This window comes from Coregonus lavaretus (genome assembly GCF_964263955.1).
Source record: "Coregonus lavaretus genome assembly, chromosome: 4".
Classification (NCBI taxonomy): domain Eukaryota; kingdom Metazoa; phylum Chordata; class Actinopteri; order Salmoniformes; family Salmonidae; genus Coregonus; species Coregonus lavaretus.
In genome coordinates this window covers 57,924,415-57,996,503 of record NC_139991.1, presented here as the reverse complement: position 1 = coordinate 57,996,503, position 72,089 = coordinate 57,924,415, and the positions used below count along the sequence as shown (strand labels likewise).

At 43.2% G+C, this 72,089-nt stretch overlaps 1 protein-coding gene across 1 annotated transcript; it reads left to right on the top strand.

Moving 5' to 3' along the window:
* The first annotated feature begins 27,236 nt into the window (after nucleotides 1-27,236).
* LOC311128241 (tenascin-like) lies at nucleotides 27,237-71,873 on the top strand. The gene is made up of 29 exons (XM_084160279.1): nucleotides 27,237-27,457; nucleotides 47,510-48,072; nucleotides 48,662-49,975; nucleotides 50,518-50,781; nucleotides 51,127-51,242; nucleotides 52,130-52,283; nucleotides 53,235-53,504; nucleotides 53,682-53,867; nucleotides 54,087-54,176; nucleotides 54,530-54,793; nucleotides 55,323-55,730; nucleotides 57,185-57,649; nucleotides 58,358-58,633; nucleotides 60,686-60,958; nucleotides 61,236-61,508; nucleotides 61,714-61,986; nucleotides 62,446-62,751; nucleotides 64,157-64,429; nucleotides 65,308-65,434; nucleotides 65,892-66,031; nucleotides 66,392-66,511; nucleotides 66,692-66,835; nucleotides 67,215-67,345; nucleotides 69,069-69,201; nucleotides 69,329-69,480; nucleotides 69,630-69,726; nucleotides 69,903-70,064; nucleotides 70,268-70,431; nucleotides 70,689-71,873. The coding sequence occupies exons 2-29, from the start codon at nucleotides 47,589-47,591 to the stop codon at nucleotides 70,797-70,799; spliced, it is 7,170 nt and encodes a 2,389-aa protein (XP_084016405.1). The 5' UTR covers nucleotides 27,237-27,457; nucleotides 47,510-47,588; the 3' UTR covers nucleotides 70,800-71,873.
* The last annotated feature ends 216 nt before the right edge of the window (nucleotides 71,874-72,089 follow it).

The following is a 72,089-nucleotide window of genomic DNA, read 5'->3' as shown; positions in this document are numbered from 1 at the left end:
TCAGGTAATATATGTACATATGCAATGTGACGATGGAATGTGTTGAAAGTGTTTATATTTGTAATAAAATTGCATTTAACAGTTTGTTAGCTTTATGCTAACTGGGAATTAGCTTTGCTAAGTGCTAGCTACATCTAGGCTATTGGGTTTTAGCTGTTGTTAGCTCACGTGTTGATGGCTTAGAATGTACTGTTTGTAGCATTGTTTAGCACAGGCCCCCAGTCATTTGTAGTTTATGGAAATTGCCACTTCTAGTACAGTGAGCTCTATATAATGTAATGTAACCTTTTATGGTACAATTGGATGGTTTTACATCCAAATAGCTTTTGGTTGGTATACAGTGAGGGAAAAAAGTATTTGATCCCCTGCTGATTTTGTACGTTTGCCCACTGACAAAGACATGATCAGTCTATAATTGTAATGGTAGGTTTATTTGAACAGTGAGAGACGGAATAACAACAAAAAAATCCAGAAAAACAACAAACAAATCCAGAAAAACGCATGGCAAAAATGTTATAAATTGATTTGCATTTTAATGAGGGAAATAAGTATTTGACCCTCTGCAAAACATGAATTAGTACTTGGTGGCAAAACCCTTGTTGGCAATCACAGAGGTCAGACATTTCTTGTAGTTGGCCACTAGGTTTGCACACATCTCAGGAGGGATTTTGTCCCACTCCTCTTTGCAGATCTTATCCAAGTCATTAAGGTTTCGAGCCTGATGTTTGGCAACTCAAACCTTCAGCTCCCTCCACAGATTTTCTATGGGATTAAGATCTGGAGACTGGCTAGGCCACTCCAGGACCTTAATGTGCTTCTTCTTGAGCCACTCCTTTGTTGTCTTGGCCGTGTGTTTTGGGTCATTGTCATGCTGGAATACCCATCCACGACCCATTTTCAATGCCCTGGCTGAGGGAAGGAGGTTCTCACCCAAGATTTGACGGTACATGGCCCCGTCCATCGTCCCTTTGATGCAGTGAAGTTGTCCTGTCCCCTTAGCAGAAAAACACCCCCAAAGCATAATGTTTCCACCTCCATGTTTGACGGTGGGGATGGTATTGTTGGGGTCATAAGCAGCATTCCTCCTCCTCCAAACACGGCGAGTTGAGTTGATGCCAAAGAGCTCGATTTTGGTCTCATCTGACCACAACACTTTCACCCAGTTCTCCTCTGAATCATTCAGATGTTCATTGGCAAACTTCAGACGGGCCTGTATATGTGTTTTCTTGAGCACGGGGAAGCAGTGGGCGCTGCAGGATTTCAGTCCTTCACGGCGTAATGTGTTACCAATTGTTTTCTTGGTGACTATGGTCCCAGCTGCCTTGAGATCATTGACAAGATCCTCCTGTGTAGTTCTGGGCTGATTCCTTACCGTTCTCATGATCATTGCAACTCCACGAGGTGAGATCTTGCATGGAGCCCCAGGCCGAGGGAGATTGACAATTATTTTGTGTTTCTTCCATTTGCGAATAATCGCACCAACTGTTGTCACCTTCTCACCAAGTTGCTTGGCGATGGTCTTGTAGCCCATTCCAGCCTTGTGTAGGTCTACAATCTTGTCCCTGACATCCTTGGAGAGCTCTTTGGTCTTGGCCATGGTGGAGAGTTTGGAATCTGATTGATTGATTGCTTCTGTGGACAGGTGTATTTTATACAGGTAACAAGCTGAGATCAGGAGCACTCCCTTTAAGAGTGTGCTCCTAATCTCAGCTCGTTACCTGTATAAAAGAAACCTGGGAGCCAGAAATCTTTCTGATTGAGAGGGGGTCAAATATTTATTTCCCTCATTAAAATGCAAATCAATTTATAACATTTTTTACATGCGTTTTTCTGGATTTTTTGTTGTTGTTATTCTGTCTCTCACTGTTCAAATAAACCTACCATTAAAATTATAAACGGATAATTTCTTTGTCAGTGGGCAAATGTACAAAATCAGCAGGGGATCAAATACTTTTTCCCCCTCACTCTATGTGTTTATATCGCCTCTTTTTATTATTCTCTGTACTGTACAGTCATGCACTTCCTTCCTGTGTCAAACATGAGAGGAGCCAGACAAGAAGATGATGATGATTCGCAGGCATCTACTGTCCATCCTTCCGTTTAGTCCATCCTGCCGTTTACGGAAAGAATGTTCCCTCGCCATCTTTTGACAGCTAGAAATATATCTGCACTCTGTGTTGATCTTAACTCAATACATTTGCTGTCACCTTGTGATAGGATATGGTGGATGTATTTATATACATATTTTGCATTCAAGCAGGGCTTTTCCGTGTAGAAATCAGCTAACACCATATTGTTTGGGATAATATGATTTACCAGTAGCCTTTCCCACAGATACAAGTGACCTTTACCCATGCTTTATGTACAGTACATACAGCGTGTCTACAATCTCCCCCATTGTGAGTATTACATCTCAAAGGAGATTAAATTCACCTAAATCAATCTTTCATGCAACATAAATATCTCTTACCATAACACGAAATGCCCTGTTTCACACAGCTCAGCCCTTTCACAACCTCTACGTGTTAACATATGCTCCTCTAGATGTTAGACCTGAATTAACAGGGTGGAATGATGAGACAGAGAAAAGTTAGCAGTGTTCAGTATCAGAAAACAATTGGTAACACACTACGCCGTGAAGGACTGAAATCCTGCAGCGCCCGCAAGGTCCCCCTGCTCAAGAAGGCACATATACAGGGCCGTCTGAAGTTTGCCAATGAACATCTGAATGATTCAGAGGAGAACTGGGTGAAAGTGTTGTGGCCAAAGAGCTCCATTTTGGTCTCATCTGACATCAACTCAACTCGCCGTGTTTGGAGGAGGAGGAATGCTGCCTATGACCCCAAGAACACCATCCCCACCGTCAAACATGGAGGTGGAAACATTATGCTTTGGGGGTGTTTTTCTGCTAAGGGGCCAGGACAACTTCACCGCATCAAAGAGACGATGGACGGGGCCATGTACCGTCAAATCTTGGGTGAGAACCTCCTTCCCTCAGCCAGGGCATTGAAAATGGGTCGTGGATGGGTATTCCAGCATGACAATGACCCAAAACACACGGCCAAGGCAACAAAGGAGTGGCTCAAGAAGAAGAACATTAAGGTCCTGGAGTGGCCTAGCCAGTCTCCAGACCTTAATCCCATAGAAAATCTGTGGAGGGAGCTGAAGGTTCGAGTTGCCAAACGTCAGCCTCGAAACCTTAATGACTTGGAGAAGATCTGCAAAGAGGAGTGGGACAAAATCCCTCCTGAGATGTGTGCAAACCTGGTGGCTAACTACAAGAAATGTCTGACCTCTGTGATTGCCAACAAGGGTTTTGCCACCAAGTACTAAGTCATGTTTTGCAGAGGGGTCAAATACTTATTTCCCTCATTAAAATGCAAATCAATTTATAACATTTTTGACATGCATTTCTCTTGATTTTTGTTTTGTTATTCTGTCTCACTGTTCAAATAAACCTACCATTAAAATTATAGACTGATCATGTCTTTGTCAGTGGGCAAACGTACAAAATCAGCAGGGGATCAAATACTTTTTTCCCTCACTGTATACACTACATGACCAATAGTATGTGGACATCTGCTCGTCGAACATCTCATTTCAAAATCATGGGCATTAATATGAAATTGGTCCCCCCTTTGTTGCCTCCACTCTTCTGGGAAGGCTTTCCACTAGATATTGGAACATTGCTGCGGGGACTTGCTTCCATTCAGCCACAAGAGCATTAGTGAGGTCGGGTACTGATGTTGGGCGATTAGGCCTGACTCGCAGTCAGAGTTCCAATTCATCCCAAAGGTGTTCATTGGGGTTGAGGTTAGGGCTCTGAGCAGGCCAGTCAAGTTCTTCCACACCGATCTCAACAAACCATTTCTGTGTGGACCTCGCTTTGTGCATTGGGGCATTGTCATGCTGAAACAGGAAAGGGCCTTCCTCAAACTGTTGCCACAAAGTTGGAAGCACAGAATTGTCTAGAATGTCATAGTATGCTGTAGCATTAAGAATTCCCTTCACTGGAACTAAGGGGCCTATCCCGAACCATGAAAAACAGCCCCAGACCATTATTACTCCTCCACCAAAATGTACAGTTGGCGCTATGCATTGGGGCAGGTAGCTTTCTCCTGGCATCGGACTGCCAGATGGTGAAGCGTGATTCATCACTCCAGAGAACGCGTTTCCACTACTCCAGAGTCCAATGATGGCAAGCTTTACACCACTCCAGCCGACGCTTGGCATTACGCATGGTGATCTTAGGCTTGTGTGCGGCTGCTCGGCCATGGAAACCCATTTCATGAAGCTGACGTTGCTTCCAGAGGCAGTTTGGAACTTGGTAGTGAGTGTTGCAAACGAGGACAGACGATTTTTACGCACTACACAATGTTTGTCTATGGAGATTGCATGGCTGTGTGCTCGATTTTATACACCTGTCAGCAACGGGTGTGGCTGAAATAGCCGAATCCACATACTTTTGTATATATAGTGTATTTTAAGTCTTTGTTCACCAGGGCGCTTGATTAGCAAACTCGGAGAGGAAAAGTAAATGTGGTAAACATTAAGTGGTAGGAAACAGCACAGCTTGTGTGCTAGTAGGGGATCAAGGGAGGCTGTGCAGACTTTCCAGATGTAATAAAGGCATCACTCAACACAATCTATCACCTGCAAGAGGTCCAACACTCGAAATTGCATGCAAAGCACTACCTAAAAAATTGAGCATTCTAAGGCCATATTTCTTTCTCTCTTGTTAATGGTCCCACACTCCCAAACATGATGCATTGTAACCATGACTACAGCCGACTACTTCTACTAATACCTTAAAAAACACATTGTCACGGCGATGCCACACCACATGTCACTGCAGCAGACAATCCAATTATATCAATTTGTCACACATGACACCGACAGTTCTTTACATTTACGTCATTTAGCAGACGCTCTTATCCAGAGCGACTTACAGTTAGTGAGTGTATACATTATTTAATTTATTTATTTATTTATTTTTTCATACGGGCCCCCTGTGGGAAACGAACCCACAACCCTGGCGTTGCAAACGCCATGCTCTACCAACTGAGCTACATCCCTTTACATCCCTTTACTTTGCCCCAAGTAAGCCTCTGCCCTCTGGCCATGTCTTAACACACCATACTTTAACTAAGTTAATAGAACTCATCCATGCAATTCTGCACATCATTGGTCAAATTGAATCCAAGTTGTAACAGTTTCCTCACATAACTTTTCTTGTCAAATAACAAAGATATTTTGAGAAACAGTGAATACATTCAAAATAGTTACCTTTCTTCAGTTATACCCTCTCTGATTATGGCAATAAAATAAAATACTGTTGTCGAGTTTCATGGTTATTGTGTTGGTACTGTAAAATACTGGTGAATGGTCCTGTTTTCAGATATAGAGATACATGTGCATACTTTGCCCATGATTTACTTTGCATATCGCAGTGTGATGAGGACAAACTGACTGGAAAATTCAGTGGGTTCTACATATTTACCCTTGTGGTGCTCTGTCATCTGCCATGTGTTTGTCACACCCTGGCTCTGGGGACTCTATATGTTGAGCCAGGGTGTGTAGATTCTATGTGTTTATGTTCTGTGTGGGAGTTCTAGTTGTTGTATATCTATGTTGGCCAGAGTGGCTCCCAATCAGAGGCAACGAGTGTCAGCTGTTGCTGGTTGTCTCTGATTGGGAGCCATATTTAAACAGTCTGTTTCCCTTAGTGTTTGTGGGATCTTGTTTCCGTTTGGTTTGTTTCCGTGTTGGTTGTGTTAACCGTAGGACTGCACGTTTCGTTTGTTGTTTTGTTGTTTATATTATCACTAAAGATAATAAACATTAAGTATGTTTGCAACTAACGCTGCGCATTGGTCTACTCCGTCTAACGATCGTGACAGAAGATCCCACCATACCAGGACCAAGCAGCGTGTCCAGGAGCAGGCAGCCTGGACGTGGGAGCAAATATTGGACGGGCAGGGGTCCTGGACCTGGGAGGAAATCCAGGCCGGGATGGATCGCCGTCCATGGAGTGAGACGGTAGAGGCGCGACGGAGAGAGGAGCAACGGCGTCAACAGTGTCGTCGTCGGACGGACGAGAGGAAACCCCAAAAAAATGTTAGGGGGGGGGCATACGGCATGGGCGACGGGGCAGCAGGAGGCAGCTACAGGGCGTAGTAGGAGGTTAGGTGAGGAGGCCACCAGGTTAAGGGGGCTATTGGCGCAGAGGGAGCAGGAGTTAGTGGTGCAGAGGGTGGAGCTATTGGAGGCGATAAGGGAGAAGGTGAGAATTGAGGCACGGCGAGAGGAACTCGGTAGGCAGCTGAGGGAGCGGAGGGTTATGACGAAACCCAGTCCCGCTCCTCACACCAAGCAAGTGGTGTGCGTCACCAGTCCGGTCCGGCCCGTTCCTGCTCCCCGCACTAAGTGGATGGTGCGCGTCGCCAGCCCGGCCCGGCCTGTTCCTGCCCCTCGCACCAAGCCTACGGTGCGCATCGCCAGCCCAGCCCGGCCTGTTCCTGCTCCCCGCACCAAGCCTACGGTGTGCGTCGCCAGCACGGCCCGGCCTGTTCCTGCCCCTCGCACCAAGCGTACGGTGCGTGTCGCCAGCCCAGTCCGGCCTGTTCCTGCTCCCCGCACCAAGCCTACGGTGTGCGTCGCCAGCCCGGCCCGGCCTGTTCCTGCCCCTCGCACCAAGCCTACGGTGCGTGTCGCCAGCCCAGCCCGGCCTGTTCCTGCTCCCCGCACCAAGCCTACGGTGTGCGTCGCCAGCCCAGCCCGGCCTGTTCCTGCTCCCCGCACCAAGCCTACGGTGTGCGTCGCCAGCCCGGCCCGGCCTGTTCCTGCCCCTCGCACCAAACCAGGGGTGCGAGTCGTCAGCCCGGCCCGGCCCATTCCTGCTCCACGCACCAAGCCTACGGTGCGCGTCGCCAGCCCGGCCCGGCCTGTTCCTGCCACTCGCACCAAGCCAGGGGTGCGAGTCGTCAGCCCGGCCCGGCCCATTCCTGCTCCACGCACCAAGCCTACGGTGCGCGTCGCCAGCCCGGCCCGGCCTGTTCCTGCCACTCGCACCAAACCTACGGTGCGCGTCGCCAGCCCGGCCCGGCCTGTTCCTGCCACTCGCACCAAAGCTACGGTGCGCGCCGCCAGCCCGTTCCTGCTCCACGCACCAAGCCAGGGGTGCGCATCGTCAGCCCGGTACGGCCCGTTCCGGCTCCACGCACCAAGCCAGGGGTGCGCATCGTCAGCCCGGTCCGGCCTGTTCCTGCCACTCGCACCAAGCCTACGGTGCGCGTCGCCAGCCCGGCCCGGCCTGTTCCTGCCACTCGCACCAAGCCAGGGGTGCGAGTCGTCAGCCCGGTCCAGCCCGTTCCTGCTCCACGCACCAAGTCAGGGGTGCGCATCGTCAGCCCGGTCCGGCCCGTTGCTGCTCCACGCACCAAGCCAGGGTTGCGCATCGTCAGCCCGGTCCGGCCCATTCCTGCTCCACGCACCAAGCCAGGGGTGCGCATCGTCAGCCCGGTCCGGCCCGTTGCTGCTCCACGCACCAAGCCAGGGTTGCGCATCGTCAGCCCGGTCCGGCCCGTTCCTGCTCCACGCACCAAGCCAGGGGTGCGCATCGTCAGCCCGGTCCGGCCCGTTGCTGCTCCACGCACCAAGCCAGGGGTGCACATCGTCAGTCCGGTCCGGCCCGTTCCTGCTCCACGCACCAAGCCAGGGGTGTGCGTCGTCAGTCCGGCACAACCCGTGCCTGGGTCACCGGTGCCTGGTCAGCTGCTCCACACCGGAGCTGAAGCAATCCGCTCCTACGATGTCCAGTCCAGCTCCAGCCAGCGGGGCCAGACCGGACCAGGGGCGCTACGGGGAGATTATTGGAGGGTGGTGGTCAATTCCGGAGCCGGAACCGCCTCCGAGGAGGAATGCCCACCCAGCCCTCCCCTGGTTTGTCTATGTGGAGGCGCGGTCGCAGTCCGCGCCTTTGGGGGGGGGGGGGGTACTGTCCCACCCTGGCTCTGGGGACTCTATATGTTGAGTCAAGGTGTGTAGATTCTATGTGTTTATGTTCTGTGTGGGAGTTCTAGTTGTTGTATATCTATGTTGGCCAGAGTGGCTCTCAATCAGAGGCAACGAGTGTCAGCTGTTGCTGGTTGTCTCTGATTGGGAGCCATATTTAAACAGTCTGTTTCCCTTAGTGTTTGTGGGATCTTGTTTCCGTTTGGTTTGTTTCCGTGTTGGTTGTGTTAACCGTAGGACTGCACGTTTCGTTTGTTGTTTTGTTGTTTATATTTTCACTAAAGATAATAAACATTAAGTATGTTTGCAACTAACGCTGCGCATTGGTCTACTCCGTCTAACGATCGTGACAGTGTTCTTGGAGACAAACAGCACAAATTTAGTTGTTAGACATTTTGCTAATCAACAGCATAGCTGGAATGCAGCTACTGTAATGTTATAATAATATGCCATTTAGCAGACGCTTTTATCCAAAGCGACTTACAGTCATGCGTGCATACATTTTTTGTGTATGGGTGGTCCCGGGGATCGAACCCACTACCTTGGCGTTACAAGCGCCGTGCTCTACCAGCTGAGCTACAGAGGACCACATGATGTGCATGATGGAAAATATGTCTCAATATTTAACATTTTGTTCTTTATTGCAATGATGTCTAGTGAAGAGTCCAAATGGAAGATTTCCTTTGGATCAATGTTATTGCGTTGAGAGTCATTCTTCACAAAGTCTCCTAAATGAATGTTACTGCTGCTGTTCCTGAATGCAAGGGTGTTAAAGCAAAGACCCCTTTGACAAGTGTCGTTACTGCTGCTCCAGTGTGTTATATCCCTGGTGACCAATGGAAACTCCAAGAGTTGATGTCCCAACCATCTATTCGGGGGATGATGTTGAATATGTGCAGTAATTACTATGGAAAATGGAAATGGTTTTTACAGAAAGACTAGGCCATCCAAAGTACTGAGGAACAGATGCAGACATTAAATACACCGCATTTCAGAGATTACTTTGCCAGTCATTCACAATGTCACTGATGTGGTGTTTCAGGAAACACTTGGCAGGGAGTTTGTAATAGTAATAGTACATTTGTAATAGTCTTAGAACTAATTAAGAGTAGTCTTGGAAGGCACTGTGATCACGCAGAACTCACTTTGGGAACACACTGTACTACAACTATAACATACTATCAGACCTGGGCAGAAAATAGTTGTATTTTGTAGTTTTATACAAACTTTTCAAATACTTGAGGTAGTTGAATATAGTTTATATAGAGTTTCAACTAAAAGGCAAATATTTTCTTTGACATTAAAATACAGGTTTCAGAAAAACATATAATATTTGAAAGTTTTTGAATACCTCTCAGAAAACTGTAAAAATATTTGATGAAGAACCAACAACTACAACAGTTAGTTGAATTAATCTAAATATACAGTTGAAGTCGGAAGTTTACATACACTTAGGGTGGAGTCATAAAAACATGTTTTTCAACCACTCCACAAATTTCTTGTTAACAAAGTATAGTTTTGGCAAGTCGGTTAGGACATCTACTTTGTGCATGACACAAGTAATTTTTTGAACAATTGTTTACAGACAGATTATTTCACTTATAATTCACTGTGTCACAATTCCAGTTGGTCAGAAGTTTACATTCACTAAGTTGACTGTGCCTTTAAACAGCTTGGAAAATTCCAGAAAATGATGTCATGGCGTTAGAAGCTTCTGATGTGGCGCAGTGGTCTCCTGAGTGGCGCAGTGGTCTAAGGCACTGCATCGCAGTGCTAACTGTGTCACTAGAGATCCTGGTTCGAATCCAGGCTCTGTCGCAGCCGGCCGCGACCGGGAGACTCATGGGCGGCGCACAATTGGCCCAGCGTCGTCCAGGGTAGGGGAGGGAATGGCCGGCAGGGATGTAGCTCAGTTGATAGAGCATGGCGTTTGCAACGCCAGGGTTGTGGGTTCGTTTCCCACGGGGGGCCAGTATAAAAAAATAATAATAATAATGTAGTCACTAACTAACTGTAAGTCGCTCTGGATAAGAGCGTCTGCTAAATGACTAAAATGTAATGTAATGTAATGTAAATGATAGGCTAATTGACATCATTTGAGTCAATTGGAGGTGTACCTGTGGATGTATTTCAAGGCCTACCTTCAAACTCAGTGCCTCTTTGAAAAGAAATCACCCAAGACATCAGAAAAAAAATTGTTGATCTCCACAAGTCTGGTTCATCCTTGGGAGCAATTTCCAAACGCCTGAAGGTACCACGTTCATCTGTACAAACAATAGTATGCAAGTATAAACACCATGGGATCACGCAGCCGTCATACCGCTCAGGAAGGAGACGCGTTCTGTCTCCTAGAGATGAACGTACATTGGTGCGAAAAGTGCAAATCAATCCCAGAACAACAGCAAAGGACCTTGTGAAGATGCTGGAGGAAACAGGTACAAAAGTATCTATATCAACAGTAAAACGAGTCCTATATCGACATAACCTGAAAGGCCGCTCAGCATGGAAGAAGCCACTGCTCCAAAACCGCCATAAAAAAGCCAGACTACGGTTTGTAACTGCACATGGGGACAAAGATCTTACTTTTTGGAGATATGTCCTCTGGTCTGATTTGGCCATAATGGCCATCGTTATGTTTGGAGGAAAAAGGGGATGACTTGCAAGCCGAAGAACACCATCCCAACCGTGAAGCACGGGGGTGGCTGCATCATGCTGTGGGGGTGCATTGCTGCAGGAGGGTCTGAGGAAGGAAGGAAAATTATGTGGATATATTGAAGCATCTCAAGACATCAGTCAGGAAGTTAAAGCTTGGTTGCAAATGAGTCTTCCCAATGGACAATGACCCCAAGCATTCTTCCAAAGTTGTGGCAAAATGGCTTAAGGACAACAAAGTCAAGCTATTGGAGTGGCCATCACAAAGCCCTGACCTCAATCCTATAGAACATTTGTGGGCAGAACTGAAAAAGCGTGTGCGAGCAAGGAGGCCTACAAACCTGACTCAGTTACACCAGCTCTGTCAGGAGGAATGGGCCAAAATTCACCCAACTTATTGTGGGAAGCTTGTGGAAGGCTACCCAAAATGTTTGACCCAAGATAAACAATTTAAAGGCAATGCTACCAAATACTAATTGAGTGTATGTAAACTTCTGACCCACTGGGAATGTGATGAAAGAAATAAAAAGCTTAAATAAATCATTCTCTCTACTATTATTCTGACATTTCACATTCTTAAAATAAAGTGGTGATCCTAACTGACCTAAGACAGGGAATTTTTACTAGGATTAAATGTCAGGAATTGTGAAAAACTGAGTTTAAATGTATTTGGCTAAGGTGTATGTAAACTTCCAACTTCAACTGTATGATCATAAGCACAGGGTTCGGAGGGCTCTTAGATATGAATCCTAATAGCCTAGAATTAAATACATGAAGGACATGGAATCACCTCAACATTAGAGTAGACCACTTTTGCAGCTTCAAAATGAATAATACAGTAAACCTTGACATTAAGTTCTTATACATGTGTAGTAACTTTGTGATTATTACAATAGCAACATTGTTGTTACATAGGACTTTAGAAATTGATTTTTTTATTTTTTTTATTTCACCTTTATTTAACCAGGTAAACCAGTTGAGAACAAGTTCTCATTTACAACTGTGACCTGGCCAAGATAAAGCAAAGCAGTGCGATAAAAACAACAACACAGAGTTACATATGGGGTAAAACAAAACAAAGTCAAAAATACAACAGAAATACATATATATATACAGTGTGTGCAAATGTAGCAAGTTATGGAGGTAAGGCAATAAATAGGCTATAGTGCAAAATAATTACAATTAGTATTAACACTGGAATGATAGATGTGCAAGAGATGATGTGCAAATAGAGATACTGGGGTACAAATGAGCAAAATAAATAACAATATAGGGATGAGGTAGTTGGGCGGGCTAATTTCAGATGGGCTGTGTACAGGTGCAGTGATCGGTAAGGTGCTCTGACAACTGATGCTTAAAGTTAGTGAGGGAGATAAGTGTCTCCAGCTTCAGAGATTTTTGCAATTTGTTCCAGTCATTGGCAGCAGAGAACTGGAAGGAATTGCGGCCAAAGGAGGTGTTGGCTTTGGGGATGACCAGTGAGATATACCTGCTGGAGCGCAGACTACGGGTGGGTGTTGCTATGGTGACCAATGAGCTAAGATAAGGCGGGGATTTGCCTAGCAGTGATTTATAGATGGCCTGGATTCAGTGGGTTTGGCGACTAATATGTAGTGAGGACCAGCCAACAAGAGCGTACAGGTCACAGTGGTGGGTATTATATGGGGCTTTGGAGACAAAACGGATGGCACTGTGATAGACTACATCCAATTTGCTGAGTAGAGTATTGGAGGCTATTTTGTAAATGACATCGCCGAAGTCAAGGATCGGTAGGATAGTCAGTTTTACGAGGGCATGTTTGGCAGCATGAGTGAAGGAGGCTTTGTTGCGAAATAGGAAACCGATTCTAGATTTAACTTTGGATTGGAGATTCTTAATGTGAGTCTGGAAGGAGAGTTTACAGTCTAACCAGACACCTAGATATTTGTAGTTGTCCACATACTCTAGGTCAGACCCGTCGAGAGTAGTGATTCTAGTCGGGTGGGCGGGTGCAAGCAGCGTTCGGTTGAAGAGCATGCATTTAGTTTTACTAGTGTTTAAGAGCAGTTGGAGGCTACTGAAGGAGTGTTGTATGGCATTGAAGCTCGTTTGGAGGTTTGTTAACACAGTGTCCAATGAAGGGCCAGATGTATACAAAATGGTGTCGTCTGCGTAGAGGTGGATCTGAGAGTCACCAGCAGCAAGAGCGACGTCATTGATATACACAGAGAAAAGAGTCGGCCCAAGAATTGAACCCTGTGGCACCCCCATAGAGACTGCCATAGGTCCAGACAACAGGCCCTCCGATTTGACACATTGAACTCTATCTGAGAAGTAGTTGGTGAACCAGGCGAGGCAGTCATTTGAGAAACCAAGGCTATTTATAATTGAATAATAATGGTTATTACATAAGTGGAATAAGGAACAGTCACTATACCTCTTGTTTACAGTAGTTATTAAAACTCAGCTAATTGCTATGCAATTCAAATTGAATTACCAAAGTATTATGTAACAACATGCTAATAAAATGTTGCTCCAACAGTAATTACAGTGTTATTACACAAGCACAATAATAGTTTGTTAAGTGTTACTGACAGTAATAAACTATGACTAATAAGTGTCGAAAGGAAACTAAATATCCCAAAACTGCCTTCTTGAATAAACTACAGCCAAGGTAGGTGGAAAATCATGTTAGTTGGTATTCTGAGTAAACTATCCCTTTAAAGATGGTATAGTGTGTGTTTGAAATAAGAACACTTACCTGCAGATGGTTCGCATATGGTTCAAAGTTGTTTTACCAAGCAACCAACTTGCTGTTTGCAATGTTTGCAAATGGCTTTGAATTTCTCTGCAGTATTTTCAGGTATCATAAAGTTAATTGCAGCTTTCGACCTTTTCAGTGGCATGTTGAAAGAGTCATACAGTAGTTGAGCGTCTCAACTTATTTATACTTATCTGTACAAAATAAAATAGGCTTTTGTTTGACTTGATTATGTACACCTGAGGCAATGGACATTCAGGAGAATGGACATTTACAGAATGTACAGATAGAAATGCATTGTGTAGATCAAATATGCCTGTCAGATTGAATTAGTATAGAAGATTGTGTTCTCTAGTCATTCTATTTCTATCTTCAACATGCAGTTCCAGATACAGCCCTGCCATTAGTTGAAGGCAGCCAATCCAATAGTTTCTGAAAAGTAGTCAATTCCTGAGATCTTTAGTCCCAAAAATGGTTTTAGTTGCTGCTTTCTCAGATCTGTATTCTAATCGTTTTAAAAACGAGTTACTTCCTGAGATCTGTATTAAAATAGTTGTAGTCACCTCCAAAGTAACTATTTGTTCCCCCCAAATAAAAAGTGACTTTCTACAAAGCATAGTTAAAACTATAGTTATCCCAGGTCTGCATACTATTAGTGATAATACTACTGTAATACCAACATGCCTTTAAGTGATGGTGGCAGGCTGATCCTCATCTTAGACAAAGTTTCAAAAAGTTAGACAAAGTTTCTTGATTTAGAAAATTACCACTAGCATTACATTTCTGTATATCGGAAATGTCTAAAGGTGTTTTTAATTCCCCTCTGAGCCCAGATGAGGAAATCCGTTGTACACACATGGACATCTGGTCAATGAGCAGGGTAATGTTAACAGACTGAGTTCGGTGGAGTATCCCAACATGTGTTTACTGCTGATCTAAATGATGACCACAATGAGGTCCTTCTGAGAACCTGGCAGTGTCTGCTGCCAGCCAGGAGGAGTGACTGTCAATGACAGTGGAAGGAATCACTCCAATGAATGTTCAAAGACTCGCCTCAAGGACGCATGTTTGAATTTGACGTCATCGCAAATGTTTCAATTTCCTGTTTCCTGTAAACTGCCAATCCTCTTATAATTGTATAAATATTTAGCCATAAACATTTTCCAACATGAGGTTCTCTATTTAATATACTGTACACTGAACAAAAATACAAAAACGCAACATGTGACTATTTCAAAGGTTTTACTGAGTTACAGTTCATATAAGGAAATCAGTCAATTTAAATAAATTCATTAGGCCCTAATCTATGGATTTCATTTGATTGGCAATACAGATATGCATCTGTTAGTCACAGATACCTTAAGGAAAAGGTAGGGGTGTGGATCAGAAAACCAGTCTGGTGTGGCCACCATTTGTCTCATGCAGCACGACACATCTCCTTCGCATAGAGTTGATCAGGCTGTTGATTGTGGCCTGTGGAATGTTGTTCCACTCCTCTTCAATGGCTGTGAGAAGTTGTTGGATATTGGCGGGAACAGGAACACGCTGTCGTACACGTCAATCCAGAGCATCCCAAACTTGCTCAATGGGTGACATGTCTGGTGAGTATGCAGGCCAATAGAGAACGGGGACATTTTCAGCATCCATGAATTGTGACATGCGATATCATGCTGAAACATGGCACGACAATGGGCCTCAGGATCTCGTCACTGTATCTCTATGCATTGAAATTGCCATCGATAAAATGCAGTTTGTTAGTTGTCCGTAGCACATGCCTACCCATACCATAACCCCACCGCCACCGTGGGGCACAACATTAACATCAGCAAACCGCTCACCCACATGACGATTGTGGATTGATCCGTGAAGAGCACACTTCTCCAGTGTGCCAGTGGCCATCGAAGGTGAGCATTTGCCCACTGAAGTCGGTTACGACGCCGAACTGCAGTCAGGTCAAGACCCTGGTGAGGACGAAGAGTAGTCAGATGAGCTTCCCTGAGACGGTCTGTCAGTTTGTGCAAACCCACAGTTTCATCAGCTTTCCGGGTGGCTGGTATTGGACGATCCCGGGTATGTGGTTGTGAGGCCGGTTGGACGTACTGCCAAATTCTCTAAAATGACGTTGGAGGCGGCTTATGGTAGAGAAATGAACAATCAATTCTCTAGCAGCAGCTCTGGTGGACATTCCTGCAGTCAGCATGCCAAATGCATGCTCCCTCGAAACTTGAGAAATCTTTGGCATTGTGCTGTATGACAAAACTGAACATTTTAGAGTGGCCTTTTATTGTCCTCAGCACAAGGTGCACCTGTGTAATGATCATGCTATTTAATCAGCTTCTTGATATGCCACACCTGTCTGGTGGATTGATTATTTTGGCAAAGGAGAAATGCTCACTAACAGGGATGTAAACAAATTTGTGCACAAAATTTGAGAGTATGGAACATTTCTGGGATCTTTTATTTCAGCTCATGAAACATGGGACCAACACTTTACATGTTGTGTTTATATTTTTGTTCAGTGTAAATTTTTATTGATGACACAATGGTTAATTAGGCCTTTGAACTGTGGTAACTATTTTGGAAGTGGGTGGTGAGTTGACTGGCTCACCTCTTCGGTGGGAGTGTGTTACGGTAGGTTAGTGCTGACATGAGCATGTCTTTCCTGTTAGTTCCATGTGTCAGGCTTCTGTTAATGCCAGCCCCTGGTTTGACCCTCACCCAGTCTGCGATGTCCAGACCAGGTTTGACTTTATTTACATTAGTGGTCACCAGCCTCTCTTGGAGAGATACTCTAAATGCAAGCTTTTAGTCCAGCGCAAACACAATGGCTACTCATCAAGATCTTGATTAGTTCAGTTATATGTGTTAGTGGTGGAATTAAAGCCTGCACATCGGATAGCTGTATAGGACCATGGTTAATGACCTTTGATTTATATGGTGAGATTTGGTGGACAGATGTGAGGGTGGAACTGTGTCTGAGTTGCAATCAGGAAAAGTGTTTGTCTCATTACTGAAATTGAAGCGATTGCATCTCTCAAGCCCTTAGCACTCAATAGCAAAATGCTACTAATGACATCTGGAAAGGACCACGAAAAGCAATTACCTCCAGACAAATAACATCAAAATATGAACAACACAATCCTTATTGGTGATAATGACAGGAATCCTGCATTTGGTAATCTCACTGATTGCTGCAGATGTTTGCAATAGAGCCAGTTCATGGAGCCAACCGTTAACAATTGTGGTTCAACAGGATTTTCAGAAGGTGTATAGGACACAGCTAAAATTGATTTAATATTTCGTCCAACGCTGCATGGATGATGAACTGCATCTTTGTAGAATTTAGCAAACAGTAGGCATTTTTATGGTATTTACTCATTTTATCTACCACCAATGTGTAGCATCAACTTGGGTGATACTAGGCAGACATTTTGTGTCATAACACTACATTAATTGATTGGATTTATATAGCACTTTTCTACCAACTGAGGTACTCAAAGGGCATTACATAGTAATGGGGAAACTCATCTCATCCACCACAAATGTGATGCACAGCAACCATTTTTTGCCAGAACGCTCACCACATATCAGCTGGAGAGGTGAGGAGTGATATATGCCAATTAGGAATGAGGGGGATGATTAGGTGGTCATGATGGTATGGGGCCAGGTTGGGATTTTAATGACCACAGAGAGTCAGGACACCTATTTAATGTCCCATCTGAAAGACAGCACCCAACGCAAGGCAATGTGCCCTTCACTGCCCTGGGATCTCCTTAGACCAGAGGGACGCGTGGCCCCTATTGGCCCTCCAACACCACTTCCAGCAGCATCTGGTCTCCCGTCCAGGGACCTACAGGACCAACCCTGCTTAGCTTCAGAGGCAAGCCAGCAGTGGTATGCAGTGTGGTATGCTGCTGGGGATCTCTCTCAGTAGAGAGGTAAGGAGGGAATTGTTGCCACCCAGAAGCAGATGACTTACATGGACCTGGGTGTCTTCTCATCACTTATTGACAGAGGAGGCTGGTGGGTGGAGATATAGGAAGACGGGCTCATCATAATGGTTGGAATGGAATGGATGGAAAGGTATCAAACACATGGATGTCATGTATTTGATACCGCTCCATTCCAGCCATTACAATGAGCCCATCCTCCTATATCTCTGTCCACCAGCCACCACTGCCTGTAGAGAATAACTGGAGTGATGAGTGACTATCAACTGATTCTGTGGCTTATACTGAGGGCAATCATCTAGCCTTGTGGCTGATGGAGATTGGAGATCCAACACAGTCTCAGCCAAACAGTGTGTTTCATAAAGCCCAGTTGCACGTCCTTCAACAACACCTGTGTAATCCTCCCAATGGGCCTGGATTCTCTGGATCAGTTCTTTATCATCTTGTAATGAGAATTCACCAGGCTCAGGGAAGTACTTCCCTGCCTTCCAGTCTAATACCAGAGCACACACGTAAAACATCAGAAAACAACACACCAAATGGCTGCTTTGCAGTTGTGCTCTCCAAAACCAATCTGATTTTGTTTTGGGACGTTGCCAGGATTGCCCTCTTTTCCCTGGAAGTGAACCTCTCAGTGGAATAGGGTAGCATATTGGCTAAGGATAAGTACATCATCATTTTCTTTTAAATATATACATGCATCATCATACCAAGCTCAGAGGAGCTCCCACCTCAGAGAAGACGTCAAATGGAGGCGTCAAAACAAAATGGCTGCTATGCAGATTTGTGCCCATTCCAAATTCCTTCAGTTTTTGTTTTGGTTGGTTGTCAGACAGTGTGCCAGTCTGGGGTACCAGAAGCCGTGGATAAAAAAAAGGGCAGTAAACATGTTGGTATGCTCTGGGTGTGAGCTGGGAGGGAGTTAGGTTGGATGCTTCAGACCCATATTTGTTAATGTTTATTCAGGTTCTGTCAGCACTGCTCTGCTCAGCGTCTGCAAATGAAGCACCTCCGGCTGAGTCAGTGTGTTGGGCTGTTGTAGTCGGAACGTCATAATGCAAGGATGCCTTGTCTCTCTTGCTTTCTTTTTGTCTCTTTCACTCTCTCCAACTTTCACTCTCTATTTCATTTTTGTTCTCTCTCCATTCCGTTCACTCTCTATTTCTTTCTCTGACTCCCACTACAGTATATTCATACACATATTGATTGAATGATAAGAAACAATTATTACCACCTAAATAGACATACCCAGATGTAATTATTTTTCATGAGATGGCCATAAACAACTGGTAAGGTTGCATAGTTTTAGAAAGGTCTGGACTTCACCTTTCTGGTAAAAATAGGACACAAGCTCAAGTACATAGTACAAATATTATGAAAATATGAAAAATCATATAGATTTATTTTCCTATTCAACAAAACTGGGGCAATAGGGCTTGAAATGACTGAAATGCTTTCTAAATATAGTAATAATTAAATTATAAACAACTTATTATAACATTTAACTTTTCTCATAACTAAAATAAATATGATCATACTTAGTGACAGTACAATATTGGCAATATTTCATATAACTGACGACAGAGAATTTTCTCCTAAACTGAGCGGCGCTGAGACACCATTCAAATGTGTTTAGACTCGTTACAACTTCAGCTTTAAGCACAAAGTGATTTTGTCTGTCTGTGACCAAGAGAAAGTGGTCTTGTTTTCCTGAAAATGTGACACGTCTCTCCCTATGCAAATGTGGGGTCTGAAACCTGACACTTCAAGTCAGCTCCGCTGAAAGAGTGGAAGCGGAGAGCAGACAGATGGGGCTTTATGGCAATATAAGGCAAGGGACCCTATGGCGTTCACAGAGTGCTTTGTACACCAAAATGTCAGTCGGAACCGGTCCAGAACCGCTCAAAGGCCCCCATATAGGGGACTTAACATCAAACGAGGGACATATTACCCCTTCCAGGAAGCCCTTTAATTTTGCGTGTTCACATGTTGAAGCTCCCCTCGCTCATCCTTTTCCCTCTATTTCGTACTACAGTTTTATGACCCACTTTAAATTAAGATAATGAGATGTACATGTTGTGTTCTCTGTATGATGTCATAACATGTTCTGGGAATTTGTTTCATATTTTTTTGTCTTTACTCATTGGTATGAAGATGACACACTGAGGATTTTGGACCTCATCCGATAAGAATTTCAACTTACATTCAATTTGTCTTAGTTATGACTTTCTGAAACTCAAGGTTTTACACTGAACAAAAATATAAACGCAACATGTCAAGTGTTGGTCATGAGCTGAAATAAAAGATCCCAGAAATGTTCCATATGCACAAAAAGCGTATTTCTCTCAAATTGTCGGCACAAATGTATTTACATTTCTGTTAGTGAGCATTTCTCCTTTGCCAAGATAATCCATCCACCTGACAGGTGTGGCATATCAATAAGCTGATTAAATAGCACCTTGTGCTGGGGACAACAAAAGGCCATTCTAAAATGTGCAGTTTTGTCACACAACACAATGCCACAGATGTCTCAAGTTTTGAGGGAGCGTGCAATTGGCATGCTGAATGCAGGAATGTCCACCAGAGCTGTTGCCAGATAATTGAATGTTAATTTCTCTACCATAAGCCACCTCAAGCCACGTCATGTTAGAGAATTTGGCAGTACGTCCAACCGGCCTCAGAACCGCAGACCACTTGTATGCCGTTGAATTGGCGAGCGATTTTCTGATGTCAACGTTGTGAACAGAGTGCCCCATGGTGGCGGTGGGGTTATGGTATGGGCAGGCATAAGCTACGGACAATGAACACAATTGCATTTTATCGATGGCAATTTGAATGCACAGAGATACCGTGACGAGATCCTGAGGCCCATTGTCGTGCCATTAATCCGCCGCCATCACATCATGTTTCAGCATGATAATGCACAGCCCCATGTTGCAAGGATCTGTAAACAATTCCTGTAAGCTGAAAATCTCCCAGTTCTTCCATGGCCTGCATTCTCACCAGACATGTCACCCATTGAGCATGTTTGGGATGCTCTGGATTGATGTGTACGACAGCGTGTTCCAGTTCCCGCCAATATCCAGAAACTTTGCACAGCCATTGAAGAGGAGTGGTACCACATTCCAAAGGCCACAATCAATAGCCTGATCAACTCAATGCGAAGGAGATGAGTCGCACTGCATGAGGCAAATGGTGGTCACACCAGACATTAACTGGTTTCCTGATCCAAGCCCCTACTTTCTTTTTAAGGTATCTGTGACCAACAGATGCATAACTCTATTTCCAGTCATGTGAAATCCATAGATTAGGGCCTAATGCATTTATTTCAATTGACTGATTTCCTTATATGAACTGTAACTCAGTAAAGTCGTTGAAATTGTTGCATGTTGCGTTTCTATTTTTGTTCGTTATAGATAATCAATCATGTCTCACATACAAAACAAATACCACGTTTGAGATTTGTTCCTTATGTTGTTGTGTGGCTCGCTGGTTGTCAAGGTGATTTCTCTCCATCTTACTCCCTGTATCACATTGTTTATGAATAACTGGTTATGTGTTGGTTATTTACTGTCAGTCCCCCTTCTGGACAATAAGTAATTGGCCAAGAGTCTGGCAAAACTCTGTGTTTGCATACTTCTCAATCGCCTGGCTCTCTTGCAGAGGAAGAATCAATAGGCTCACGATCGCCGACCTGACAGTTTGGTCAACACTATGTTTGGTCATGTCAACCTAAACTTTGACATTGTGTGCCTTTTTTGGTCACAAGGCAAAATAACATGTAATGGCGTGAAATGCTCAAGCACTATTCTTAGTTACTCCAGAAATGGAGCAGAAGTTTAAGTGCTCAACAGATAAACATCTAGCTACCTCATGGCCACTCCGCTCATACAGGAGTGATAAAGGCCTAGCACACAAATTTGGTGGGTGACAATTTTTTTACCCCCAATATATATTTTTAAGTATTAAGTATTTTTTTATTGTAATCAGCACCCCTACTTTCCGCGGCTATGAGCTACCTCCTAAAGTAGTCTAATCGGCACACTACTGGGTAACACTTTATTTGGATATTCCATCTGTAGATACTCTACAGACTATCAGTAACATTTCAACTAACTATCTACTAACCCTAACCCTAACTTTAATCCTTATCCTAACCCTAAACTTAACCCTTAAGCTAACCCTAACCTTAACCTTAACCCTTACCCTAACCCTCACTCTAAACCTAACCCTAACCATAACCTTAGCAAGCAGTTGCTTAACAACAGATAGTTTGTTGATATATGACCATCTGTAGAGCATCTACAGATGGAAAATCTGGACTATCCAAATAAAGTGTGACTCACTACTGTGCTAGCTTTCTTTCTCTTTTTGGTCTCTTCCATCAGATTGTCCGATTCTTTAGTCCTAGTCCTATCATACTACAGAAAGAGACCAATGTAAAGGATTGTATTTATCTACGGCGAAGATGTAAGAAATAGATTCAATTAAGATATTAGTATACAGATATCACTGGCATATTAAATGGCATATTATTATTATTATTATCACTGCCACTGTTTCAAACCTCTCTCAACCATTGTCTCATAGGTTGTATGGTTTGTTTAATGAATGTTTTATGATGTAGTGTTTTACCACAAGTCATACCGGTTACCACAAGTCATCTCCTTATTCGACCAATGACAGGAGAGGAAATACCCCTTATGACCCATGGTGCATGATAATGACAGCTTGGTACTGAGGTTGTGTCAGAGGCCTTTTGTTTTCACTGCTGATAATTGTAGTGTTTTGTTGATGAAAGACTAGAGCTGGAACTCCGTTGTCCAGATGTATTTCTGTTTTCACACTCTTTACATCAAACATCTGGATTTCTCTGGCTGCCTGCTGTCGGGTTAGCCCTTTGACCATGTCCTTTGAGGTCAATGAGAAATGCATAAGTGTTTATGCGAAACATGAAGTCGCCAGAGCAATTTATCTGCCTGCTACTGTAGATACGGGACAAACATTTGTATTTGTTTTTCTGCGTTGAAAACAATATTGTTGAAAATGTGTTGAAAAATCTTGAATAAAGTTACTCTGTTATTACTTTGGTAATCTGACTGTAAATAATAACCTGTGCATTAACCGAGAATTGTCCATGACAAATTTCCAAATGAGTATCTAGTGTTGTTGTTACTGCGTAATTCCATGTAACAACACTCAGCATTTGATATCCCTTGAAAATACTTATATCTGTGGAACTTAATGTAAACCATAACCAAATACCTGAAGGTGTACATCCCTCTCCTAACTCCCCTGTCTTCTCTAATACTATGATCTACCCGCTAATCCAGCTCAAGCCTCCTTTTGACTGTGAAAGGTAGTTGTTAGGCCCCGCATCTTGAATGGACATCCATGTTTGACTTCAGCAGGATGTACTGTATCTGTAAGGTTTACTTAAGACTCAGACACAAGAACACCTGTGTTGTTTTAAAGAGACTATTGATTTTTTTATTACAGTCTTGCCATCTGTTTGGCAGATTTAGCTTGTGAATGTGTCTGTTCACTAGCCTGTTTCAACCTTTTGTCCTACAATAGTAGTAGTAGTATGTATCACCCCTTTACTTTACGTACATCATGTGTTTCTAAATCCATTATTGAGGGACCCCCACAGCGTGCACATTTTTGTTTTAGCCCAGCACTTACACATCCGATTCAAAAAAATCAAGTGCTTGGTGTTTAGTTGATAAGTTTAATCAGATGTTTCCATGGATAACTATCAACATTCAGTCAGCCTATGGTATTGGGTATGAGAGTTCATCTCTCTGGCACCAAGACATACTATGAGGGTCCAGACTGTTGTGAAGTCAACCTTGCCCGTTTTGTGTACATTACCTATAGTGATGACTTGCAAGTTGGAGGTGGCTTACATACAAACGAGACGCTACCTTTCAAAGAGGTCACGGCATACGTGTCAAACACATGTGAAGCCTTCACCTCCGTTCAGTAAAAAGAGACAACACGGTAACCCTCTCACCTCACCCCCAAATAAACTTCCCATGTCCACAGGGACTGTCCCCCTCTCTAGGGCGCTCCAACAGACTGTCTCCTCATTGTGCTCAGGCAGCCAAGGGAGATATCATTTGTGACTTTACTAGTGTTTGTTTATGATATGTAAATATTTATAATGGCCCAATGTCAAATGATCACCTCTTCTGGAACGCTAGCTACAGTAAGTCCAGCCAAATCCTGAACAGACTCAAAAGAAAAGAACATCCAGAGCCCCATGTCCCTGTGTTTTTCTACAGTTGGTATTGAGCAAAACTAAGATTAAATGTGTCCATGCCTCTGTGGTCTTGGGTTAAGCTTCCGTTTCCATTGTTGTGATTGTGTTTAGATACACGCATCCAATAACTCCACTTCCAGAGAAGAGGTTCGTTGGAGAGAGAAGCAATGTGTCTGATTTAACTCTGTTTGTGCTTACATAGTGACAGTGTGTTTATGGAAGATCCATTAAATGACTGAGGATGAAGTCATCCCCAAAGAGTTGAAATACTTTTATTTTGAGAGAGAAGGCTGAGTTAATGGTAGCACTTAAAAACGCTAATATTATAGTGTGTGTTTACAGTACATTCATGCCTAATGTATATGTTTTAGGGTTAAGATAAAAACAGTGAGCACCAGTATGTGTGTAAATGTTTACATTTGTCAACAGACTGCACTAACTAGGGTAACTGTTTGTGATGAGCAGGAAGTGACATGTTGGAAGTCTTGATTGCTACAACATGACTCCCATGACCTATTCCTTATGTGGATGGTAGGAGTTGGATAGGTATTAAAGATGATTGATGACCCCTCTCTATTGTGGTGCCCTCTACAGTGTGAAGGAAGTTGTGCAAAACATAGTGGTGCATTTGGGATCATTTGAATGGTACATCAATCATAAGCCCCTCAACGCATGTCTAGTTGATAAGGTTTTCTTTGTAACACCTCAATTTGAAATGAAACTCTATAGGTATGAGTTCACTGAGAACTTACTTATTTCAGTGAGTGTATAGATCTCTCTTTCCATACCTCTCACCAAGACATGGTTATGAAAAATGTGTTAATGCCACCCAGGTGTAAATGACTCAGTTTTATTTGATGAGGAACCAGACAGGGGTCTGTAGCTAGACTGGATGGAAGCTTCGGTCTGTGTCTATGGAAATAACGTCAACCTGTCTTCATATGGTCCTTTGTAGCTCAGTTGGTAGAGCATGGCACTTGCAATGCCAGCGTATTGCGTTCAATTCCTGGGACCACCCGTATGTAAAATGTATGCACGCATGACTAAGTTGCTTTGGATAAAAATGTCTGCTAAATGGCATATACTGTATATTATATATATATGAACATAATATCTAAATAGATATTCCAAGTTTATGACAACGGATATTAGAGACCTATGAATACATGCTTTTGTTTCTATCTCTGCCTCAGTCAGTTATCATTAGCAGGTTGAGGGGCCACGTATTTTTTTGTCATATGTCATAATCAATTAAAACAGTATTTACGTCCTACAAGGTGTTCTTGATTAAATCATTGAACCGCAATCTTTTTGGATAAAACGATCATCAGATGAACCTGAGGGAAACTGAGGGAAAAATAAATCAGTTAGAAAATATATATTCGACAAGAAACAGAAAGGATATCGCCAGGGATGTGTTCCGCTCTGTTATATTAATGACGGACAGGAAGTGTACAATATAAAACGAAGTGTGGAATTTGGCTCCTCTTGGAAATCAATGGGGCATTCGCTGAGTTTCCCTTGGCTTGGCTTCCACGCAGAGCACAGTTAGTCTGTTTAGGCGATATGCGCTCAGTTGAGCTGTAATTGAGACAAGAATAGGGGGTAGCATTTGTTTGGAGCCCTCTGTCAACAATCATGTCAATTTGAGACAGCTGTTTTTAACTATATAAAAAAAGTTAATCATTCAGCATTACTATACAAGTGCAGAAAATAGCCATAATTATAATGACACCATAGACCTACAGTGCCTTGCAAAAGTATTCATCCCCCTTGGTGTTTTTCCTATTTTGTTGCATTACAACCTGCAATTTAAATGGATTTTTATTGTAATGGACATACACAAAATAGTCCGAATTGGTGAAGTGAAATGAAAAAAAATTACAACAAGATAGGGGTTTGAAAAGGGGGTTGAATACTTTCGCAAGCCACTGTATAAGAGTGGATTATGATGAGAGGTGTCCACTCAATACAAGAGTAAAAATATTTCATCCTCCTTTTTCCTATGCCTCCCTCCTGAGGGTTTCATAAACATATGGTATAAATGAACTAAGGGGACCCCCTAAAGCTAAGTCTACAGTTAAAATACTATACTGTTCTTATGGCATGTGATCTCACCAGCATTTACATGTCTACTAACTGTGTCCATCGGATGTGGACTTTTACAGTATATGGGGTTTGCGGGTTTGTATTTTACAGCTCAAATCACTGACACCAAACACCACTCATGTTCCCATAAACTCTGCTTTTGCCCCATTCCCTGATGCTTCGACACAACGACAAAAAATGTGTCTGTTTCCTGCCTTTTTCAGCCTCACAGCATCTGTTAAACAAATGAAAGTGTAACTCTGTCAGAGATAAAACGCATCGGTCAGGACCAGAGATGACGAGGGGAGAAAATCCCCCATAATTTTGTCCTCTGATAGAATTGGGTTGTTTTATAAGGGGCAGCTACTCACCATATGCTTTTGTCATTATGGAATGAGTCATATACACTTGTCTTGAATGAAAATGCGACTCAATAGTCCCAAATACTGACCTGAAATGTGGTGGGGAATATAGCCAGAATCAGGTATCAGCCATTCTGCAGCATTTCTGCATTATTTCAAGTTTGAAGTTCATTAACTCTTATTTAGCAAGCTACACACAACCTTGACAAAAGTTCCTTCAGCTGACTGCAGCCACCCAGTACTTTACTGTGTAACAGAGATTGTGGAGGGAGAAGATGAGCTGTGGGTGTAGTTTCAGTGGGAGAATCAGCCTTGTCTGCCGCCTTGTGTGTGTGTGTGAATACACGTGCATGCATGTGTGTGTCTCTCCCTCTCTCGGTCTCTCTGTCCGTCTGTCTGTCTAAGGATTTGCCTGTGTAAGGAGAGTGATGGATGGCAGGGAGGCTGGCTGTCTCACCCCAAGTCTATTTTGTCTGGGGAACCTGGGTTAAGATGGCCAACAGATGACTGTAGGGACTTAGTTATCACAGGGACATAGTTGAGACCTGTGGTCAAAAGCGAATTGGCACCAGTTGCCATGGCGCCATTGAAAGCCCTGCTTTGTCAGAGGTCAAGGGGCAGTTGGTGTGTCATGTGTAGGGACTCTCTACGGGAGTCTCAACCTACTGAATGGAAGTCCATCATGCATTCATAGATGTGTTGCTTTGTGTCTTTGATATTAATCAGACACGTGAGAGCTGATTCTTTTAGCCCCTTATGTGTTTGCTACCAGGTTGAATTTTGACTAACTTGGCTCATACAGGAGTACCACTCTACCGCTTTACTGTGACTGTTCTCCCTATTTTTTGCCATCCTCTGTCTTGCTCCCTCTAATTTTCTCTCTCAGATACAGACTCTCTCCCTCTCTTTCACTCTTTGTAATGAGTTTCCAGTAAGAACAACGACATCCCACTTAATGCAGCAGCCCAGCTAACTCCAACAGTAAGAAAGAGGGAGGGAGGGAGGGAGGGAGGGAGGGAGGGAGGGAGGGAGGGAGGGAGGGAAAGTGGTGGCTATTTAAGGGCTGTAGTTGAGGAATGGGGGTCTGACCAGAAGGCTTCTCTCTCAGTTTAAAAGGCATTTTATCCTCCTCTCTCTTTCTTTCCCACTCTCTTTCTAGCTCGGATCCTCTGTAGACTCTAGGTGAGGAGAGCAGGCACCTGAGCTATCAGTGGCAGAGGGGCTTTTCGGAACAGAAGTGTCATCAGGTTGGAACACAAGGAGAGAAGTTGCGGAACAGGCTTCAAGGTGGACATCCTTTCATCCCCCTTTATTGAATCTGCTGGGTTCCAACGAGGCAATTCGTGTGAGCTGGTGGAGTAGCTCTAAACGGTCTGGTCTGCTAAAGGTAAGAATGAGAGATTCATTTATTTACCTGGATGAAACTGATCTTGGATCTTTGAATTAGTTGTTGCATGCTATTTAGACAATCACTATAATGATTACTGTGTCCATATTTTGAAATTGGAAATGTTGAGATTTTGTCAGTCTTCTTGACAGTCAATTGTGATTATTGATGACGTGATCATACCTTGTGACACTTACATTTAATGGGGTTCATTGTTCCTGATAAAAATTTTTTTAAAACTTCTTTAGTTATTAAGGTCAAACCGTTCATATCATACTCAATTAAATTGTCTAATTCATTTTGACATCCAGGTAATTGAATAAAGTGTGCATGAACTATGAATAAACAGATGTGGAATAATGAGTTTATCATACCAAATGAATTAATGCATTCTATGAAGCCAATATACTTTCGAAATAAATGGGCAAGAAGCAGGAGAATGCAATGATAATACTTATCCAACAACTGCAGCTTCATCGCTCTCCCTCTGCCAGGCTTCATTCTTTATTTAGCGACAGATGGCTCTCATTGCTCAGCTTTGCTGAGTCGCTAAAGGGAACCAATTATGGTTTATAGGGAACGATATTAACATACTTCATGCATGCTGCAACTTCTGAGTTTACCAGTTTGACCCAAGGCTGGGTCTGTGTGATAGAGATGGAGGATTGGGAGACAGACAGAGCGAGGAGAGCATTAGGTGGGTTGAATGACTCATGAGTGATAGAACATGTGGAGGAGTCATCCACCTCTTTGGTCACCTGGGGCTAAAGGGCTTAGAGCCTAAGTATGATGTCTGAACGGCATGAAGCCAAAAAGATTTTTCCAATTTTGCCAGACTGTAGATTAGTGAACTGACTGGACAGTGTGCTTTTCAAAAGAGGAAGGTGTGTGTGTGTCTGTGTATATGTGTATTCTTATGTCTGTGAAAGGTGCAGCGATGTGTGTGTGTGTATGTCTGTGTGTGAGACATGCAGAGATGTGTGTGTGTGGGTAATTGAGGAAGTGTCCCCCCCCCAGGTTTCTGGAGGTTTTTCTCGGTCTGGTGAATAAACGCAATTATGGTCTCGTTTTATATGAGTTTTCTATGAAGGATATTACACAGCAGGAACAGCAGCTGTTGATGCAGCCTTTTCCAGTGTGAGTAATGAGATAAAACAGGCACAGTGCTTGTCCATTTATTTCTGAATCCATTTGCTCTGCTTAATTGAAATCTCACCCCATGCTGTGTGAGTGGTTGATTTTCATAAGGTTTACACTCTGTGGTCACGATGGACAATACTTTAGGCCTATGTGTAACTTACACAGTAGCCTCTTGGAGAACCAGGCTTCTCTAAATGGGAAGCCTGGGGAAGTCCATGGCACAAAATCAGCTAAAAAGGGGTGGGAACACAGTGTAAATCAGTGACGCCTCACAACACGTCAAACCAATCAAATGCCTTGCTTGGGCTGAGGTGCTCACTAGATTAGTGTCGTAGGTGCAATAGTGCGTGAAGATGACTGTGAAATCGCAGATTCAAAAAATTAAATAATAATAATATGTTGATGTCTGCCGTGTTTGTGGTGAACTGTACGACTGTAACAGGAACAAACATAACCTTTTGCAAGGTAAAAAGTATTTATTGTGACCGGACTACGCACTGGCTTTAAAAGAGATAACGGGACCTGTCACGCTGAGGGATGGGTTTTCAAAAGCAATATGTGGCTCCTGTCGCAATCTTCTACTCAAAAATAAAATAAGTGCCAATGACGTGGAAAGAATCGGCTGTTTTGTGAGGTAAAGAGCAAATTCTAGAGTTAGAACGAAAAAATGTGCCGCGGCTGTCTCGACCCCCAGAATTACCAAAAGAGTGTCTGTTAGAAAAGCCACCAGATATAGGAATGCAACTGTTACAAGCACCAGTTTTTGGTGCATCATCAGCTGTAACTGACAACAACAAACGTGATCACTGCATAGTTAAAGTAAGTGCTCTACCTTCAAACAACATAGCTATCTACAGCTAACCTTTGTCAATGCAATAGGCCATGCATCTACAGGTGAACTTTTGTTTGTTTGTTTATTATCCCAGTATCAATCATTACACTCTTCATAGACTTAACATATAGGTCAAAAACAGTGTTGCACATGTCCTACAGGCTCACATTTGTAATATCTTCAGTTGATCATAGTGACAATTGTAGCCTAGATAATTTATACATACACTCTTAGAAAAAAAAGTGTGCTATCTACAACTTAAAAGGGTTCTTCGGCTGTCCCCATAGGAGAACCCTTTGAAGAACCCTTTTTGGTTCCATGTAGAACCCTTTCCACATAGTGGTCCTCTGTAGCTCAGCTGGTAGAGCACGGCGCTTGTAACGCCAAGGTAGTGGGTTCGATCCCCGGGACCACCCATACACAAAAAAATGTATGCACGCATGACTGTAAGTCGCTTTGGATAAAAGCGTCTGCTAAATGGCTTATTTATTTACATGGAACCCAAAAGGGTTCTACATGAAACCCAAAATGGTTCTACCTGGAACCAAAAAGGGTTCTCCTATGGGGACAGTTGAAGAACCCTTTTGGAACCCTTTTTTCTAAGAGTGTAGTTCGTTTTTTCCCTTGACAATGAAGTAACTGATGACGATCATTTTATGTGGCACATACAGTACACAAACTTTATCATTGCAAATGTGTTGCATAATGCATGACGTCAGTCTCAGATATTAAAACCGTATTTTGCTTTTATTTAAGATCACTGTTACAACTACTTCTGGTACAAAGTCACAGTGACTTAGACGTCCTTTGGAAATAATTGGTATATGTCTTCAAGGTAATTGGCCCAGAGCAATACCAAAGTATTTGATGCAAGAACCTCGAACACCATGTGCGCTTCACAAAAGACCTCATCCAACATCAAGAGGCCCATGTTCAGTTTGACTTTGCACAGAAAGTCACCAGGACCATTGGAGAGCAGACAGACCTCATGCAGCCATTTGCTGGCACTAAGACTGCACTCAATGAGCTGTATAAGGCCATAAGCAAACAGGAAAACGCTCATCCAGAGGTGGCGCTCCTAGTGGCCAGGGACTATAATGCAGGGAAACTTAAATCCGTTTTACCTAATTTCTACAAGCATGTTAAATGTGCAACCAGAGGAAAAAAAAACTCTAGACCACCTTTACTCCACACACAGAGCGGTACAAAGCTCTCCCTCACCCTCCATTTGGCAAATCTGACCATTACTCTATCCTCCTGATTCCTGATTACAAGCAAAAACTAAGGCAGGAAGCACCAGTGACTCGGTCAATAAAGAAGTGGTCAGATGACGCAGATGCTAAGCTACAGGACTGTTTTGCTAGCACAGACTGGAATATATTCCGGGATCCTTCTGATGGCATTAAGGAGTGCACCACATCAGTCACTTGCTTCATCAATAAGTGCATTGATCAAGTCGTCCCCACAGTGACCATACGTACATACCTCAACCAGAAGCCATGGATTACAGGCAACTTCCGCACTGGGAAGGGTAGAGCTGCCGCTTTCAAGGAGTGTCTGCCATCTGCCACGCTGATCCTCCACACGGGGGCCCCTCAAGGGTGCGTGCTCAAATCAAATCAAATCAAATGTTATTGGCCACATGCGCCGAATACAACAGGTGCAGACATTACAGTGAAATGCTTACTTACAGCTCTTAACCAACAGTGCATTTATTTTTTAATAAAAAAGTAAAATAAAACAACAAGATGTGGTGGGGGGTGGGGGTGGGGGGGCAGTGCAAATAGTCTGGGTAGCCATGATTAGCTGTTCAGGAGTCTTATGGCCTGGGGGTAGAAGCTGTTGAGAAGTCTTTTGGACCTACACTTGGCACTCCGGTACCGCTTGCCGTGCGGTAGCAGAGAGAATAGTCCATGACTAGGGTAGCTGGAGTATTTGACAATTTTGAGGGCCTTCCTCTGACACCGCCTGGTATAGAGGTCCTGGATGGCAGGAAGCTTGGCCCCAGTGATGTACTGGGCCGTACGCACTACCCTCTGTAGTGCCTTGCGGTTGGAGGCCGAGCAGTTGCCATACCAGGCGGTGATGCAACCAGTCAGGATGCTCTCGATGGTGCAGCTGTAGACTTTTTTGAGGATCTGAGGACCCAAATCTTTTCAGTCTCCTGAGGGGGAATAGGCTTTGTAGTGCCCTCTTCACGACGGTCTTGGTGTGTTTGGACCATGATAGTTCGTTGGTGATGTGGACACCAAGGAACTTGAAGCTCTCAACCTGTTCCACTACAGCCCCGTCGATGAGAATGGGGGCGTGCTCAGTCCTCTTTTTTTTCCTGTAGTCCACAATCATCTCCTTTGTCTTGGTCACGTTGAGGAAGAGGTTGTTATCCTGGCACTACACTGCCAGGTCTCTGACCTCCTCCCTATAGGCTGTCTCATCATTGTCGGTGATCAGGCCTACCACTGTTGTGTCGTCGGCAAACTTACTGATGGTGTTGGAGTCGTGCCTGGCCATGCAGTCATGGGTGAACAGGGAGTACAGGAGGGGACTGAGCACGCACCCCTGAGGGGCCCCCGTGTTGAGGATCAGTGTGGCAGATGTGTTGTTACCTACCCTTACCACCTGGGGGTGGCCCGTCAGGAAGTCCAGGATCCAGTTGCAGAGGGAGGTGTTTAGTCCCAGTATCCTTAGCTTAGTGATGAGCTTTGAGGGCACTATGTTGTTGAATGCTGAGCTGTAGTCAATGAATAGCATTCTCACGTAGGTGTTCCTCTTGTCCAGGTGGGAAAGGGCAGTGTGGAGTGCAATAGAGATTGCATCATCTGTGGATCTGTTGGGGCGGTATGCAAATTGGAGTGGGTCTAGGGTTTCTGGGATAATGGTGTTGATGTGAGCCATGACCAGCCTTTCAAAGCACTTCATGGCTACAGACGTCAGTGCTACGGGTCGGTAGTCATTTAGGCAGGTTATCTTAGTGTCCTTGGGCACGGGGACTATGGTGGTCTGCTTGAAACATGTTGGTATTACAGACTCAGTCAGGAACATGTTGAAAATGTCAGTGAAGACACTTGCCAGTTGGTCAGCACATGCTCGGAGTACACGTCCTGGTAATCGGTCTGGCCCTGAGGCCTTCTGTTGACCTGCTTAAAAGTCTTACTCACATCGGCTACGGAGAGCGTGATCACATAGTCATCCGGAACAGCTGGTGCTCTCATGCATGCTTCAGTGTTGCTTGCCTCAAAGCGAGCATAGAAGTGGTTTAGCTCGTCTGGAAGTCTTGTGTCACTGGGCAGCTCGCGGCTGTGCTTCCCTTTGTAGTCTGTAATAGTTTTCAAGCCCTGCCACATCCGACGAGCGTCAGAGCCGGTGTAGTACGATTCAATCTTAGTCCTGTATTGACTCTTTGCCTGTTTGATGGTTCGTTGGAGGGCATAGCGGGATTTCTTATAAGCATCCGGGTTAGAGTCCCGCTCCTTGAAAGCGGCAGCTCTACCATTTAGCTCAGTGCGGATGTTGCCTGTAATCTATGGCTTCTGGTTGGGGTATGTACGTACGGTCACTGTGGGGACGACATCATCAATGCACTTATTGATGAAGCCAGTGACTGATGTGGTGTACTCCTCAATGCTATCTGAAGAATCCCGGAACATGTTCCAGTCTGTGCTAGCAAAACAGTCCTGTAGCTTAGCATCTGCGTCATCTGACCACTTTTTTATTAACCAAGTCACTGGTGCTTCCTGCTTTAGTTTTTGCTTATAAGCAGGAATCAGGAGGATAGAGTTATGGTCAGATTTGCCAAATGGAGGGCGAGGGAGAGCTTCGTATGCGTCTCTGTGTGTGGAGTAAAGGTGGTCTAGAGTTTTTTTCCTCTGGTTGCACATTTAACATGCTGGTAGAGATGAGGTAGAACGGATTTAAGTTTCCCTGCATTAAAGTCCCTGGCCACTAGGAGCGCTGCCTCTGGATGAGCGTTTTCCTGTTCACTTATGGCCTTTTACAGCTCATTCAGTGCAATCTTAATGCCAGCATTGGTTTGTGGTGGTAAATAGACAGCTATGAAAAATATAGATGAAAACTCTCTTGGTAAATAGTGTGGTCTACAGCTTATCATAAGATACTCTACCTCAGGCGAGCAAAACCTCGAGACTTCCTTAGTATTTGATTTTGTGCACCAGCTGTTGTTTACAAATATACACAGACCCCTTGTCTTACCGGAGTCAGCCGTTCTATCCTGCCGATGTAGCGTATAGCCCGCTAGCTGTATGTTGTCCATGTCGTCGTTCAGCCACGACTCGTGAAACATATTACAGTTTTTAGTGTCCCATAGGTAGGATAACCGTAATCTTCGTTGGTAGGACTAACCTGTATCCCTGCACATTGCCTCGGTACCGGTACCCCCTGTATATAGCCTCGTTATTGTTATTTTATTGTTGCTCTTATATTTTTTACTTTACGTTTATTTAGTAAATATTTTTCTTAACTCTTATTTTCTTAAAACTGCATTGTTGGTTAAGGGCTCGTAAGTAAGTATTTCACTGTAAAGTCTACACCTGTTGTATTTGGTGCATGTAACAAATACAATTGATTTGATACTTGATGATTGACATCAGTGGAGAAACTACTTTTACCATCGATTACTCCACTTTAAATTTCAATAAATTGTCGGCCACACTTGATACACTAAACTTTTACCATAGCTTGTAGGTAGACTAGACACACCAAAACGTCTCTTTTCTTTAGTAGAGTGTTCAAGCAGAGGAGTTGTAATGCCTTCATCGATTCGATTTTGTGTATAGAGCACACTTCTGGCAAAACATAATTACATTTTTCATCCATATGTTCTTCCATTTTCTACAATGTTGCAAACTAGCTAGCGTACGGAACAACTTTCTACAAAATGTGTCCTACCCGGTCGGAATACAGTGACGAACATAACATGTACCACCCCCTTCAATGGGTTTGTGGGGGGAGGGTTCTTGAAATGTAACATCCAATTAAAATATTGCTGCTGGGAGCCAGCAGACCATTCAAACCGCTTTTGCAATACAAATTTCTCCAGACCTCCAAAGGAAGCGTGACAACGACGTGATTTTGGAGGTACAGCAACGCGAGACTACTTACGCAGTAACTGTTGTCAGCAGTATTCTAAACTAATCTTACTTGTAATCAATCCACTTGTAATAAGTAAAATAAGTTAGCTACTTCGTAAATTTAAATCATCATTGCTGTCAACCTTTAACATGAAAATCCCAACTGCCATGTAACACGATCAAGCATTGAGAAAAACTGTTAACTGTGGAGTCACACTCCCCCCAAAACACAAAGATCAGAAAGAAGCGGTCATCTCTTGCACGTAGAGCGTTTTGCATGGGACATCTGTTAGTTACTACTTTGTCCCAGTCTGGGTCATGAGGTAGAGGGTGCAGATGCTTTATGGCTCCTCTGCTATGGGGCTGCTTAACAGTGAGAAGAGGACAGGCCTCTGTTGGGGTGGGATTGGTGTGGGGGATGTGTGGCTGGACAGGCCTCTGTCATGGGCGTGTAAGTGTCCTCTCATTTTGACCTCCACTCAGTAGAGAGGAGAGAAGAGGTATAACGTGACACCTCAAATATGCAGTTTCTTTCTGGTTATCTTTACAGATCATATAAAAATGTACATCTTTCTGTTACATGACCCCCAAAAAATTTGGCAAGTGGTTATTTTCATTTTTGTTCAAGTGGAATCATGTCTAGTCCAACTGTATGTACCCTATCAAACTATTGTTCAACATGTAGTTTCAGGCGAACACAACTCAGGTGAAAATCGCCATTTGAATTAATCTGACCCTTCTCTACTCTTTATCTGCTGTAGCTTTACCAGAGAACTAACCCAGAACCTTTGATCCACATCCTATTGAATAACAGAATGACATCACTGTATGGAAAAACATGATTGCAATACTCATGTGGATTGATCGACTGATGATGGACTTGATTTTATTTGAGGGGTTATTGCCTACATATGCAGGATCTGTGTCAGGGAGCGCATACAGACTTTGATATCAGGCTTTGCACTATAAATCTTCTGGGGCGTCTAGACGGGGTGTGTAACGAGTTGCGTGTGGGACTCGGGGTGCAGATGGCTCCATACGGCCTGTGAAAATGTCCAGCTTTTTTATTCACTGTTCTTACTTTCTTGGGGATCTGCCAATGAGGCAGTAGTAAATCTGCTGCGATATCCTGCCAAGTATAAAAACTCACACGCTACTCAAACAAAACGTATGAGGCAATGTGATTATTCAACGGCATCCTAATTATTGTCAATTACAGTCGAGCTTCTATATTATTTTGTCACTCGTTTGTAGTATTATCTTGTGGATCTTTGGTAATTGATACAATTCAGAGGTGGAGTGAAGGCTTTCTATCGCATTGTGCAGTAGGCGCTGTGAACGCAATGTGACAATACAGATCATATAGGAAACATATGACCCTGCAATGCATGCCATATCTCAAACTCAGGGCGAGGCAGAGTTTAAGTTTACTACTACTTATTGGCATCGCAATTATTTTTACAACAGAAAACCAGGCACAACCATTTAGTAATACCTACGTTTATCTGAATGCAGACGGAGGGATACGGTCTAATGAAAATTATGGTGTGTGTGGGTTATGGTTCACATGAGGGAGAGATCTGTGTGTGTGCATGCAACTGCATGATAACGTGTCTGTGCATGTGTGTGTGTGAATTTGTGTATGTATGTGTGTGTGTGAACCAACAAGTCACCTCAGGACCTCAGGTATTGCACTCACTTCACTCTCACCCACTAAGTGGAAAGGTTCCCCAGCTGTTCCAGCAGCTTGGACAATCAGCCCTTCCCATTCCCATTAACGGAAAATAAAAAATCCCAAGGAAAAAACGAAATGAGCAAACAAGCAGATGTGCAGGATCGACGGCTGTGTCTGGCACAGACCGGGAAGTCCTGACATGCTGTTTACGCCTCCGAGACGGGAGTTTTGAGACTGTTTTCCATAAGAGGTACACCCTGCCGCGCTTCACTCCAACAGTTCCCATGGATATGGTGTTATGAATTATAGAGCGAGAACTGAAGACACTATAGACACCAAATCATACTGACTTCATTGTCTTTTGTCACTAGAGGGGATATTCGACATCAGTTTACTGTGTCTGTGTGTAGGTGGTAGTGATGAGTGATAGTGGCAGAGAGAACTTTCCCCTCTCAGCTTCCAATGGAATCAATGAATTGTAGAGTTAGAGATACAAAAGACTAACCATGGTTACAGTGTACAGTCATGGTCAAAAGTTTTGGTCTTCACAAAGTTTGCTGCTTCAGTGTTTTTAGATATTTTTGTCAGATGTTACTATCGTATACTGAAGTATAATTACAAGCATTCCATAAGTGTCAAAGGCTTTTATTGACAATTACATTAAGTGTATGCAAAGAGTCAATATTTGCAGTGTTGACCCTTCTTTTTCAAGACCTCTGCAATCCGCCCTGGCATGCTGTCAATTAACTTCTGGGCCACATCCTGACTGATGGCAGCCCATTCTTGCATAATCAATGCTTGGAGTTTGTCAGAATTTGTGGGTTTTTGTTTGTCTCTTGAGGATTGACCACAAGTTCTCAATTGGATTAAGGTCTGGGGAGTTTCCTGGCCATGGACCAAAAATGTCGATGTTTTGTTCCCAGAGCCACTTAGTTATCACTTTTGCCTTATGGCAAGGTGCTCCATCATGCTGGAAAAGGCATTGTTCGTCACCAAACTGTTCTTGGATGGTTGGGAGAAGTTGCTCTCGGAGGATGTGTTGGTACCATTCTTTATTCATGGCTGTGTTCTTAGGCAGAATTGTGAGTGAGCCCACTCCCTTGGCTGAGAAGCAACCCCACACATGAATGGTCTCAAGATGCTTTACTGTTGGCATGACACAGGACTGATGGTAGCGCTCACCTTGTCTTCTCCGGACAAGCTTTTTTCCGGATGCCCCAAACAATCGGAAAGGGGATTCATCAGAGAAAATGACTTTACCCCAGTCCTCAGCAGTCCAATCCCTGTACCTTTTGCAGAATATCAATCTGTCCCTGATGTTTTTCCTGGAGAGAAGTGACTTCCTCGCTGCCCTTCTTGACACCAGGCCATCCTCCAAAAGTCTTCGCCTCACTGTGCGTGCAGATGCACTCACACCTGCCTGCTGCCATTCCTGAGCAAGCTCTGCACTGGTGGTGCCCCGATCCCGCAGCTAAATCAACTTTATGAGACGGTCCTGGCGCTTGCTGGACTTTCTTGGGCGCCCTGAAGCCTTCTTCACAACAATTGAACCTCTCTCCTTGAAGTTCTTGATGAGCCGATAAATGGTTGATTTAGGTGCAATCTTACTAGCAGCAATATCCTTGCCTGTGAAGCCCTTTTTGTGTTGTGTTGTGTTGACCAACTGTTATTTTGGACAAGCTGACATTTTTTCTTGGCCTATAAAACTGCACATTTTGATTAATTTGCTCAACAAAATAATATTTACAGTCTGAGACATAAAGAAACTCAACAGCATATTAATGAATATGTATTTATTGCTGTGTGGGAAGAATTATGTATTTAATTAATAATATCCCCCTAGAGTCTAACACTGTATTTAACTCCTTATTTTTGGCACTAAACAGTCTCCATATATACTTCCATTCATTTTTTCATTATACTAATTACATTTCCGTGGGGGCGGGTCTTAAGCTTCAGCGGCAATTTAGCTAATTGCTAAAGTGTCTGAGCAAAGGCTGCCCCAGTCTGGACATACAGTATGACGCATGCAGTAATGCCTTGGTCTTGGACTAGGCAAAACAGATGTCTCGAATCTAGGGCCAACATTCCTCGTCCCCCTTTTCCATGTGGAAAAGTTCACAGTTCCACGCCAGGACGGGGAAAAAGTTATAAAGCTACAGTAATTCTGTATTTATGAAAACACTGATATTTCTTTTTTCTCTCTAACAAATGTCTCCCTAAGTCCCATGGTGAAAGGGGATGTCCTTGATCAACCCCATTCTGAATCTGAATTACGTGTCCCTGAAATCGCAGATGGGTGCCCAAAATATATAACTCAAACTAATCATTATCTTTTGTTCTGGATTTTTTAGTATCTGTGAATATCATCAATATTTCTGAACATCTCTTGCAGTTAACTTCAAACCTTCCACTTAGATTATTTCCTAGCAGGTAGAAATTGAATCTGTTACATCTTTATCTCTGCAGACACTTCCAACCCAAAACACACACAGTCTTGTACAGCTAATCTTGTGGGGACACACAATTCTGTCCCATTCAAAATGCTATTTTCCCTAACCCCTAACCCTAAACCTAACCCTAACCCTAACCCGTACTCTTACCCTAACCCTAACCCTAACCCGTACTCTTACCCTAACCCTAACCCGTACTCTTACCCTAACCCTAACCCTAACCTTCACCCAAAAACCTAACCTTAACCCTAACCCTAGCTCCTAATCCTAACCCTAAAACTAACCCTAGCTCTTAACCCTAACCCTTAACGTAATTCTAACCCTAACACTAATTCTAACCTTTACCCTAAACCCCCTAGAAATAGCATTTGACCTCGTGGGGACTAGCAAAATGTCCCCAGTTGGTCAAAATGTTGTTTGTTTACTATTCTTGTGGGGACTTCTGGTTAAATATTTAAACAAGTCCACACACACACACACACTTAAACGTTACTGCTTTTTTTTACTCATCCTCTCATAATCGCCAAGAGATTAGGACCAAAGACAGGGAAAACCTCCCAGCTGCTCTCGAATTTCATACACAAACACAGCAAAACCACACACTTCTGATACAACTCATGAATGAAATCCTATCATTTGGATTTCCCCATTTCATAATTACACAGCAAATTTGCGGATGTTAAAATCTCGGTGTTGAGGTAAAAAGTGTTGTGTTATGTCTGAGTGTTGATTCTAGTGGGGTTAACACCAGTGGGATTGAAATTGACACCACCTGCGGTGAATACATGAAGTGTTATTTGAATCACAGTGGAATCATCACCAGTTGGGGTTGTTGTTGCTCAACTGAATCGAGTTAATTACCGTTAATTTTGAGTAAAAATGACATGGGAGGGGTCTCAATACCAAATTTCCCAGCAGGTTTTGTTGCATGTTGCTTTTTAGATTAGTTTGTTTTAATATATATGTTTCTGCATGCACATTGATTGATTCATGTATCTTATACTACACAAAGATAAATAACAAATGTTTCTAAACTAATCCAATCTGTAAGTGGTTGGACTTATTTCACCCGTTATTGAGATGGTTGTTCCAGTTTAGATGGTTTAGGTAGTCTCATTTATCAGTCTTCCCTACCTTGACAGTCTTTCTATCTGCAGATTGAGGGTAATTAAAAGTTCCAATTGTTGGATATCCTAACACTGGCTCGATTCCAATAGGAATTATATAAATCAGATTTTATTTGTCACATGCTCCAAATACAAAGGGGGTAGATTTAATCATGAAATGCTTGCTTACAAGCCCTTCCCAACGATGCAGAGTTAAAAAATGATAGTAAGACACAAGGAATAAAACACACAAGAACGGAGCTATATACAGGGAGTTCCAGTACCAGATCAATGTGCAGGGGTAAATGCATATGAAGGCAGGATAAAGTGACTAGGCATCCGGATAGATTATAAGTGTAAAATAAAGAACAGAGTAGCAGCAGCAAATGATGAGTGTAAAAGTGTTTGTGTGTGAGTGTGTGTGCGCAGTGTACAGTTGAAGTCGGAAGTTTACATACACTTAGGTTGGAGTCATTAAAACTCGTTTTTCACCCACTCCACAAATTTCTTGTTCACAAAATATAATTTTGGCAAGTCGGTTAGAACATCTACTTTGTGCATGGCACAAGTAATTTTTCCAACAATTGTTTACAGACAGATTATTTCACTTATAATTCACTGTATCACAATTCCAGTGGATCAGAAGTTTACATACACTAAGTTGACTGTGCCTTTAAACAGCTTGGAAAATTCCAGAAAATTATGTCATGGCTTTAGAAGCTTCTGATAGGCTAATTGACATCATTTGAGTCAATTGGAGGTGTACCTGTGGATGTATTTCAAGGCCTACCTTCAAATTCAGTGTCTCTTTGCTTGACATCATGGGAAAATCAAAAGAAATCAGCCAAGACCTCAGAAAAAGAATGTAGATCTCCACAAGTCTGGTTCATTCTTGGGAGCAATTTCCAAATGCCTGAAGGTACCACGTTCATCTGTACAAACAATAGTACGCAAGTATAAACACCATGGGACCACGCAGCCGTCATACCGCTCAGGAAGGAGACGCGTTCTGTCTCTTAGAGATGAACGTACTTTGGTGTAAAAAGTGCAAATCAATCCCAGAACAACAGCAAAGGACCTTGTGAAGATGCTGGAGGAAACAGGTACAAAAGTATCTATATCCACAGTAAAACGAGTCCTATATCGACATAACCTGAAAGGCCACTCAGCAAGGAAGAAGCCACTTCTCCAAAACCGCCATAAAAAAGCCAGACTACGGTTTGCAACTGCACATGGGGACAAAGATCGTACTTTTTGGAGAAATGTCCTCTGGTCTGATTAAACAAAAATATAACTGTTTGGCCATAATGACCATCGTTATGTTTGGAGGAAAAAGGGGGTAGCTTGCTAGCCAAAGAACACCATCCCAACCGTGAAGCACAGGGGTGGCAGAATCATGTTGTGGGGGTGCTTTACTGCAGGAGGGACTGGTGCACTTCACAAAATAGATGGCATCATGAGGAAGGAAAGTTATGTGGATATATTGAAGCAACATCTCAAGACATCAGTCAGGAAGTTAAAGCTTGGTCGCAAATGGGTCTTCCAAATGGACAATGACCCCAAGCATACTTCCAAAGTTGTGGCAAAATGGCTTAAGGACAACAAAGTCAAGCTATTGGAGTGGCCATCACAAAACCCTTTGTGGGCAGAACTGAAAAGGCGTGTGCGAGCAAGGAGGCCTACAAACCTGACTCAGTTACACCAGCTCTGTCAGGAGGAATGGGCCAAAATTCACCCAACTTATTGTGGGAAGCTTGTGGAAGGCTACCCGAAACGTTTGACCAAGATAAACAATTTAAAGGCAATGCTACCAAATACTAATTGAGTGTATGTAAACTTCTGACCCACTGGGAATGTAATTAAATATATTAAAGCTGAAATAAATCATTCTCTCTACTATTATTCTGACATTTCACATTCTTAAAATAAAGTGGTGATCCTAACTGACCTAAGACAGGGAATTTTTACTAGGATTAAATGTCAGGAATTGTGAAAAACAGAGTTTAAATGTATTTGACTAAGGTGTATGTAAACTTCCGACTTCAACTATATGTATGTTTGTGTTGTGTCGGTATGCGTGTGTTTGTGTATGTGTTCTCGGCATGTGTGTGTGTGTTGTGTGTATGTAAAAAATTGTTACTGTAACACCACAGGTGTTGATTCCCTAACACTGAGAAAGTGTTACAACATCAGCTCTAATAAAGTGTTAATTTAAGTCTGAATTTTCAACACCCATGGTGTTAGGGGCCCAACACTCTTGTGGTGTTAGTTTATCAACACTTTGAAAAATGATAGTTTAACACAATTTCGGTGCGTGACATACACACTATGGTGGTGTTACATTTGTTAAAAATCTCAAATTTGCTGCATACTACCCTTTCCACCCCTATTACCCTCACCAGGGAAGAGGTCAGCCAACACAAACTCCTAACCCTTTCAAGAAAAGCAACCAATTTAGATTACATCCCATCAAACAGTTAATCTAAAAGCTGTCAGTTGCTAAACTCTGGAATTTCTGGGTATTAAGGACATGCAAATTAGGAAAGTATGTACATGTGGTCCACTCATCATCCACAGAGGCCGTAAATCAAGAGTCTTAGATGAAAGAATACAGGTGTAGGATCTTAATTTGAGCCAGTTTGCTAAAACAGGAAATGTGAATTATTATGTTGATTACAATTAATATACATTTTTGTAGGGGTTGATACATTTTTTGTAAGGGGAAATCATCACCCAAACAATGAGTCCTTAATGACTGAGTGGGGAGAAATGGCTAACTCATGACATTGCAAGACAGTGGGAGGAAGACATTTGAGAGGCAGATAGGGTGGGAATGGAAAAGGAGCACTGGAATAGCCATCACAGGTGTACTACCGACTGAGCCATGGGCCGGCTGTAACTTTATTTCCACTGAAACCAGAGTGTAGCAAAATAGATGCTCTGGAATGATCTTTCTGCAAAGAGGTGAGAGAGTGTATAGTGAGCTGACATGTGTTGGCTCATCTCTACAGGTCTGGCGTGCCACCTTTCCACTCCGCGTGAACCCTCGTTCCCTTGCCATTTGAGCTGTCAACTTTGCAGAGTCTACTGTGATACGTATCACTGATGGGATATGCAGAAAATTGATGTTTTCTTTTCAATTATTTTAAAACCTGTAGGGAGTTGATAGCCATTATAATATTGATTGATCAGTCAGGCTTCTTCTGCTTCATCTGGGGGCTTGTTATAGTACATACAAACTGTTTTAGGTCAGGCATGTTGTGAAAGCATGTGGGCTGTAACATAACCTGTAGTCAAGTAGTGTTTATTATGTTCAAGTGGAAATCAGTGAATTTGCAATCTATTGTGAACTAGGAAATAAGGCTGGGCATTATCAATCCTACCAGACCTGTGGTTTGGCATACCTTCAATGGATCAACCAGGGTCTTGCTACATTAGTGTCTCCCCTCACACCCACCCAACGTTTGGAAACCCTAAACTCAGAGTCATCCATCACTGTTTTCCACGCTGAGAGGGAAGAACAGTTTGACGTTTCTTCCAATCAGTCTCCCACAAATTACAGGGCTCCAGTGTCCAGCATATGAAGTCATCAGAGTGATCTGCAGTGGCCGGTGGGAATATCGACTATTGGCTGAATCCTAACATGGGATATGTACAAGTAACTCAAACTGCTGCTCCCATTGCACCACTCATACCAATCACAGCAGCTGGTGCGTAGACCAGCAACAAAGGATCAGAGGATCTCCACTTCTTGCAGTCTTTGGCCATCTTCCCAAGGCATGATTAATGCAAGTTCAGTTTACACATTCATTTCTCAAGCTAGGATCTGGCCCTATGTGTGTGGGTATGCATACTCGATTTAATGAAACAGCTGGTAAGACTAAATAAATCCTATGGAACACAATTTTCCATCCAAACTGCTTATTGACACTAGAATTATCGTGGTGTCAGAGGAACTTGGGTAAAATACCCAGGAAGATTCTTTACCGAGTGCTGTGACAGGTCACTCAAAGAGAAAAACAGGGAAGGGATTTACGATCCCACGTCTCTGACTCGCTCATCTTCAGTTCTGTCCTATCTTGTCTTATTAAAAACCAAGACCAGAGTGCCCTCGGAAAAGCCTCACAGCTGTGTCCATAGACATATTGACAGTGGATAGTGTCAAAAGTCCTCTGTCATTACCATTTGCTGTGAACATGCCTGGTACATACCGATAGGATCTTAATTTGAGCATTTTCTCACAGCAGGCAAATAATCCTGCAGCAACAGGAAATGTAAATTATTGTGTGGGTTATAATTAATTGACATTTTTGTAGGGGTTGATGCATTTTTAGTTGGGGTAAATCAAGCCTGACATTTTAAAGTGGAAATTACAAACTTTAGAAGCCTTTGTAGACTTCGAATACACTACACGTTTGCATTTCCTGCAACAACAGGGTGATACAATTAAGATCCTACATTTGTATTCATTTTTGATGGGTACAGAGGTGCAACATGAAACTAGAAATGGTCAGGATCTTTGGCTCAGAGGGTGAAGTTATTTCAGGTCTCAGGGTGCATATGTTCTGCTAAGCTAACATATGCAATTGTTTTAATATGGTCATACCATGGATCATTTTGCTATTTGATTTAGAATTGTAGGACCACTTTTGGTATCCAAAAAAGACAGTCAAAAAATAAATCATAAGGAATAAGGTTTTGAAGTGTCTGTCCTATATCAAGGAGATGTAAGAAACCTCAGGAAATATTTTTGTTTTTTTGGACACATATTTAACCCCTTATTTTTGTTGGCACAAAACTACCTCCATACTTCCATTCATTTGTATGGGTTTGTTTGAGATGAGTCCCGTGACACTTGTGGGGGTCGTGGAGCAAAACGAAGAACACCATCGTGTTCGTGAGAGTCTCCCCTTTCCATAGAGCGGTCTGTAGGCCAAACCATTTGGACGCTACAGACGTTTTCGTGAGAAGACCAATTTTTTGGATGTCCCGGTCTGACAAACACTGCTGTAGCTCGGCCACCTTCCACCGCAGATGCGGAAGGCCGACATAGGCAGATGCGGTGGATTGAGACGCAGCCCATGCAAAAATCTCTATCTTAAACTGACAGACTTTGATGGGGATTTTTTTATTATGTTACGGGTGCATCAATAAACTATTTTAAAACACATATCTTAAAAGGTCCAATGCAGCCGTTGTTACCCGTTCTGGGTAACAATTAAGTACCCTACTGAGATTGTTTTCAATTAAAATGGTCAAAATAAATTAAAATGGCAATTTCTCAAGCAAGAATTTTGCTAGGACTGTCTGGGGGTGGTCTGAGTGGGCAGGGGAAAACTGAAAACGAGCTGTTATTGAAAGAGAGGTTTGGACTCAATCTTATTGGTCTATTAACTAATTTACTGCCTGGTAGTGCTGAGCGATGAGTTCGGTTTGGATAGATTATTAAACATGAAATGCACTATGCATTATGTGGATTGAATGCTGTAACACAGAATAAAACAATTAATAAAAGTCCCATGATGGTAGTGACTGCCCATTACTGCTTATCACTTATGAATCATCATTTATTCACATTACTTTACTTTAATAAAATATTTCAGTTGTGTATATTACATTTGTTTTATGTAATGACTTTATTATTTCATTCTAAGTCATCTCATCTTTATAGAGCTGCTGCCCGTGCTGTCTGACAAAATCACTATTTTAGTAGTTCTTCAAAGTAAATAAGGCATACTTTTATGACTGCTGAATACCAACTATCAATCACTTAGATCATGTATTTTTGGGTAGAGATACCTCGCAAAGCAACTGCTCTCTATCCCTCTCGATTGCGTGTTATTCCATCTCTTCTCTCCGTCTCCCTTTTCGTGTCTGCCCCACACCAGAGAGGAAGAGGTGAAGCGAGAGGTTTCACTCTCGCCAAAATCTGTCCAAAATAAGCTATGGGCTTATTTTGGACCTAAACTTGTTGCCTGCCGTCCCGCCATTGTCAGGGCATCTTGTCATTATATACAGATCTCTGGCCACAGCAACTGGACAAGTACGTGGATTATGGTCATTGTAGTTAATTACCATGTTTTCTGCGCCAAACTATGTAGAATATTGGCCTGTTGGAAACTACAACTCCCTACTACATTGCACAGTTCGGGCATTGAGCTCACAGAAAATAAATTAACGAAATTCTAATAATTGACAGACATTTCAGTGAATCGTTCATCATTTTCACAAATTCACAGTATTATTCCAACCTCATAGTGTGGAAATTTAAAACAGGAAAATCACGTTTTTGTCAGCGCTGGGCCTTTAAACACGTCTTCAGCTGTTTTATGAGACAAAGCAGTTTCAAATCTCTATGGGGCATTGTGGCCATAACGGACTGCCCACAAAATGTATTTCACAGGAACACACATAGTAGGGGTTGTCAGCATGTTCAGAGAGAGACAAAAACATAGGCCAAGTGTTGACGTATATATAATTGTTGGACCAAGGAAATGGTGTGTCGTGAAAATTCTACACACGGGACACTCAAAGTCAATCTTAAATTAATCGTTGTTTATTAATAGCAAGCTGGAGAGGTCACAGTCAAACTTAGATGCATAAAGTACCGGTCTGAAGTGAGCTCCACCAGGGCATTCCCGTTAGTTCTCTTGTATACTGCTTACACAGACAAGTCATATTTGCATGATTTAGATTATTAATTATTCATACTTAATTCATCATTAACGTTTGGTTCATGCATGTGACCGACCAATCCCTCACGAGGCTTCTTCTCTCCAAGCTGAGAACTTGAAACTGAGATATCCCTTTCATTCTCAAAACAAGGTTCTGGGTGTACTGCCAAATTGCAGATACTGGTAGTGAGGATTCCTCCCAGGAACGTTCAATCAGTCACTTGCATGAACACAGAAATGGGTTATTAGAAAAGCACAAACATAACATTTTCCATCACTGGTGCTTGAAGGAAACACTCTTTCAAGGGCCAATGGGTTAACAAGCTACATGGGGCTCAGTTTGTGTTGTGAAGTCAATTACCAGCTAAAATTACTGTCAGTTCTGTGGTTAGCTTGATCACAGTCGTTTAACATCCAGCTGACACTTCACAAACCTTCATAGTTTCCAAAGATGTCCCGCAATGCAAAAGTAATCTGCGGATATTAGGGTTTAAATAGCGGGAGAAAAAGTAACCAACTATGGCTCACTGTGGCTCACAGTCAGTGGTGGCTTTCCTCAGCTGGAAAATACACTAAAGGGTTAGGTGTCAATCACTCACAACTTATACAGACAGTGTTCACCCTGTGAGAAATAGGTCAATAAAGAGAGGGAGAGAATACTTTAATCTTTCCACATTTACATTTGAGTGAAAGCCATTGATTAGAGGGGGTAATGACATACACACTGGACGCCTTTACAACTCAAACTTCATCCCTCTGGAATGTTGTGGCCTTGAGTGTCAGACTGTAGGATTGTCAGTTTTACAGGTGCTGTTATCTAGGATATAATAGACAGAATGCAATTGGACTGTGCAGGTGTTGAAGTGTAACAACCTCCATTAGCCTGCACACTTGAAGTAAAACCCTCCCCAGTGTTTGTTGATCTATTTTTACCGCCTTGTAATTCACAGAGTGCACAGGTTATTGTCTGCCTTTACAAGTTTTACAGTCATGGATGTCTCCCCAGAGTGACCCTGTGAAAATGTAGTTATCCATGTGCATTATTGAGGTTATCTTTGACTTAATGTCTTTTGTTTACCTTCCAGGGCCCCTACACTGTTTTCCAGATTTGGCCAGACTTTGTCCCGATATTCCTAAAGCTGAGTCCAGTTAAGAGAGCCAAACATGGGTACTAAAAGCATTCTAGGCTGCCTCTTCCTGCCTCTCCTTCTCAGTCTCTGCCAAGCTGGGCTAGTGAGAAAAATACTTAGGCATAAACGGGCGACTCTGACAGCCCCGGGCGGAGACAACATAACCCTCCCCAGTGCTGACCAGCCAGTGGTCTTCAACCATGTCTACAACATCAACGTCCCCGCTAGCTCCTTGTGCTCAGTGGACCTGGATGCGCCAGGAAGTACCAGCCTTGAGCCCCAGGATGCAGTTCCGCCATCAGGCCTCCACACCACCGAACATACCCTGGATGGGCAGAACCAGATCGTTTTCACCCACCGCATTAACATTCCTCAGCAGGCGTGTGCATGCACCAAAGGGCTCCCGGATTTGAAGGACCTCCTGAGCAGGTTGGAGATGCTGGAGGGAGAGCTGTCCACACTGAGAGATCAGTGCACTACTGGAGACACTGGCTTCTGCAGCGCTCAGCCAGTCACAGGTACAGTATTGTATTCATGTCAACCTAATCACCCCCAGCTTCTGATTGGCTCATTCAACCCCTCTCCTCTCCCCTGGTTGTTGCTGTAAATGATCATGTGCTCTCACTCAACTTACCTAAATAAAGGGTTAGAAAACACAACAAAACAGTTATGATACTGAAAATAGTATAATTGGGACAAGTTTAGGTGGTTTTGAATGACAAAGGGTTGAGAAATCCTGATATATTATAGCATGCTTAGGACGGCTGTCACCTCATCACGTCCCCTTCCTTCAGAGGCACATCAGTTTTACTCAACCTCTGGGAAGCTTCAATGGAATTGAATGTGGGGTTGGGCTTAGCAGTGCTTTCTCTTTTACAGGGAAAAATGCTCTTCAAAATTGAATGAAAATCGAAGCATAGACATACTCTGTGCTGATTAGAAGATTGTTATTCAGGACATAATTGGGTTTTCAAACATGTCTCTGGCCTATGATGATAATACTTGATTACAACATTTCTAAATGGCATTTGTTAGAGAAGTAAATTGGGGGATGAGGGGCGGGGTTATGATTGAGAGGGTTGTAATCACTAAATTCTGCTCCTTTAGGTGAGGTGGCGACCAAGCCTTACTGCAATGGCCGTGGCAACTACAGCGCTGACACCTGTGGTTGCATTTGCAAGCCTGGCTGGAAGGGACCCAATTGCACCGAGTCTGAATGCCCCAATGACTGCCAGGACCAAGGTCGATGCGTAGATGGGAAATGCATCTGCTTCGAGGGCTTTGGCGGGAACGACTGTTTGCTTGAGGTTTGCAAAGTGGACTGTGGTGAGAACGGACAATGCATTGGCGGGGTCTGCGTCTGTGCCGAGGGTTTCACTGGAGAGGACTGTTCTCAGACTGACTGCCTGAACAACTGCTTAGGCCGTGGAAAGTGCGTGGATGGGGAGTGTGTGTGTGAAGAGCCCTGGACGGGCTCCGACTGCTCCGAACTCATCTGCCCCAACGACTGCTATGACCGTGGACGCTGCGTCAACGGAACCTGCTACTGCGAAGAAGGTTTCACCGGGAAGGACTGTGGGGAGACAACCTGCCCCAGCGACTGCATGAGTCATGGTTTCTGTGTGGATGGCCAGTGTGTCTGCAGCACTGGCTACACCGGAGAGGACTGCTCCAAGCTCACCTGCCCTGGTGACTGCAACGATAGAGGTACCTGCTTCAATGGCATGTGTATCTGCGATGCTGGCTACCAAGGAGAGGACTGTAGCCAGCTAGCTTGCCTCAACAACTGCCACAACAGGGGACAGTGCGTCAATGGGCAGTGCCACTGTGACATAGGCTACCAGGGAGAGGACTGCTCTGAGCTCTCCTGCCCCAACAACTGCCTCAACCGGGGCCGCTGTGTCAACGGACAGTGTGTATGCGATGAAGGCTTTGGTGGAGAGGACTGCAGTATTATGACCTGCCCCTCGGACTGCTACGGCCGTGGAGACTGTGTGGACGGCCGGTGTGTCTGCTATGCTGGCTTCACTGGTGAGGACTGCGGCGAGCTGAGCTGCCCCAACAACTGCCTGAACCGCGGTCGCTGCGTTGACGGACAGTGCGTCTGCGATGAGGGCTTCACAGGGGAAGACTGCAGTGAGAAGCGCTGTCCCAATGACTGCCTGGGCCAGGGATACTGTGTGGATGGCAAATGTGTCTGCCAGGACAGCTATGCGGGTGACGACTGCTCTGAACTCACCTGCCCTGATAACTGCAACAACAGGGGGCGCTGTGTTAATGGGAAGTGCATTTGTGAGGAGGGATACATGGGAGACAACTGCGGAGAGCTGAGCTGCCTCAACAACTGCCAGGACAAGGGCCGCTGTGTGAATGGACAATGTCTCTGTGATGAGGGATACATTGGAGAAGACTGCTCAGAAGGTAAGAATGGTTTCATTCAACTGACCCACTCTTTGAGAGAAAAAAACGGGATAATTGAGTTTAGTTCATTTGTTAACTTTGTATGCTTGATATTTCCATGTGCTGGTTGAATGCCACATTATATCCAATTACTTATTTTTCCGTTATGTTTTATACTCTTAATGTAATAAAATCCCCAAATAAGAGAAACCATTTAAATTAATTTCAATGGGGTTTTGCGAAAAGGATTAAAACTTCCATCTATGATTTCCTCTGATGCCAAAAGCTGTGCATTTCAGTTGTCTGTACTTCTGTCTCAAAGATCTTTGGCGGTCCAAACCACTACCAGATGTGATTCTGGGGAAAGCATTAGCTTTGTGTAGAGGATTGTTAGTGGCTGAGTGGCTTTGGATAAAAGTGTCTGCTAAATGAAATATATACAGTATATTATATATTATTATATTGAGGGCATGGGAAACTTAGTGTCTGAGACAATAAAAAGCTCAGACAAAAATATAACTATTTTCTGTCCCTCTATTTTCTTTCTTTCTCTTTCTCTTTAGTTTCCCCTCCAAAGGACCTGATTGTAACAGAGGTCACCACTGAGACAGTGGACCTGACCTGGAATAATGAGATGCTGGTGACAGAGTATCTGATCACCTATGTGCCAAATGGTCCTGGGGGTCTGTATCAGGAGTTCACAGTGGCCGGAGACAAGACTGCTGCCACTGTCAGCGAGCTGGAGCCTGGCATCGAGTACTTGATCAACGTCTATGCCATCCTCAGCAACAAAAAGAGCATCCCAATCAGCGCCAGGGTAGCCACACGTAGGTCATGCCCGTTTAACGAAGCTCGCGTAATAAGACATCTTGCCTAAGATCTGAAAACTTGGGTCCCTGAGCAGTCTGGGTTCATGGCAATATGATCCACTTTAGTATAAAAGTATAAAAACCTATTTGCACATATTAACTGTAATCAGAATGGTATTCAGTCCAGTGGAGAACATTTCACAGCACAATGTTTACACAAGGCTTTCCTTTTAAGAATAAGGGATTCCAACACAACCACTAGATTTGACTGATGCTTTTCAAGGTTTGAAACCACACACTGTCTCGATGCACAAGGTTTTGTCATCAGGCATAACATATTATTGTGTCTCTCTGTCCTGCCAGATCTGCCAGAACCAGAAGGCTTGAAGTTCAAATCAGTGAGGGAGACATCAGTAGAGGTGCTGTGGGATCAGCTGGACATTCCCTTTGATGCCTGGGAGCTCTACATCCGCAACATGGTCAGTCTGTCCATATCTCTTTGCAATCTATCCATCTCTCTGCAAGCGATCTCTGCTGGGTCTTGCCTAGAATTCCACTAAACAGCAGGGACAAGATGACAGATTTACACAAGCTGGCTTTGCTCTTGAAATGCTTGGCTATTTATCATGTCCAGTGAAGTAGCAGTAACTATCACGGTTGGGGTTGTTCATTTTTCAATTCAGACAACTCAAAATAACAATGTTAAAAATGAAACATACACAATAAACCACAAATTGCTTTTACACTACCGAAGTGTGCTGTACTTTACACTGAAGAATGACGTTGATGTGAACTGGTACGTGGAAAATAACTGTGCATTGCCTCAGATCACAAATCTAAGGGCTTATTGTTACTTGCACACTTTCTGCTCAGCTGCTAATGGCAAAGGTCTGGGCAGCCATAACCCATGAAACTCTTCTTAATGTCCCCAAGTTCATTTTCACAAAGGGCTGTATCCTCGTTTAAACATTCCTCAAGGAGGTCTCTGGCAGCCAGGACATGCTCAGCAGTGTTTATTGCTTATCCCATTCTCCTCAGCACTTGGACTTTTATTGCCCCATACATAACATTTAAGGACCTGTGATCCATGATCAGCACTTCATCCCTATCACTATGGGCCAAATGAGCTTTGTTTGCAGCATTCTTATGAGGCAATCAAAGACCTGCTAAAATAACCATGGAAAAATGAAATATTGTAACAATTGTTATTGTTTAACTCAACATTAACTGTGTGAAATATTTATTTTGTTGATTGACACATTGATGTGGCTTACCTCAGTTAGCCTGTTGGATATGTAAGTAGGCTATGTCTTATGTATGAATCCAGAAATTGTATATTAAAAACAGTATGTATTTGTCCTTTCAGAAAGAGGAGAGTGGGAAAACCCTGACCACCCTTCCATCCTCCCAGACCTTGTATGAGCAGTCAGGGCTAGGTCCTGGTCAGGAGTACGAGGTCTCAGTGGGCATCATCAAGAACAATACTAGGGGACCACAGTCTACTAAAATCATCACTACCAGTAAGCTTACACCACATTTTAATTGAATTTAAGCTTTCTGCCCATATAAAGACATGTCCCGGAAAGTTGGCATTGTTTACAACTAGTCTAGTCACATATTGCATATTGAGCAGCTACCATCCCGGTATAGGGACACCGATCCCGTAGAGGTCAACAGTATTTTTTGCAAAAGTGAACAATGCTGAATTTCAGCCCAGCCTGCATATTACAATAGACTTTTTTTATCTTTCAAGGAGCCCTGCCATAAGCTCTTAACAAGGGTTTACCTTAGCTTTTACTGCCCACTGTTACTCCATACATTAAGGTCAAATGGGTTTCTAGTGTGAACCATGCTACCTCCTCGTCCATGGAAAAGCCATTTAATTTACAATTCCTCGTTGATGGAGCCTATAAATATCTTCTACTTCTGACTCATGCGTAATTTATTTATACAGGCTTAAGTTCAGCACAGCTTTCAGGAATGAGGAATGATAGAAGTAGGTGATTTATACAGTGTGAACCTATGGCCTATATCACCCAGTGAAGTCACCACAGCATGGAATTGAGAAACTTCTCCTGTGTAAATAAACACAGGAACTTACCAAAGGTCATGTCAGAACACAGATCAGTGACATCACATACCAAACAGTTAATGACATTGGTTATGCCATAATTATAGCAATGTTGTGCAGGTCTTAAAATGTAGTTAAAATAAAACCAATACTCCTTGTGTCCTTGTGTCTCTAGCCCAAAGGGAGCACTTAAAACATTTATGTGATCATTGTCCATAACAAACAGCACATACTTTCACCCTTTTTATTTAATCCTTATTTTACCAGGTAAATTGACTGAGAACACATTCTTATTTACAGCAATGACCTAGGGAATAGTTACAGGGGAGAGGATGGGGGATGAATGAGCCAGCAATAGTCATCCTTAACATATTGTATTCCTTGTGTCCCTTTCTCCCAGGGATTGATGGGCCCAGGCAGGTAGAGGTGCGTGATGTGACAGACAGCTCAGGCTTGGTCACCTGGTTCCATCCCGTGGCTCAGGTGGACGGTGTCACCGTGTCCTACGGCCCCTACTCCGACCCCACAGAGAGGACCAGCGTGGACCTGTCCACCACAGACAAACAGTACAGCATTGACAGCCTCAGCCCAGACACTGAGTACCAGGTGTCCCTGGTCTCCAGGAGGGGAGACAGCACCAGCGATCCAGTCACTGAGATATTCACCACAGGTAGGGGCTTTATTTTATCCACTTTTGATAAGTGCAAACTGTGTTTGAGTACACTACATTTTTACAGTCCCAATTCAATTCCATGTCCAGTCCCTTTTTTAAAGTGTACCTGATAACATCATGCGCGCTTGGATTTATCAAGAGTCGACTGTCAACAGTCTTCTTGCATTGTTACAGACCTGGACGCCCCCAAGGACCTGCAGCCCCTGGGCCAGACAGACGACAGCGTCACACTGGAGTGGAGAAACAGCCAGGCAGACGTTGACAGCTACAGGGTGAAGTACAGCCCTATCTCTGGGGGTTCCCATGGCGAAGAGGTGTTCCCCCGTGGGTCAGGAGAAAACACTCAGGCCACTATCACTGGTGAGGGTCAACCATGACCAAATCCTAACATGCAATTATGTCAGTAGAAGGTATAAGGGCTTTTCCCAAGTTAGGATTCGCTATGACAAACACAACTTTGTTACCCTTGATGTCAATCAAATCAGGTACTCAAATCCATCTCTGTTCTGCTCGATTGCAGGACTGAAGCTAATCAGGTAATCAGGTACTCAAATTAATCTCTGTTCTTCTCCATTACAGGTTTGAAGCCGGGTACAGAGTACGGAATTGGTGTGACCGCCATGAAGAACGAGAGGGAGAGCCTGCCTGCCACTACAAACGCAGCAACCAGTGAGAGCATACGTTGACACATTTTCATTGGATAGCCACTGTTCAACAGGAGTCCAAATATCCACCACCATAACTGACCACAAACACTCTGCAGTTGTAGATATAACATTAGGCAACAATATGAGGCAAACATAGGTGATTTATGAGGTTCTGATGTTTCTAAGTGGTTTGGGAAACAAACTTGCAAAAATAACATTTAAACCTCAGGACTATCCTACAACAAAATGAAATATGAAAGCACTATACTATCCATTGTTGAAACAGAAAAATAATGTTTATACTTTCACTACCCTATGAATTTTACCAAAGGCTTGATCATCGCTGATTGAAAACCTTACCACTTTCCTCCACAGACCTTGATATGCCCAAGGACTTGGAAGTGAGCGAGTCCACAGAGACCAGCATGACCCTGGTGTGGAAGAGACCACGAGCCAAGAACACCATCTACAGGCTGGTGTACATCTCCAGGGATGGCCGGAGGGAGGAGGTGGAGGTCCCTGGAACAGCCACCACCTACAACCTCAACAACCTGACCCCCGACATGATGTACACCATCACCCTGGTTGCTGAGAGGGGCTCAAAGAAGAGCACACCTGCCACCCTGTCCACATCTACAGGTGAGGGTTGAAACAGGATCTTCACAATTGACTCCACCCTCATATTGCAAGGCACAAACATGTATGGGTGAGCCGTTAAGAAAGTAGTTTCAGTTCTGCTCTCTGCAAATAGCCATTTTCCAGTATACAATAATATTTTGCCAATTTGAAGTCATAGATTTGGTTTCAGGTCTGGGTAAAAAACATAGTCTCTGGTGGGAAACTTTCAGCAAGTGCTAAACGTATGGATCCTATTGCACTGCTAACAGTTTTGAATTGCATTTTATAATCCTAAAAGATAAAGACATCTGCAACAGCTTTACCAACCTAAACATATTTTCACAACACAAATTTCCTCAGATACATACCAATATTTGACAGAAGAATGTGGAATTACTAAGGGCAAGGATCCGGTAGTTGTAGGCTACAACTTACTTTAATAGTGGGACAAAAATAGACAACACTGAGGTCAACAGTAACAGTGCAGAAAGACACACAATCTCTAAATGTCTCCCTTATCTGAATTTGTGCCTTTGTGTTTCTCTTGTAGCCTCTTTCACGTTTTACATAGCCAACCCGGTCCCTGAGCTTACCACTCCCATAGGCTCGGAAGACAATATCATTAGCTTTGTGTCATTAGACCCCTCCGACCCAGACCTACAGATCTCAGGGGTGGGGCTTGAGCTCGAGGATGAGCTGGGAGAGCTGACTGTCTCAGTTGTAACGTCCGAAGGATTTGAACTTTCGTGGGAACCAAAGGCACATGTTGCCTATGATAGTTATATTTTAGAATGTAGAGACACTCTGGGATTATGGGATGTAAAAGAGGTCCATCTCCGTGGAGATGCCAAAGGTTCTAGAATTCAAGGCCTGAGGGAATCCACAGAATATCGAGTAAAGCTTTACGGAGTAAGCAATAGCCAAAGATCCTCCCCGCTTGAAGCAGTCACCGTTACAGGTATATGCTTTACTTTTGGGCTGTATGCCTTCAGTACAATAGATATCCCTTTGTTGTTGAACGTTGCTCATTTTAAGCCTACCTGGATAACAAAGTCAGGATTTGAACAAAAGAGTTGCGAAATTCAAAACCAAGCCTTTCATGTTCTGCATGAAGGTATTGCAATTTTAAACTGCAGTGGATCAGTACGCATGGCATGATATTAAGGGTTTGAGATAATACCATCTTTACAAAATGACCATTTGGCTTCATTCCATCCAGTCACTTCTTGCATGCTGAGGACGGCAATCCTAAAACGGAAAGTGTTGCTTTCAAACTATGAAGAGGAATCCATGCCTTCTCTATTCCAGAGAAATTCAGATGAAGGACAATACTAAAATTGGTTATAGCAAATATAGCAATGGATACTGTGACTGTAAATGCTGTCATTTGCAGGGCATAATTTGCAACTTTATGTCAGCAACAATGCTATCTATGGGTTGTTTAAAAACACCTTGTGGAACCCCCCCCCCCCCCCAAAGAGGTTTGTTATCAGAAAAGTTGATACCTTCTAGCTGAAGAGATAAAGCATTAAGAAAATCTGTGTATTCCTCGGAATGGCTACTTCAGAGAGGTCACCATGTCTCCACTGTTTCCCTCCAGATCAGCATGACATCCAGAAAAGTCAATTAGACTACATTTGCACACCAATTTCCTCCTTCATTAGAGTTTTTAAAAGCAACCATTTTTTTCTCTGTATGTCTGTGCCAACAAACTCATCCACTTCACTGTCATTCCTTGCGATCCCATCCACATTGCATTTTCATCCTCAAATGTTTACAGTATTGCTTGCAAAGGACAATGTTAAAAGAACATATGCATCTTGAAATAACAAGACTTGAATCAAACTCTAAGGTGTTCGACCAGGGTTCTGTTCCAATATCCACACTTGCATGGTACACTAGAGGTAACCTAATATGGATATTGGAACATAGAGAAAGTTGTTGGATAACTTTGGCAGTGCATGGCTTCTTCATCCATTTGAAGTGTACTGGGTACTGTCACTACGGTGGACTATTCGGAACCTTCAAAAATTAATGGCCCTCGTTCAGGGGCCATTAATGCATGAGCTGCTCAGTGTAAATGTACGTCTCCGATGCATGTGGAAGTTTATGGTCCCTGACAACAAGAGAACCTGCACAGCACCATAGAGAGAAAATGTTGATGAATGATGAATGCAGAATTATCCCTTCCAAACCTCAATGGGAGAAAATGAGACAAAAGACAATGTACCTTTTGTTGCTGTAATCAATCATTATGCTTTTGTGGGTATTTATGATTAATATTTTACTCCACCAGTTATTTCTTCTAACCAGATCTTCTTCCCACAGGTTAACCACTCTTTTTGTTTTTATTCTGCCCCTTTAGAGGTTACAGGTTACACATTTAATCCTTTTGAATGTACTTTAATTTAGCACCCAAGTCTACCTCTACTGACGTAGTCGCACTGAGTGTCAAAAGCGCTCAGACAACACAGTCTCCTGACACAGGAGCTGTTCATCCAACAGTCCTTCCCCTGGCTCCTCTGATCACAGAGGGGCTTACGTCTACATCTCTGTACACCACGGGGGACCTCCCCTCTGGGGCTGAACCTGAACCAGAGGGATCCAGCCTGGAGACGCTAGGGGACCTCAATGTCACAGACGTGAGCCCCACTAGCGTGAGGCTAGCCTGGTCAGCCCCAGATGAAGCCTTTGATAGCTTTTTGGTGGAGGTGAATGCTCTGTCAGGGATGGCACAAGCTCATGTGACCATGGTACCAGGAAGTGCCAGGAAGACCCATATAGAAGGCTTGTCCCCTGGGACACGTTATGAGGTTTCGTTGTATGGGAAGGTGGAGGGGGAGCAGTCTCTGCCTCTTCATGCTTTTGCCAATACAGGTACATGGAGCAGTGTTTATTTGCCATAGACATCCATAACCATCAGTCATCTTTCTCTCTATCCCTCCCTCCATCCTATCCTTATTAATTTCATACATCCTCTGATTCTTCCATCTGTTTTTGTATTCATGTGTTCTGTGTCATCATAACTGACTAAGAAAGTGCTGCTGAAACACATCACTGTTTAATCCCTGCAATACATTGTATAGTTGATGTGAAATATATGCAATATATATGGCAGGGTTCCCTAACTTTCAGCCCTCGGTTGATTTTATTTGCCCCAAAGTTTTTTTGTTGTTGTATTTTAATTTTTTATTGTTGGACATAAAAGACTAAAAACTCCAGCAAGTCAGCTCCAAGTGATTTCAATTTTGGAAATCTATTCTATTCTAAGTATTTGCATGCATAATAGAGAGATACAGTATATGTGATCAAATATAAATGCAAGCAAGGTTTGAAATGATTGTTTTAGTCAAATAGTATATCTGTTTGGGCTTCTTGCAGTCAATTTGTGGTATACAAATGATTTGTAATTATGTTCTGGCCCCCTGACCATCCGCTCAAGAAAAAAATTGGCCTATGGCTGAATCTAGTTGATGATCCCTGATTATGGGATATAAAATATAATATGATGTGAAATATCGATTTATGATATATTTCATATACTGTATATTTTATTGACTGTACTATGATCTGTTTGTCTGCTAGAGGAGCTGAGGCCTGTGGTGGCCAACCTCACAGTCTCTGACGTGACATGGGACAGCTTCAATGTGTACTGGACTCCCGAGGACGGGGAGTTTGAGAGCTTTGTCATTGAGGTGACAAACTTAGAGGGAGGTCCAGAGAGTGAGAACCTCACCCTGTCGGCTGATGCCTTCAACCTGGGCATTTCTGGCCTGAGTCCTAACACTTTGTATAGGATTGGCCTGTACGGGCTCCGCCAGGGCTCCTTCCAGGAGCCGGTGTATACTGAAGTCACTACAGGTACCTGCGAATGGAGGTGTCCCCCAAGGTTCTGTCCTTATCCCTCTCTCTTTCTTACTTGTTATTTTTTTCTGCCTTTTGAGCAATTTCTCTCTATTTCGGTTAGGATCTGTGGTGAACAGCACACACACACACACACACTTGCCTGTTTCCATTCACATTCAAGTATCCACAGCACTGCACGTAGCAAGCAAGCAAGATCACTGACGTAACCCTTCAATTGAGCCTTTTATGACCAATGACAATGTTTCATTCTAACAACACCATGCCATATGTCATTCTTACCCTCCAGCCACTCTGTCAGTCTTTCACTACAGGGCAGGGTGCTGGGCATCACCCACACAAACCTTTACCCTATAACTGAAACAAGCAAGCTGCCCGCAAATGACCAACCTCACCCTGTCTCGCCCCCTCCTCACATTCAATCCCATGACCTGAGTGCATGAAGCCCTCCCCTCCTCCCATTACATGCATCGTGGTGAGTTTTGATGTGCTGCAATGATTGAAAAAGAAAACCAACCAACACCTCCTCCCTCCCATCCACATTAAACAGTGTCCATTCGTCATCATTCCATCAACCCCCCCCTTAACCTATAGCTTGTTTGCCTGTTGGAGTCATGCTTTAACTGAGTGGCCAGAACGGCTGAGTGACATTAGATGTCTATGAATTGGTTTCAGTACGAGAGAGACTGGAAATGTAGGCCTAATAGTATACAATGAACAGTGGCGGCTGCTGAGGGGAGAACAGCTGGCTGGAACGGAGCAAATGGAATGGCATCAAACACCTGGAAACCATTTGTTTGATGTATTTTATACCATTCCACTGATTCTGCTCCAGTCATTACCACGAGCCCGTTTCTCCCCAATTAAGGTGCCACCAACCTCCTGTGACAATGAATACTATGTACTGTATGTGTGGGGTAAGAACATCAACTCCTCTTTTAGATATGATATTTGTGAAACATTGTTTATTCCAACTACAGTGCAACAAAAATAGCAAATTATTGTCCTACTCTTAACTTGTTTGTGAATGTCTCCCCTGCACATAAGAGTTTTCTCTTTCCCTTGTCAACAAACTCTTCCAAAGGCATGGAATGTGTTCTAACATCATCACCCATCCATGTTATTAACATCATAAGTGAATGACTCTCCTGCTTGGGTTTGGCAATATAGTATCTCACCAACAACATGTCCACTGTCTTCTAGCCCAGGGTTCTCCAACTCCCGTCCTGGAGAGCTACTGAGTATCCATGCTTTTGTTCCAGCCCAGCACTAACTACAGGTGAATAGTTTATTATTTGAAACAAGTGAGTTAGTGCTGGGCTGGAACAAAACCTTACATTACACTCCCAGTAGCTCTCCAGCACCGGAGTTGGAGACCCCTGCCTTAAGTTTTGACACTAAATTCAACCGTACACTTTCGTCAAAAAGCATACTTGTCAAGTCTAGCAAATCTGAAGCAACCTTTTATTGTCATGGATACCCTGTCCTGTTGAGTTTCTTTCTCTCTCCGGCACTTTGGCTCTGTGTCACTCTCCCTGTTTGTGTCTATGTCAGTGTCTTACTCTGTCTTGTCTGTGCACTGAACAAAAAATGCACATCTATTTTTAGAATAAGAGCTAGTCCTGACATGGCTTAAGTTGGAATAATGATGACATCACTTACACTTTATATGGCACAAATGCTATTATTATTCATGTGACACAATATGATCAGTTCTGATGTGTTACACTGCAATATATTTTCACCTTTCTTTAGTCTTCACCACACCTCCAAAGCTTGCCATTGTATTGTCAGAATGAAAACGTGCATGTCATTCATTTTTCATTATATTCAAAGACTATCGAGAATGGCAGGTGTGAGGTGAGTGCCATGTGAAATTGAACTTATTATTCTCCTATATCTTTGATAAACAAAACAAAATCATCTATTATCTATTATCACCCCCTTAGATAGCTAATATATGTAGCAGCCAAAATAGTGATTTCATAGACAATAGGCATATTGCATTTCACATTTTAGCTCCAATCCAATAACTGTTTCTTCCTTTAGTGAGCGAGCCAGTGGTTGGCAATCTGTATGTATCTAATTTAACGTCCGAGAGTTTCTCCATCTCCTGGAATGGCACTGAGGGAGAGTTTGACGGTTATGTCCTGGAGATTATTGATTCAGATTGGCTGAAGGAGCCAAAGGAATATAAAATATCCCAGAATGCAATGTCTCATGACATCACAGGGCTAAAGCCCAGCACTGACTATATAGCCTACCTCACTGGGATTGCCAAGGGATCGCGAACCCATGCTGTCAGTATTATTGCATCAACAGGTATTTCTATTTTATTTATTTCTAAAGCCAGAGTGAGCACATTATTACTTTGCTCCATATTGACGTTTACAATGCTTTTTTGATAATTTTTCTTGAGCACACTTAATTATTATATAAAATAATATTTTTTGGTGACTACCCATTGACTTCATTATAATCTGGATCACTTGAAGTGTTTGACACTGGATTCAATGGAAAATTGAGGGGAAAAAAAGGATAGTAACAGTGTGCCACCCTTAAAAAAATGAATGAATGCTGATTTTTCTCTCCTCTGTAGCTGCAGAGCCTGACTTGTCCAGGCTAGTTGTTTCTAACGTTACCTCAGACAGACTTTCACTGTCGTGGAGGACGGGGGAGAAGGCTTTTGATAACTTTATAGTAGAAGTCAGAGAGTCTGCTTTGCCCTCGCAGGCCATGGGCCGCACCCTGCCTGGAGTGGCACGCGACACAGTTATGACTGGCCTCAAGGGGAGTACAACCTACGACATCAAACTGTACGCCAGCTCCGCTGGACAGAATACGCAGCCCCTATTCGCTGTAGTCACCACAGGTATTGCATCGCATGTATTTTTTTTCTCCATATGTTTCATTATAACATATTACAATTCTGAATTCAAAAGCTATTACTCTTAACTAGCTCATGAGCAGTCAAACCCAGACTATGAAAATAATCATAACTTTATAGTTGCAACCATAGTTTTTATATCATACTCCTCATCTCCCCTAATTCAAAATCACTATTCTCTTTTGTCCAGAGGCTGTCCCACAGTTGGGCACAATAGCTGTGTCCGATTCTAGCCCCGATAACTTCACCCTGTCCTGGGGCACAGTGGCTGGTCACTTTGACGGCTTTGTTATCCGGGTCAGTGACCCTGAACAGTTGTTTGATACACTGGAGTTCACGCCATCTGGCGAGGTCCGTAACATTACCGTCACTGGCCTAGTGGACGCCACTGACTATGACATTGAGCTGTACGGTATTTCTCATGGCCGCCGCACCCCTTCCCTTTTAGCCCATGCCGTCACAGGTACTATGTCATTTACTCATATCTTAACACATATTTTAAAACACTGACAGGGCAGAAATGTGTGTCCCATTAGCTAAATAATTGCACATGACCTCTCCAGGGACCAACCCAGGTTTAAGCGGGACTAATTTGCAGGTTTTCAATAGTGTACAAGTGAAAATTACAAAGAGGTGTTTTGGACACAATATTCTTGGATGAGAATCTTCACTTTAGTGTTTCAACACCCCCTTGTATCTACATGATATGTCCACAGTTTTTTATTAGGAGTTTGTCACCCATTTATGAACATGATATCAATCTATTTAGGCAATGTGCATGACTAGATTATCCTAATTGAATTGGGGTTCTACTGTGCCGAAGACTACAAGTACTTTTGCAATCATTGCACACATCAACTACCATATGTATTCTCACCACGTCTTATCCCTCCTCACCCCAAAAAACTCCCGCTCCCTTCAGCATCATTACCCAAAGTGGAAAACTTGACCATTTCGGAGATCACCCCATTCGGCTTCCGCGTGTCCTGGGAGGCGCATCATCCTCAACAACAGGAAGGGGCTCCCTCTACTGGTGGCTTTGGCCACTTTCACATAGTGGTGTCAGACTCAGGCTGGCTACTGGAGCCTCAGGAGTTCACTGTCCCTGGCAACCAGAGCTTCCTGGACATCTGGGGCCTGATCACTGGCATAGGCTATGAGGTCAGGCTGACTGGGATATCCAGTACTGGGCTGGTCTCCCGCCCACTGACCACAGTGGCTGTGACAGGTACCACCCACAGAGGCGTCATCGCCGTTGAAAATGAGGGGGCATGAGCCCCCTACCAATTTGATCAATTTGTAGGATAAAAGGTATACAAGATATAGATGATCTTTCTCTCAATTCATTCAAATACATTGAATTCGGTCATCAGTGCCCCCTCAAAAAATAAGGTGCATGATACCTCTGGCCACACTGCAGGTCGAAATCCTAAGATGCACACAAGTAACTTGGAGTTAGGATTTGGCCCTGTACAAAGAGGCTTCTCCATCACGGTGAGGTGTCAGTTGGGAAAGCTTGTGGGATTGGTCACTATTCAGTCGAAGTGAAAACACAGGTATACTTTACTTACTCAATGGGGTGATGGATTCCCAACTTGTACTTATACTGTATCACAAAAACTAGTAGACCTTTCCACTGTAATCTTCTGAGAAAGGATGAGATATTAATGCCATCAATGCCTTGCTTTGGTGGGGAAGCCTCAACACACAACCCAACTACCTCCTCCAACATCTCCCTTCCTTTTCTAGAGCGATCTGATTACTCTTTTTTTTTTTTTTTTTTACTCTTAATCTGTTCTTCATCCTCTTCCTGTTTGAAGCATCATGGAGGTCTTGCCTGTGTTTTCGGTTTGAAGCTTAATTGTTACAGCGAAGAAGTGGTGCTCTGCTTTTTCCGCTCTTCAAAATATGAAAATATGTTTTCATATTTTAAACTGTGTTTTCCCCTCAGATTTCTCGTAATGTGACACTGTGAACGTTACGGTGTAAAGGATGCCATTTTCAGTGGACACATTTCACTGTCACACCACTAAGAATTGTTTGAGGTAGGCTAATCAAGCCTTATCTAAGTTTCACCTGTAAATATTAGACTGATAAGGCATTAAGTTGTTTCGAGTTGAAAATGTCTGAGGATGATTATGGACCATTGATTGGATAATAGGCCTAGCCTATAAGTAGGAAAACACAGACAAATCAACATGGCATTTTCAGCATGACATGTCAGTTGACCTAACCACTCATTTTTTTCTTTACCTTTGAATGCACTGAATGCAGGGCTGGCATTGAGGACGCATGCAGGTGTGGATGGATTGTTATGGCCAAAATCCTTGGCTTGTTGCAACAATCATGGAGAATAGTGATTGCGGATGTCGATTTTGCTAATTGACGTCAATAAATGTCTCCACAACCATGAACGTGTCTATTTCACAATAAAATAACGAAGGAATGCAAAGCACCTTGACGATTTGAAAGCATGTCAGAGTGGTGGTAGCAAGTTCATGAGAATTTAACCAAAAACTAGGAGGCCTACTCTCTCACCTTTTCCATCTGGTCGCCGTCGTCAATTTAGTTTTCTAGTAATTGGGTGAATGTTTCTCAACAAATACGTCGAATTGAATTCCCTTTCCAACCAGAGGCTGAGCCAGAAGTGGAGCACATGTTCGTCTCGGACATCACTTCAGACAGTTTTCGCCTGGCCTGGACCGCGGATGAAGACATGTTTGATAGATTTGTGATCAAAATTAGGGACTCCACAAAGTTTGCGCATCCACAAGAAGTCAACGTCCTCGGTGACGAGCGAACCAAGGTTTTAACGGGACTCACCGGCGGCACCGAGTACGAAATCGAGCTGTACGGTGTCACTTTGGAACAGCGCTCCCAACCAATTACCGGTGTTGCTCGAACAGGTATTTTAATAGAGCGACTATTTTCTGACAGTCTGAACTATCAGTGAATGCCGAAGCACAATGTGGTCTGCATCTCACATCTCTCGTCTGGTTACTCTGGAAACAGGTGTCTTGATTACAAGATGCAATACTGATCTTTGTTTTGACTGGGTTTTGTAATAATACCTTTTGTTTTCACTGGTTTTCTTTTCCAAGGTGTATGCCTTCAGGGAAATATCTAAATTGCCACTGATCATTATTTGATGTGCTAATAGTCCTGTGAGCATCAAGGGACCTAACAATTGGTTTTGCATGTCTCTTTTTCACCATGAAACATGGAGACATGTTTTTGCATTAGATTGTGCTGCTTCTTATGCCTGGCTTTAAATGCAGCTCAAAGTCCATGTGTTTTGATGCCCATTTATAGTCTCATTTTCATAGCCTATACATTTTACTGACCACTAAATTGATTAGAGTTAAAGACGCAAACATTTTTGCTTTTTGTAGCATGTTTGGCAAAAGTTTCATGGGTTACTATTCATGCATTGAAATGTGCTCCCTAAAGAGCCCCCTTTTTAGCCTATAGGGATGTGTGATATGCACATCTGTTGATCTGTGGATTGCAGCAGGTTGCAGCACGTATCAATCTACTCTGGCTGAGGTGATTGTGGTGGGCCTTTGCCTGTTTTCAGCAGCAGATGGAATTTTGTGTGTCTTTGTGTGCATTTCTGATTTGTCAGTGTGTATATTGACACACCATAGGGCAATAGGCCTATTCCGTTTAATAAACTGACCTCAGTAGAATCGATTCCTGATCAAAAAACAAACTCAAACAGATCAATCTAACTTTTCTCATTTTTGTGCTTGCCTTTTTAACCCTGACCTCATCGCTGTGCCAGGCCTGGGCGCTCCAAGGGGCATCCGCTTCTCTGAAGTTACTGAGTCCTCGGCCATAGTCCACTGGATCATGCCTCGTGCCAGAGTGGATAGCTACCGCATCATCTATGTGCCTCTCCAAGGAGGTGAGTGAATAGCCTCTTATATCTTATAGTGGCAGTAAAGTCTACCTATTATAATAAGGATATTGGATTGCATTTATATAGTATTTTAGGCCTCAAAACGGCTTCATGTAAATAGGGGGAGGAATTTTCTCTCCATTTTTTTTTCAAATTGGACAAAGCACTCTCTCTAGTGGAATATAGAGTAATCACAAGGTTTCTTCACACAATCATTTACACTAGTGTAAAACTGTGAATATCTCCAGCTGCTACTGTTAAATCCTTAAAGTGGATTTAACAGTACAATTTAACATAAAGGAAATCAGTTCCTTAAAGTGGATTTAACTGTACAATTTAACATAAATGAAATCAGTTCCTTCAAGTGGATTTAACAGTACAATTTAACATAAATGAACATTTATTTACTTTTGAATAGAAGAATGTAAAGTAGCATATATGCAATATTTCCTCTCATCAACAGGTAGCCCAATGACAGTGCTAGCAGATGGGACTGAGACCCAGGCCTTGCTGCCTAACATGTTGCCAGGAGTGACCTACCAGGTGACCATCTTCGCTGTGAAGGGCCTGGAGGATAGTGACCCGGGGACAGAGAACATCACCACAGGTGTCTGACTACTCTTTAGCATACATTTACACAATTTACCTTTTACTAAATACATGAAATGATATAATACATTTACATTCAAGTCACAGTGCTATGAGGAGGATAGGCAGAATTCTCTGTCATGCATAGACATTATGAGCATTTCATAAATCATTAGCTTAGTACATTCATACTCAACAGCACATATGGTACTCCTCTACTCTGTCCCACCCCAGTCAATTATTCCTGGAAAAAGTATGACATCATTGTATGGGGTTGTTTGCAGGTCATAATACTGTCAGTACCGGTGTTTGTTTGCTGAAGCTGTTGTGGCTGCAGGCCTGTGTCTGTAACAAAGCTGTGTATTTTCCTCCTCCTTAGCTCTGGACAGGCCTCAGGGTCTTTCTGCTGTCAACGTCACAGACACGACCGCCCTGCTGCTATGGAAACCAGCTCTGGCCACCGTCGATGGCTACGTCATCACCTACAGTGCAGATTCAGGTGTGTGTGTTTCACAAGAGGCCCAAGGCACAGATTGCCAGGAGCTGACATGTATTTGTGTACATGATGTATATTTATCAATGGTATCCCTCATCACTAGCCAAATAGACACAGCACAATAGGACTGTTGGTGGTGGTAACCTGGTGGTAATATTGCTCTCTTTCCTCTGATGTCTGCAGTGTCCCCTGTGATGGAGCATGTTTCTGGAAACACGGTGGAGTTTGAGATGGGCTCCCTGGTTCCTGCCACCCACTACACAGTTGGGGTGTACGCCATGACGGATGCACATAAGAGTGGCACCACCACCACTGAATTCACCACGGGTAGCTCTCCAATTAGAGGCTATATATATTTTTTACTTTTTTTTTTTGGGGGGGGGGGGTCATTTAGCAGACGCTCTTATCTAGAGCGACTTACAGTTAGTAAGTGCATACTTTTTTTCATACTGGCCCCCTGTGGGAAACGAACCCACAACCCTGGTGTTGCAAGCGCCATGCTATACCAACTGAGCTACACGGGGCAGTGTAGGATATATATATGAGCACTGAGTCTGATGTAGTATTTTATTGTTCATAAATTCAATGAAGTGCAGTATTGTATTGTCCATGTATTCGATATTAACACATCTGTGATATCATTATGTAGCACATGTTTAACATAGTGTTGTATGTGATCCTTCCACCTCCATGTTTGTGTCTGTAGATGTGGATTCTCCTCGTGACCTGGCGGCCAGTAACATCCAGACAGACAGTGCCACTCTCACTTGGAAGCCTCCGCGTGCCGCCATCACTGGATACATCCTCACCTTCACCTCATCCGACGGCACGGTCCGGGTACGGGTTTATTAGTCCGCATACTGGCCCCCACAATCGCTCACCAATGGCTATTTTACAGCTACAGTGAGGGAAAAAAGTATTTGATCCCCTGCTGATTTTGTACGTTTGCCCACTGACAAAGACATGATCAGTCTATAATTTTAATGGTAGGTTTATTTGAAAAGTGAGAGACAGAATAACAACAAAAAAATCCAGAAAAACGTGTCAAAAATGTTATAAATTTATTTGCATTTTAATGAGGGAAATAAGTATTTGACCCCTCTGCAAAACATGACTTAGGACTTGGTGGCAAAACCCTTGTTGGCAATCACAGAGGTCAGACGTTTCTTGTAGTTGGCCACCAGGTTTGCACACATCTCAGGAGGGATTTTGTCCCACTCCTCTTTGCAGATCTTCTCCAAGTCATTAAGGTTTCGAGCCTGACGTTTGGCAACTCGAACCTTCAGCTCCCTCCACAGATTTTCTATGGGATTAAGGTCTGGAGACTGGCTAGACCACTCCAGAACCTTAATGTGCTTCTTCTTGAGCCACTCCTTTGTTGCCTTGGCCGTGTGTTTTGGGTCATTGTCATGCTGGAATACCCATCCACGACCCATTTTCAATGCCCTGGCTGAGGGAAGGAGGTTCTCACCCAAGATTTGACGGTACATGGCCCCGTCCATCGTCCCTTTGATGCGGTGAAGTTGTCCTGTCCCCTTAGCAGAAAAACACCCCCAAAGCATAATGTTTCCACCTCCATGTTTGACGGTGGGGATGGTGTTCTTGGGGTCATAGGCAGCATTCCTCCTCCTCCAAACACGGCGAGTTGAGTGGATGCCAAAGAGCTCGATTTTGGTCTCATCTGACCACAACACTTTAACCCAGTTCTCCTCTGAATCATTCAGATGTTCATTGGCAAAATTCAGATGGGCCTGTATATGTGCTTTCTTGAGCAGGGGGATCTTGCGGGCGCTGCAGGATTTCAGTCCTTCACGGCGTAGTATGTTACCAATTGTTTTCTTGGTGACTATGGTCCCAGCTGCCTTGAGATCATTGACAAGATCCTCCCGTGTAGTTCTGGGCTGATTCCTCACCGTTCTCATGATCATTGCAACTCCACGAGGTGAGATCTTGCATGGAGCCCCAGGCCAAGGGAGATTGACAGTTATTTTGTGTTTCTTCCATTTGCGAATAATCGCACCAACTGTTGTCACCTTCTCACCAAGCTGCTTGGCGATGGTCTTGTACCCCATTCCAGCCTTGTGTAGGTCTACAATCTTGTCCCTGACATCTTTGGAGAGCTCTTTGGTCTTGGCCATGGTGGAGAGTTTGGAATCTGATTGATTGATTGCTTCTGTGGACAGGTGTCTTTTATACAGGTAACAAACTGAGATTAGGAGCACTCCCTTTAAGAGTGTGCTCCTAATCTCAGCTCGTTACCTGTATAAAAGACACCTGGGAGCCAGAAATCTTTCTGATTGAGAGGGGGTCAAATACTTATTTCCCTCATTAAAATGCAAATCAATTTATAACATTTTTGACATGCTTTTTTCTGGATTTCTTTGTTGTTATTCTGTCTCTCACTGTTCAAATAAACCTACCATAAAAATTATAGACTGGTCATTTCTTTGTCAGTGGGCAAATGTACAAAATCAGCAGGGGATCAAATACTTTTTTCCCTCACTGTGCATTTTCCAAAGTGCTTTGCATTATGAATAAAGATTGATTTGATTTGATACAGGAAGTTGTCCTGAATCCTACAGCCACATCGTACAGCATGAGTGAGCTGGTTGGCTCTTCAGAATACAGTGTCAGGCTACAGGCCATCGCTGGAGCCCAGCGGAGCCGTCACGTCACCACCGTCTTCACCACCAGTAAGTAGACTGCTACACACACCACCTCCTTACCATCACAGCTTTAAAATGGGCAGATCTCAAGTGATGCCCTATTTCCTATGTAGTGCACTGTTTTTGACGTGTGTGTGTGTGTGTGTGTGTGTAGTTGGAGTTTTGTACAGATACCCTAAGGACTGCTCGCAGGCTATGCTGAATGGAGACACGATCTCTGGCACCTACAACATCTACCTGGGAGGGGACGAGAGCCAGCCCATCCAGGTCTACTGTGACATGACCACCGACGGAGGCGGATGGATGGTGAAGAACAAACACACACACACACACACACACACAGGTCTAAACACCAGGTTTGATTGGATTGACCTTTAGATGTTTGTGATAACACTGAAGCTAAACCAAAGACATCAGGGCTTGTATATGACAGGTTCTGTCAACTCTCTTTACAGGTGTTCCTGAGGCGTCAGAATGGAAAGCTGGAGTTCTTCAGGAACTGGAGGAACTACACCGTTGGCTTTGGGGACATGAATGATGAATTCTGGTTTGGTGAGTCCATATCTCTCCACCCCTCCTTTATTTGTATTTAATTTTCTCTCTTTATTCAGTATTTGTGGCCCATGCAGGAGTCAAACCACAATCCTGGGGTTGCATCACCATGCTCTAACCAATTGAGCCATAGGAAACAAGGAATGGCACTGTGATTTCATTTCCTGTTGTTTCAGGTCTGGCCAACCTCCATAAGATGACGGCAGCAGGCCAGTACGAGCTGCGTGTGGACCTGAGGGACAACGGGGAGTCGGCCTACGCTCAGTATGACAATTTCACCATTGCAGAGCAACGCAGCCGCTACAAGATGTACTTAGGAGGGTTCAGCGGCACAGCAGGTAAGGACAATTATGATAATAGATGTGTTTACTAGTGCTCCTGCATAGAAAATATAATCAAATCTAACTTCATTAAAATTCCATTGAAATATACCAATACACTTTACAGTAAAAGAAAGTCACAATAAAAGACAAACAATATAACTATGATTGAACTATCCATATTTCTTCACACCAGTCAATGTGCTTCTTTTGTTTCCTAGGTGACTCTCTGACCTATCACCATGGCCGGCCATTCTCCACGTACGACAATGACAATGACATTGCAGTAACCAACTGTGCCCTGTCCTATAAGGGTGCCTTCTGGTACAAGAACTGCCATCGTGTCAACCTCATGGGAAAATATGGTGACAATAGTCACAGCAAGGTACGGAAAGTGTGACCTACAAAGTATTGACTTCCTTTCTGCTATCAGTGTGTGTGTGTGTGTGTGTGTGTGTGTGTGTGTGTGTGTGTGTGTGTGTGTGTGTGTGTGTGTGTGTGTGTGTGTGTGTGTGTGTGTGTGTGCATATATTATATTCTGGTCAGAGTATGAAACAAGATTATTTCATTTATTACATATAATTTTGAAATACTGCTGTGTGTAAAATATATACATGTAAAAAAAAGTATACTTTTTTTCAGGGTATCAACTGGTTCCATTGGAAGGGACACGAACATTCAATCCAGTTCGTCGAGATGAAGATTAGACCCGTCAACTTCAGAAACTTTGAAAGCAGACGGAAAAGATCATAGACTTAATACCTGTACATGGTTTTATTGTTAAGAAATTTGGTGGAGGGTTTGGAATGGTCTGAATAAGCACTTTTGTGTGTTTGGTTTGTTTTATTGTTTGTGCTCATTGGAAAATGTTCAAGCCAAATATGGCTCCTTATATTATGTCCAAAGATATTTGAATATGCCAATTAAGAATAATGCAGTTTGATTATGAAATGTGAAACAATGAAAGGAGATTTCAGTTACGGTTATTTTTATGGTAAGGGTAAAAAGAGTCCTACTGTAAGTTTCACTCTTGCTCTTATGTCCTATTCTCCCACACTGTCACATTCTCTTTCTGGCTGTTGATAAAAAAAACTGTATGAGCAGTTAGAACCCATTGTACATTACTGTAGACGACACCATTGAACTTTTCAGCTAGGCATATGGAAATAATAACGTGGCTTGATGCCACATCCCTCAGTCTCCCAAGACATTGAGGGACGGGGAAATAAAGGTATCGAGGTTAAAGGAAAACTCCACTCAAAAACTATATTTTCGTCCACTGTTGATACAGTCCTACAATGTTTTGCATGTCAGCAGATACGTTTTCAAGTCATTGGACTTACAGGAAGCAAAGTGTCACTTGCCACATCATCATGATGATGCAAAATGCCTCGTATGATGCAAAATGCATCGTATGAAGCAAAACGCATCATTATGTGACAAGTGACACTTTGCTTCTTGTAAGTCCAATGTCTTGAAAACTTGACTGCTGCTATGCAAAACATTTTGGGAATGTATCAAAGGGGGACAAATGAAAAAAATACTAAAAGATAGTTTAGGGCAGGACTGACTAAATTGGGTATCATTTGTTTAATGTTGAGTGATTGATATTTAAAATGACATTTTCTATTATTTCCAACCCATTGGAATTCATTAACAGTATGTCCACATATACAACAAAGCAGGAAAACTATTCTTGAGAAGATCATGGTAGTGATTTTAACCACTGACATCATTGAATACCGGTTTAAATTATGCTTGACATTTGTTTTCAACTGAATGAAAAATAGATGTCTATATGAAACCCTCAATACAATAAAATATACTTTGTTAAAAGGCGTCAGCACTTTTCTTGCTGCCTATGTCAAACATACCAGTTTCCCTTTACTTAAAAGTTTCTCTTCAACAGCAGATGGCAGTGTTGAGTGTTCATGTGTTCATGCCTTCATCATGAGAAAAGTACTCATCAGTATGCATCACACAGATTGAGAGCATATTAACTAATAGGACTAAAATTTAAATAGCAAATGTATTCAACAAACA

What these genes read in the sequence shown, in the direction of transcription:
- LOC311128241 (XM_084160279.1), top strand. Translation starts at nt 47,589, where the DNA reads ATGGGTACTAAAAGCATTCTAGGCTGCCTCTTCCTGCCTCTCCTTCTC. An exon ending in TCATGCTTTTGCCAATACAG is followed by an intron (nt 57,650 to 58,357) that starts GTACATGGAGCA and finishes TTTGTCTGCTAG; the next exon opens with AGGAGCTGAGGCCTGTGGTG. An exon ending in GTGCCTCTCCAAGGAGGTGA is followed by an intron (nt 65,435 to 65,891) that starts GTGAATAGCCTC and finishes ATCAACAGGTAG; the next exon opens with CCCAATGACAGTGCTAGCAG.